The 66,071-nt window shown below is 36.0% G+C and overlaps 4 protein-coding genes and 1 pseudogene across 5 annotated transcripts; 2 read left to right on the top strand and 3 right to left on the bottom strand.

The window, feature by feature from the left end:
• Nucleotides 1-2,180: 2,180 nt before the first annotated feature.
• LOC103929374 lies at nt 2,181-3,568 on the top strand (annotated as a pseudogene).
• Nucleotides 3,569-11,579: 8,011 nt separating this feature from the next.
• Nucleotides 11,580-15,283, bottom strand: LOC125478321 (vesicle-associated membrane protein 727). 2 transcript variants are annotated; one of them, XM_048586442.1, is made up of 6 exons: nt 15,125-15,283; nt 14,471-14,716; nt 14,176-14,374; nt 13,971-14,091; nt 12,048-12,110; nt 11,580-11,940 (listed from the first exon to the last, which is right to left on the bottom strand). In XM_048586442.1, exons 2-6 carry the CDS (start codon nt 14,658-14,660, stop codon nt 11,797-11,799), a joined length of 717 nt encoding a protein of 238 aa, XP_048442399.1. In that variant the 5' UTR covers nt 14,661-14,716; nt 15,125-15,283; the 3' UTR covers nt 11,580-11,796. The 2 variants fall into 2 exon arrangements, with proteins under 2 accessions (XP_048442399.1, XP_048442398.1); XM_048586441.1 differs by having other exon boundaries at nt 14,471-14,734.
• A 1,671-nt stretch (nt 15,284-16,954) lies between these two features.
• On the bottom strand, nt 16,955-23,101 carry LOC125478263 (uncharacterized protein At2g38710-like). The gene is given in 6 exon segments (XM_048586309.1): nt 16,955-17,328; nt 17,330-17,397; nt 18,934-19,027; nt 19,998-20,112; nt 21,261-21,380; nt 22,916-23,101. Coding segments are annotated over 6 exon segments (639 nt in total). The 5' UTR covers nt 23,020-23,101; the 3' UTR covers nt 16,955-17,190.
• A 1,236-nt stretch (nt 23,102-24,337) lies between these two features.
• Nucleotides 24,338-31,967, bottom strand: LOC103946111 (serine/threonine-protein kinase VPS15). Its single transcript, XM_048586557.1, has 11 exons — nt 31,695-31,967; nt 31,312-31,434; nt 31,166-31,211; nt 30,915-31,075; nt 30,316-30,395; nt 29,988-30,093; nt 29,608-29,784; nt 26,335-29,511; nt 25,336-25,580; nt 25,156-25,255; nt 24,338-24,785 (listed from the first exon to the last, which is right to left on the bottom strand). The coding sequence occupies exons 1-11, from the start codon at nt 31,965-31,967 to the stop codon at nt 24,609-24,611; spliced, it is 4,665 nt and encodes a 1,554-aa protein (XP_048442514.1). The 3' UTR covers nt 24,338-24,608.
• Nucleotides 31,968-50,694: 18,727 nt separating this feature from the next.
• LOC125478200 (histone-lysine N-methyltransferase, H3 lysine-9 specific SUVH5-like) lies at nt 50,695-53,712 on the top strand. The gene is made up of 3 exons (XM_048586056.1): nt 50,695-50,734; nt 50,851-50,941; nt 51,674-53,712. Exons 1-3 carry the CDS (start codon nt 50,699-50,701, stop codon nt 53,506-53,508), a joined length of 1,962 nt encoding a protein of 653 aa, XP_048442013.1. The 5' UTR covers nt 50,695-50,698; the 3' UTR covers nt 53,509-53,712.
• Nucleotides 53,713-66,071: the final 12,359 nt, after the last annotated feature.

Below are 66,071 nucleotides of genomic sequence, written 5' to 3' on the forward strand. Positions count from 1 at the left end.
TTCCCTCACGGTTTTGTTTTTGGGAACTCACGAGCAACTTCCCAGTGGGTCACCCATCATGGGATTGCTCTCGCGCGCTACTCGCTTAACTTCGGAGTTTCCATGGAACCCGAAGCCAGTGAGCTCCCAAAAGGCCTCGTGCTAGGTAGGGATGGGAATATACATTTAAGGATCACTTCCTTGGGCGATGTGGGATGTCACATTATATTAATGAGATTTTAAATAAAAAACCATAATTTGTGGGATTAAAAATATTAAAATATAAATATACTATTTTGTGTGTGTAAACATGGGTATATTCATCAAAATTAACCAAAAATTTATTGTATCAAAACATGAGCACATTCTTCAAAATCACAAAAAAAAAAATGATATTAGGCTGAATAAAATTAGTAAATTTCTTCGATTAAACTTAACATGGATACATGCTCAAATCAAAGAAAAAAGAATGTACCCACATAAGTTTAAAAATGGATTAGAAAAAAATTTGAATAGATTTTTTATTAAAAAAATGGTACATTTTACATATAACAAATTGGTATATTTAAGAATGAGTACATTTTAAGATTAAAAATTTGAAAAAAATTACATGTTGTACATATAATTAGCATGGGTACATTTAGCAAAATTAAAAATGGGTACAAATACAAATAAAACTTTATAAAATATGGGCACAAAAAGAAATTAATATATGGGTATAAATTAAAACTGAAAAGAAAATTGGTACAAATTAAAAAAGGGTTGCAAATTAAAAATGGGTACAACCTAAAAATAAAAATATATGTTAAAAAATTTAGCCATAAATATAAATATACTAATTGTAACATTTTTAACATTAAATGAATATATTTAGAAATAAAAATATTTTCTTATTGAAATAATTATTGATGTTATTAATACCAAGGACCTTGATCAAAAATTGAAAAGAAATAGGATTTTAATCAATGGAGTAGTAAAAGGAAAGATGAGAACCTAATTTCTCCTTTTAATTTTGGAGATATATTGAAAACAAGAAAAAGGGAAGAAAAAAGAAAGAAAGGAAGAATAGCATTCTTATCTGTTTATAAATAAGTAAAAGAGAAAGTGAAAAATTAACACACATATCTTACTATTACCATCATGTGTTTTGGTCATACTGAAAAATCACTCATTTGAGAGATTCAATATAAGTCAAACACCACTACAAATGGTTTTGTGGCACTAATATAGTTACTAACATGAAAATTGAAAATCTAATACATGTTTCAAGAAATTTCTCAAATATTTCTAAGCTATATATTGTGAGTCTATACTATCACAACAAATGATTTTATGTACTAAAACTTATTAATCTATCTTGTTGTATCTACACCATTTGTTCCTTTCTATTAATCTTAGCTTAAAATTTTATAACCTTAATCAATATTCGAAATAATTTTATAACTTAATATCCGACGTTAATTGATTTTTTGTATTGTTAACATAAACTTAACCCTTAAAAACGGATACCATCATCCAAATACCTCCATAGAGATAGAGGAAAAAAAAAAAACACCTTCATATATGCCACATACTTTCTTTTCCGAATATTTTTAAAAAAATGACAAAATGAACTTGTTTATCTTGTTATTTAAATAAAAGATGAAAAAAATAAATTATAAACAAACACTCTGTTTTAACTGTCAACAAGTTTCTCACTTATCTCAACTTTCAGTAAGCTTCACACAAAGACAAACTCAATCAGTTTCTACACAGTTTAAGAATTTTCTCTCCAACTCTTATTCATCTATTTCTCACTTATAACTCAGAAAGACAATAAGTTTTCTCACTTATAACTTAGAAAGACAGTAAGTTTTCTGTACAATTTAAGAATCTTTTCTCCTGCTACATATGCTCAGTCAGTTTCTGTACTGTTTAAATTTTCTCTCAATTTCCAGTTTCAGAAAGACGTGCTCAGTTTTATCTACTGTTTAAGAATTTTCTCTCCTACAGTTATTTATCCATTTCTCACTTATCTTAACTTTCAGTCAACTTTAGAAAAGGTTTTCTGTACAGTTTAAGATTTGTTTTCTCCTCATTTTATTCATTCATTCTCCCTTATCTCAACTTCCAGTCAACTTTAGAAAGACATACTTAGTCAGTTTTCTGTACAGTTTAATACTTATTTCTCCTAGTGTTATTCATCCATTATGATTCATCACTGAGTTAAAAATCCAACGTGAATCTACTATGTAACTGTATTTTGGATTTAATAAAAAAAATGAAAAATGAGAAAGAAAAGCTGAAATTTTGCTCCTTTCCGATTGCCACCTGAGCAAGAAAGCAAACAAAGGTGTAAGCCAAGTGTGTATTAGATATTCAAACAGTAAGGTTAGCCATGGACACGACATCTCCCGTTCACCATGCCAAGTATTCAAGCCCTAATGTTCCACAAGCCACGTTTCAGTCATGTCTGCCTTCCTCCGTCATATAAGTACCACCACCGTTTCGGGTTATGGTTTCTCAAGCTCACCATCGGAATTAAAAAATAATAATCTCGAAAAAAATCCTCGATTCTTCTCAAAAAATGCTCACAATCTCGAACTCGGAAATGGTTGCTGGTAGTAGCAGTGTTGAGGTTGCGGAGATGAAGCCGGCGAAGCGGCCAGCGCAGGGAAGCTCGAGGAAGGGTTGCATGAGGGGGAAAGGAGGGCCGGAGAACGCTATGTGCACTTACAAGTGCGTCAGGCAAAGGATCTGGGGGAAATGGGTGGTGGAAATCCGCGAGCCCCACCGCGGGGCCCGCCTCTGGCTCAGGACTTTCGACACCTCCTATGAGGCTGCTCTGGCTTATGATCAACAAGCCCCTAAATATCACCGTCATCAATTGAACCCGCACCTCAAGTATTTCCCTCGTCCATCGATCCCGGCTTGCCACCTCAAATTCCAAATCAAACCCTTGTGCAGAACAATCTATCAGGTACTGGGACTAATCCTGAATGTTATGCTGCTCCCGAGAAAGATATTGCAGTACTTGTTATTTGCAATAATTGTGCGAACGTGAAGGTGGATCAGCCCCCCGGAAATTATAATTATCGCCGGGCTGAGACCCAGCCGGAGCAGGGGGGCATGAAAGTGGAGGAGAATATGACTAGTGGTGTGAACAACAAAGGAATGGATGGGATATTCTGGGGGAACATGAGCGAGAGCTTTCCGGTGTTTGATGACTCGATATGGAAGGAGGCATCGCTTGATCTTCCGGTGGTGGCAGATCAAGGGAATTTCGGGGGCTGTTTCGCGGAAATAAATTGCTGGTAAACAATGCCTTCGTCTCTGGGGTGCATGATGTAAATCAAACTTGAAGGTATGGAGATCAAAGGTGGTACCTTGGTAAATAAAGTTGTACAAGGTACTCTTCAGTGCTTCATATATATAGTAGGGTGTGCATATATTAGTACAAATAAATGGAGGTGTGTATAAATATCTAAAGGGCCGCGGCGCCGCATGAGTTTTTCTGCGCTTTGTCGTGGTCATTCCAGTGTGCTGTATTATCATACACCAATAAGACCAATAAGGTTTGCTTCTGTAATCTTTTTTTATTTTTAGTTTTACTTTCAGAGTGTACTAAGAAAATGTAATGTGCAGGGTATTGTAAAAGAGTCGCAGCTTGCAGGCTTCTTGCATATATACATAACAATGTTATGTGATGTGTTAACCAATTTAATCTAATTGAGGCACCGATCTTTTTCATCTGTCTATATTAGCCAAGCAAGACTTTTGAGTTCTGAATTAACCAAATGAGCTTTCTCAGTCTGAGTTAGCATAGGCACAATGGTTAACTGTGTGAATGATTTATGTTCTAGTGTTTGTGAGTATCTAAGTCAATCTAAACCGAGAGACTATATGAGTCTTCTGAATTAGCTGTTGTACAACAATTAGATTACTTCGCCTATTTGGTCTTATTATGGGATTTAATTCGAATTGTTTCCTTTCCTGGTTTGATTCCAACTTTTGATGGAAGTTTTCTAGTATTATCATCAGGATTGGGAGGATTTCTCTTCCTACCTCTTGGGGATGTTTAAGGTTCGAGCTTATCCGTATAACAGCTGAGACTTTCGTTGATTTCTATCTCTGTTTTCAATATGTTTGTCCCCTTCATTCAACAAGCATCATGTATTTTTTGTCAATGCTGGGATTTATTGCCAATTTTGCAAGTGCACTTAATTATTGCAACTGGAGTTGATGAGTCATAATTTTATTCTTCACCATATTTGAAGTGTGTCAAAGGGTAGGTTATGATAGTAGTTTGACGACTATGCAACAGAAGAAAAATGGTGTGTTGAATTCACTTACATACTTCATTTATATTGAACTACTCTTCAAAAAAGGAAGAAAAGAAAGTAGCCCAACTACTTATAAGCAATTGATTTCTTGTGATCATTGTAGAAACCGCCCTTGACTTGTCTTGCCGCGTCATTCCTTGCATTGCAACACCATTTATAGTCACCCTTCCCCAAAATCTCTTTTACATTTGAATTTACTCATAAAACAAGTTGTGCAAACATTAGGTCTGTAGGTTAGTTAAAACTTGTGCAATAACTCTACATAGTTTGAGGGCAGTCAAAACTTGTTAAAATGCAGCTAAAGATATTGGATAGGGCTGCGGCACTGAATGGGGTTTTCTGCGGTGTGTATGAATATGTGCAGGGTATTGTAAATGAGTCGAAGCTTGCAGGGGTTTGTTGCAAGTGCTATTGTCCTTGTGCATGCATGTATGATATAAAAGAAATACAATTGTCTAGTTTAGTCTAATTTGAAGCACCAAATGAGCTTTTTGAGTTCTGAGTTAGACCAGACATGATAGTTGAATTATTTCATCCTTCTTATCAACCAAACGAGCCTGCTAAGTTCTTAGTTAGACCATGTGCAACCGTTGGATTATTTCGTTTATTAGTCCTTCTATATTAATCAGACGACCCTTCTGAGTTATGAGTTAAATCAGGCGCGACAATTGGATTATTTTGTCTATTTCGTTTTCTATTTCATTCTGAATCTTGTGGGTTATTCTTCAATCTAATATGAGATGCCATATAAGTCATCTAAATTAGCAAGGGCATGACAGTTGGATTGCTTCGCCTATTTCGTCTTATTATGGGATTCAATTCCAATTATCTCCCTTCCTGATTTGATTCCAACTTTTGATAGGAAGTTTTAAAATCTCATCTTTAAGATTTGGAGGATTCCTCTTCCTGCCTCTTGGGGAATTTAACATTTGAGCTTATCCGTACAACAGTTGAGACATCAATTCATCTCTATCTCTGTTGGATCTGTTTTCAATCCATGTTTGTCCCTTTTATTCCACAAGCATATTCATCAATGCTGGGATTTATTGACAATTCAGCAAGTGCACTTATTGCAATTGTAGTTGATGAGTCTTAAATTTCATTATTTACCCTACTCAAAGAACGTAAGTCAAGGGTAGTTCTGATGTGTGCTTAGATGGGATTGGATAACTAAGAAGGTTCAGAATGGAAATTAATCACAAAATATAGAAAGACGAAATAGATAAAATAATTTATCCATCTCGTCTAGTCTAACTCAGAACTTAGAAGCCATGTTTGTCTCTTTTTGAGGGTGGACTGTCGTAGGTTTTTCTGGTATGATTTAGAGAAAAACACTTAAAACGAGTTGATGAAATTTGTGGTCTGCCCCGTTGTTTTGATACAAATATTCGTTGGGGGGGGGAGCCTATGTCTTGTTGATGGAGATCCTGTAATTGTTGGGATGGAGCTGCAGGTGAAAGGTTCCTGGTTCTGGCTGTTGAAGAAACATAAGATGATCAGAACTACAGAGGAAAGTCGTTAATTGGCGTGACAAGGGTGAATTTGGTGTTAACAGTACTTAGTTTGTTAGTTTGCATACGTGTTTTCAAAGCATAACATTATAAGTCTTACTCGTTGGTGTTCTGGTGTAGGAATTATAGCCCTGTAATTTGTATTTTATAACCTCCGTAGTACGCAAAAATCCCAGTAGGTTTAAGCGAATATCGATAAATTTCAAATGTTGATCGATTGTCTTGAATTTGTGTAAAGGTTAAGCAGAGATAATCTCAGTAAAAAAGAGTTCAATTTTCAAACTCATGATGGATTGTTTGATCTTGAATTATTCTCAACTTTTGGCTCCCCTTTCTTTCCTTCTAATGTTTGCATATCTGTTTAGCGCTGATGGCAGTCGAGTTGCTTGGGGCCTTTTTACGGTCTCTGGCAAAAAATAAAAGAACGATTGGCAAAAAGTGGTTGTAGGATGGGGAGTCGAGCCGGGCAGCACGCTAGGTAAAGGCATCATCATCTGCGGGATCTGGGCAGCCGGACAGCTGTTGTACCCCATCACGCCCCGGCCTAAAGCTCGTTGTTGGTTTGCTACCCACCTTTAGAGAGTGGGGTGCCCTACTAACCCGAGTAGCATAGGACGTGCTTAATGCGACCTCACACCCCATACAATGGTGGTTTGTGAACAGATTTCAAACACTTTTACCCACCTGGGTCGGGCTCCACTTCAGATACAAAAAAGATAATAACAGAAACCAGAATAATAAAACACCGTAGATGTTATTGGCACTCTAAATAATATAGACCAGAAGTTGCAAATTCAGGCGAAGGTGACAATTTCAGGAAGCGGGTCTCTCTTAACTCCTCTAACGATTTCCATAGCATTTTAAAAATCAGAATATTGGTGGGAACCTCGATCCTTCCCTCGTTCTGCTGTCTTGGGAATACTTTGCAAAGTATGATTACAAAATATAACATGTATAATATGGTGGAGTGGAGTCTGTAATGGTGGTCTATGATTCTATGACAGAGAAGGAAAATCAAAATGAGATGGCATATTAGTTGCTAGTTTGCAGAGAAAGCTGATCAGTAATGCTCTTGTCATTCAAGTAAAAGGGATCTTAATCAATTGCTATTTTGTTTGTGCTGATAGAAATGAAGGATATAGAATTGGAGCCAATTGTCAAGTTCCATGCATCTCTTATCGGCGGTCAATATTGGGAGCAGAGGAACATGGAAAGCATAGTGGAAAGCTGCTGCTAACGTTTTGGTTGTTTGAGCATTAAGGGAGTACAATGGATTGTTGCTAGAGTGAACTTCCAACGTTGAGGACAAGGTTGTTTTCATGGGAGGGGTAATGTTAGGATGCTATTAAGCACTCGCCACATCACATGCCATATCATCCTTTGTAATACGATTTTACTGGTTCATGTGTAATATTTGTTAGGAAGTTGGTTTGATCTTTAGCCTGCAACAATTCATATAATGTGTTCTTGTGCAGAGAAAACTGTGCTGAAGATGTTGATTGTAATCTGGTTGTTCAGTAATTTTAATTGTTCTTGTGTATATGAATCAAGGTTCGAACAGGGTCTAAATTATGAAATTTTGGCAATTATGATCGTGAGGAGGGATGATGCTAGTGAGTTCTCGAGCCAGTATTTGTGATCGTGAGGAGGGATGATGCTAGTGTAAGGAAAGTCGTTAATTGGCGCGACAAGGGTGAATTTGGAGGTGCAGTTGTAAGTATGGAAACTTAAGCTTTTTCCTTCTTTTTTTTGGTGAACACTTATGCTTCTTGCTTTGGACTGATCTTAATCTCTCTGCATGAATCTTTTTCATTTTTTGGTAACAGTACTTGCTTTGTTAGTTTGCATACGTGTTTCCAAAGCATGACATTATAAGTCTTCCTCGTTGGTGTTCCAGTGTAGGAATTATTGCCCTGTAATTTGTATTTTATGACCTTCATATATAGTGCGCAAAAATCACTGAAGGATCAAGCGAATATTGATAAAGGATGACTCCAAGCCAACAAAGCTCCTCTTTTTGCGTGAGTGGGGCGCGTGGGGAGACGTCTATCGTGTGCAGCCTTATCTTTGCTTTGCAAGAAGACTGTTTCCACAACTCGAACTCTTGGCCTTTCGGCCACAAGTGAGCAAACTTTCGATCAAGCGAATGTTGATATCCATTCTAAATTCAACTGCTGGTCGTGTGTCTTGAATTTGTGTAAAGTTTAAACATAGATTATCTAACTAAAAAAATATATATAATTTTCATACTCTTGATGGATTGTTTGATCTTGAATTATTCACTATTCTCACTCTCCTCTCTCTCTAATTAATATTTTGCATATCTGTTGTGCGCTGATAGCAGTCGAGTTGCTTGGGGCCTTTTTACGGTCTCTCTATGGCTTGGGACAGCGGGTTCCGTCATGTTCTTGTGGACATTTTAATTTTGGAAGTATATTGAAAACAAGAAAAAATTACTCATTTGAGAGATTCAATATGAGTCAAACACCAATACAAATGGTTTTGTGGCACTAATACAGTTACTAACATGAAAATTGAAAATCTAATACATGTTTCAAGAAATTTCTCAAATATTTCTAAGCTATATACTGTGAGTATATACTATCACAACAAATGATTTTGATGTACTAAAACTTATTATCTATCCTGTTGTATCTACACCATTTGTTCCTTTCAATTAATCTTAGGTTAAAATTTTATAACTTTAATCAATATTCGAAATAATTTTATAACTTAATATCCGACGTTGATTTCTTGTATTGTTAACATAAACTTAACCCTTAAAAACGGATACCACCATCCAAATACCTCCATAGAGAAAGAAAAAAAAAATACCTTCACATATGTCACACACTTTCTTTTCCGAATATTTTGAAAAAAAAATGATAAAATGAACATGTTTATTTTGTTATTTAAATAAAAGATGAAAAAAAAATTATAAACCAACACTCTGTTTCAACTGTCAACAAGTTTCTCACTTATCTCAACTTTCAATAAGCTTCACACAAAGACAAACTCAATCAGTCTTCTGTACAGTTTAAGAATTTTCTCTCCTACTCTTATTCATCTATTTTTCACTTATAACTCAGAAAGACAGTAAGTTTTCTGTACAGTTTAAGAATTTTCTCTCCTACTCTTATTCATCTATTTCTCACTTATAACTTAGAAAAACAGTAAGTTTTCTATACAGTTTAAGAATCTTTTCTCCGGCTTATTCATACATATGCTCAGTCAGTTTTTTGTACTGTTTAAGTTTTCTCTCAACTTCGAGTTTTCATTAAGACATGATCAGTTTTCTCTACAATTGAAGAATTTTCTCTCCTACAGTTATTCATCCATTTCTCACTTATCTCAACTTGACTTCAGAAAGGTTTTTTGTACAGCTTAAGATTTGTTTCCTTGTAATGTTATTCATTCATTCTCCCTTATCTCAACTCCAATCAACTTCAGAAAGACATATTCAATTAGTTTTCTATACAGTTTAAAACTATTCTCTCCTAGTATCCATCACGATTCATCTATGAGTTAATAAAAATATGAAAAATGAGAAAGAAAAACTGGAATTTTGCTCCTCTCCGATTGCCACCTGAGCAAGAAAGCAAACAAAGGTGTAAGCCAAGTGTGTATTAGAGATTTAAACAGTGAGGCTAGCCATGGACACGATATCTCCCGTTCACCATGCCAAGTATTGAAACCCTAATCTTCCACAAGCCACGTTTTAGTCATGTCTCTAGATAAAGGAGGGCATTAAAGTGATTGATGGAAGTTGAGCTTGCGCCAGGTGGGTGAAAGTGTTTGAAATCTTTTCACAAACCAACCTCATGATGATTGTTTGACCTTGAATTATTCACAACTTTTGGCTCCCCTTTCTCTCCTTCTAATATTTTGCATATCTGTTTAGCACTGATGGCGGTTGAGTTGCTTGGGGCCTTTTTACGGTTTCTCAATAGCTTGGGATAAGGGGTTCTGTCATGTTCTTGTGGACATCATTTTGCTGTTGTTCAGCTTGTTCTTGTAGAGAATTGCTGTTGTACCCCAATGGAAGCTTTATTTTTGGCTTGCAAGACTATTACACAGGGATTGGGTCTGTCTCTAGATAAAGGAATTACTGTTTCTGAGACTCCTCCTTGTTCTTAGAGATCACGATTTGATACGAATTTCTAGGCCGAGAGATGTTGTCGTGTAGTTTTTCGCTTTGTTTAGGCATAAAATTTGATATGTTAGGTTTGGTAATACATACTCCAAATATCCTCGCTTCGAATTGCATCCTGTTTTAAGCTTGTTTCAAATATTCTCCGAAGAGTTAAGAGTTGTGTGCTTCTTTGTTTGAGTTATTTGCTAGATATTTAAGTTGGAAACCACAAAGGCTAGTTGACTCAATGAATTGAGGTAACCCAGAAGCAAGGGAAGGAAGATGAACAAGGTAATGTGGCACAAATAAAAAGTTAGGACGATAGGCAAAAAGTGGTTGTAGGATGAGGAGTCGAGCCGGGCAGCACGCTAGGTAAAGGCATCATCATCTGCGGGATCTGGGCAGCCGACAACTGTTGTACCCCATCACGCCCCAGTCTAAAGCTCATTGTTGGTTTGCTACCCACTTTTAGAGAGTGGGGTGCCCTACTAACCCAAGTAGCATAGGGCGTGCTTAATGCGACCTCACATCCCGAGGTTGGTTTGTGAAAAGATTTCAAACACTTTCACCCACCTGGCTCGAGCTCAACTTCCATCAATCACTTTAATGCCCTGCTTAGTTTCAAGCCCACGCTACTAGACTCGGCAATATAACTGTGTGTTGTAACATCTTATAAGCAGCTGTGTCAGTAATAATATTGTTCAATGTGGGATTTGATAAGAGCATGGAGATAGGTCAATTTCACCTGTTCAACGTATTTCTTTTGTTCAAGCTCATGCCTCTTGTCAAATAATGCTTTGTACACTCATTCACGATCAATGTGACCACTACATCCCCAATTCCATTGCTTCTGGTTTGTCTTTGTTCTCCAATGTCACTTTAACTTGGTTACTCAATTACTGGTCTCTTGTCATGCCTTGACGCACATGCAGCCAACCCTGTCGAAATGGCAGCGAGCATTGAAATTTCTGCAATCTTGACGGCAATTTTGGTGCGACAGTGCCAGATTCCGATTTGGGTCATCAAGATTGATAATGATATCATTATGTTAGGGTATATTTCCTATGTTCTTCCATTTATGCTAAGACACGTGATGTACCTTATTATGTTTCGAGTAAATTGAAAAATATATCCATTACTCGAGGCATAACCTGCCTAATCCATGCAGGGCTAATCATACGCATCTTTCCCACGTGGGTTTGAAATGTACAAGTTCGACACTTACTGATGAGGAGTTTGATATGCATTAGTGTGCCCCATCATCACACAATGGAACTTTCCCGCATTAATTGGATTGAAACATGAACAAAAATTATTATTTACCAAAACATTAACGAACCATTTGTGATAAAAATATCTAACTGTTTCTAAAAGTGTTTAAATTAGGAAGGGTTTTAATTAACAACACTTCAAATTTTTATTAAAATACTTGCTTAAAAAGAAGTGTTTCCGAAAGAAGAATCTGACACGTGTTCATAAAGTGCTTCCATGAATCAAAAGTACTCCACTTTTTTCTAATAAACATAGAAGCACTCTTGGCCATTCCAGAAACAGTCTCAGTTAAAACAAACAATGGTTACACATAACCACTAAACAAATTAGACACCATTTGGGGGAGACCAAACAAAAGACAGGTTGATGAGAGAACTACTTTTATTCAAGAGAACTACTACGTCCTCAAAATTAACAGATTAAACAAAACCAGCTGGTAACAGAGGTTTAATTACATGGCAGACGAAGTTGTCGAGTATCGGATTCTGCAAAGTTCACGTATACAGGAACAAATAACATTTTGTACACCAAATGAAGGACATACGGCTAATAATTGACGCTTCCGTGTTTGCTTAGCACCTTAACATTTGAAACCTCCGCAGGCGATGAGCCATATTATGATGATCAGGATAAGGACTCCACCTCCAATCATTAGCTTCATCTGGAGACTCTGCAGCCACATCTTACGTCGCAATTGCCTGCCTTGCCTCTGGAAGCTGTCCGCCTGTATTCAATACAAACATCCCAAGTAGCAAGTCAACTACAAATGCCTTGTGAGCTCAAACCGGTTTTGAAATTATATGACCAAATCAGGTAAGTGATGTCATGTACCTGGAACTGCAGATTTTCCGTTTTATCAACCAAAAGTTCAATTCTCTCTCCACGATCCAAAACCTGCAACCAAGAGATGAGATTGATTCAATCAACTCACAACAGACCACTCATGGGTTGGATGATTCAAAAATATTAGAACACTTGGTAAAAATACAGCTACTTGATTTCTTTCTACAGAAGCACAATGGAAACAAACTATCCCATCAGATATGGTTTATAACATTTATGTATTGAAAAGTAGTTATATTTAAAACACCGGATGATTAATATTTCGATCCACCTTCCCTCTCTGTTGTCAGCATTTCAGCATAAGTTTATCAGCATCATAATTCAGGTGGTCAAGTACAACTCAAACTAGTCTGATTAACTGATTACAATACTCATGTTTCTTGCTTAAATGAATTTACAAAATCCCATACGCAATTCAAGGAATACCATAAGCCCTTAATAACTATACGCACAATGAAGAGCAATAATTATCATACTCAAACAGAAATAACTTGCAGACTAAACTGCATCTATTACAAAAGAAAGTAGAAAGACTCGAATTCATTGAATTTTTAAATTCACTCCTCCATCATGCAACCTAACCCAGGGTGTGATACCTAAGGCCTGTAGGAGTGGATTCCTATAAATGGTGTCGTGCTAGTAGAACCTGTATGCTTACTGTCGTTTTCTCTGATAGTTTTATATATCTTCCACTGAGTTTTCGTTCTACAAGTCATACTTTAATCAAGACTCAATCTAAAACAGACAGCCACCTTGTCTGAGGCTTTCCTGAATCAAGTGGAAGTACCAAAATTCAGTCTATAAATCGAGCTGCCCTATCTCAATACTTACGATTAATATCCAACTCTCATCACTTCCACCCACACCCCATTCCCCCCCCCCCCCCCCCCCCCAAAAAAAAAAAAAAAAAAAAAAAAAAAAGAAATGTAGAAAATAAAAACCAACATATTTTAACAAAAGATCCACAAAACAACAGAGATGGTGACTGGTGACAACTCCCTATATCCCTAATTGATCTTCTTTACACCTAACATCCTTCACTTCACCTATTTAAAGTAGTTCACAGTGGAAGTCAATTCATTTGTCACATACTTCTCAAAAGTGATGCAATTTATCCACAAGATAAAGAATGAAAGCTCCGATACAAATCCATTGTTAAATCTTTGATGCATACAAACGTAATTGAAACTAGAAGCAGACGGGAAGTTCAATAGAAATCTGAAAGAAAAAAAGACAAAAAAACAATGTCGAAGACTATCTCATGGCACCCTTTCAAATTACAAAGTAAAAATCCAACACATTCCAAGGCACCACTGTTACAGTTAGTCCACCTCACCCCTAAAGCATAATGAACTGCTTCCCAAACTAATAACTAAGTTCTCCCCCTCCCCATGCACTCATCTCCAACTCCACCAAAGGTTCAACCACAGATGGGAGGAGAGCTTAAGAAGAGATAGCAAAAGTATAAGAAAACAAAATATCACAAGCAGCTGCACACAAAAAAATAAGATAAAATAAAAGCTATTCACTATACCATCCCTTTCAAAATCCACTAACAAGCAATAGTTTACTCATAATACCCTTCAAAAAAAATTATACTCGTAATACTCCAATTCAAAACCCAAATTTTAGGCTATATCCCCAAGGAGAGGTTAAAACCCAAATTTTAGGTTTTAAACCACCCCCAAAATATCCTCCAACAAGTTGGGCTAAAATTTGGGTTGGGATAACCTACGACCAACTCCAATGTTTACACAAAAATAATAACATTAAGCCACAATATCATTCTTTTGAAGATCCAGGATGTAAAAAGCTCGTGGTCTCAAGTGAAGAAACCAGCATCAATGGATGTATGCATAAAATAACCATATGTTAAAAAAGTTTCATAGCCAATAATTATAAATCTTTTACCTTCTCAATATTGTCCATCATCACACCTTTGACCTCCGTGATTTGAGCCTTCAATTTGGAAAGCTTACTTATTTCTTCTGGATGCTCCATGCAATATTGCATGTGCTCCTTAAGCCTTGGCCTGTCAAAGAAAAACCCAATATTTACTGTCCGTACTAAATTGCATAGAAGATTAATATTTAAACACCAAAAGGCAAACACACACCCAAATTCTCTGTCAAGATTGTAAGCGATGCTAAACCGATCTTCAAATAAGTCATCCTCTTCATCATCATCATCAAGGGGATGCGGCCCTGCATTCTTAATATCTGCAGCATACCGCTGCTTGAAATCCTCTTTCACTCGTTCAAGGAACACAAAAGGCACACTCCTTCCAGCCGATTCATCAGCAACAACAAGAAACACTGCAAACCCATTTAGCAGTTTAAATTACACATTCTGCAACTAGTATCTAAAACAAGCATAATTGCGATTCTCGGAACTTAAGAAAGAATGCGTACCAAATCCACTGTCAAGTAGGAAGTTAAAAGTGTAGCCATCGCACGAGTAGGTGTACTTGCTGCTACTGGAAGGTAGCTTCTGCAAACACTGAACAGCAATGGTACTAAAGTTTCCGGTGAAGGTAGTGTGTTCTGCTAAGACAACACTGCCTTTTGCAACAAAGCTATATATTAATCCCCTGTGACTCATATCTGAATTATCACTTCAAACGCACGAACACCCCACGAAAGAAATATCACCAGTACCTAAACGCAGCAGTAAACCTAGAGAAATTACACAAAGTATCAAATACCCTAAACCAAAATACACACAATTAGCTTATCATATACGAGAAACCCGCCACGGCCCAAGTAAAATTCTAAAATTCGAGCGTGAGTATTCAAATGTTTGAGTCAATAATTAACTGTAATACTAACTTCAATTAGATGGGCTTTCGATGTGCTTGAAACCCACCGTCGTCACTAAACCAATCATAACCTTCCAATTTCGGCAACCAAACAGAGAAAACGAAAAGGATATGCGATTTAGACAAATTAAGGGTCCCAAAGAAATGGGGATTGTAAAATCTTGATTTGCAAATCTTAAAAAATGAAATGAAATTACATCTTGATCTGCAAATAACACCGAGAGATAGGGAGGAAGGAGGAACTTACTTGTCAGATCAATCCGAGAGAGAGAGAGAGAGAGAGATGGATTTAAGGGGAAGTTTGCTTCGTCTGGAAGTTGAAGACCTGGAAAATGGATGTTGGGGAAATCGGAAGTCAGATTGGTTTTTATTGGTTTTTTGGTAAATAAATGTAGCAATTGTGACTGACATTTCCAGGTCTGGCATGTATTAGATTCCTCAACTCGATCACGACATCTTTTCCAGCAAAAGGTTAAAACTGTCATTCTATTTTTACCCCTTAAATTATCTATCTGTTTCAAATTGATCCTCTTAATAAGAACTTAAACTACGAACAAGTTGTTTGTATTTGTCGATTTCTTGTCTCTTCGAACTTGTAAGGAACTGACTATTTTTATTTTTATTGTTTTTCAAACGTTAATTTTGGTCTATTACTCTTTTAAACTTTTATAATTAATCAATTTTCTTCTGAACTTTAATTTTAACCGATTACTCCTTAAATTTTTATAATTACTAGACTCAGGGCAATTACATTGTCAATGGCCCGGTTGAAAAACGAGGGAGAAGCCACGCGAGAAAAATGTATTAAGAAAAATTAAACCATCCTTTTTTGAACTTGGTTTGGTTGAGTGTAAAGAAAATTGAGGAATTGTTTCTTTGTGTATGCGTGTCTCTCAAGAAATAAATGTTGAAACTTGAAACAGATAGATAATTTAAGGGGTGAAAATTAGGAATGGGCATGGGCCGGGCCGGGCCGAAATTGAAAAAACCGGACTGGAACCTTCTGTAAATATAAACGGAACGGGACGGGACAGGTTTTGGAGTTTTCAAAATGGGATCCGGACCTAACCGAACCGTTGAAACGGACCAATTCCTACGGTCCCCACGGGTTCAAATCTTCACTCATGCTTAACCTAAGTCTGGTCTTCGTATCCTATTCGTTCCCCTCCCCAGCGTCTTCGCCGACGCCTTGAGCAAATCCTCCGAACTGTAACCCATCTGCTGATCCCAAAAAAACCAATCTTTTTTCATTTTCTTTTTTTGCATTGACAAATTAAAAGATATTGAACTATTATGGTACAGCAGCAACATTTTCCGACGAGTCCCTGCAAAATCATGACCTGGGTGCGCAGCAGAACGATGTAATCCGCCGTTTCCTGGAACGATTTGTCGACTTTTAGCGATTTTCTGACGTTGGTCGGATTAAAGAGGGTCTACAGCGTCTCCAGCTTGGCCGAGACCGCCTTCGAACAACGCCGTTTGCGGTAGCCGCTGTTGAAGCTTCTAACCGGATCTCGACACCGGCGCGACATAAGTCTTCTTCTCGAGGTGGGGTGTGAGTGTGGTGTGTTTGTGCTACGGGAAGGATAGTTGCAGAGATGGGAAGAGAAGAAACAAAGAATAGGAATGAGGGAGAAAAGGAAGTGGGGTGCGTGTGTGTGTGGAGTGTTCTCAAGAATGAGAACTGTCACGGGGAGGAAAAAGGGAAATGGGTCTGGGAGACAGTACCCAACACGGGGGTATTTTTGCAAACAGATCAGTCCGGGTACCTGTTTACCTATATTTTTTGAACCGGCTTGAACCTAAAATTTCAAAACCCCACCCTGTCCCGTTTCTCTATTTTAAAATTAGAAACCAGTACCCGCCCTGAACCCCCAACCCGCGGTTCCTATAGCCGTTTGCCCACCCCTAGTTAGGGTGACGAACGATGACTTATATAGCACAAGTAGATTGTAGATCGCCGTGCCAATGAAACAAAGACGTGTATGTTTTAAACCACGTGTCCTCATTTTATTGGCATTGGAGACAATTTACCTCTGCCATATAAGTTTTTCTCAGGGTGTGGAGTCAAAAGTACATAAAATTATACATGCAATATGTACTAATTTTTGGGAAATTGAGTTACAAGTTTATAAAAGTACAACATAGCATTCGGGAGAAGCTGAGTTCAAGTGTCTGATTTCTTTCTTCAAAAATCGAAGAATCTGAAGAATGATAATTGTCACCATTATTGGAGTCTGCAATGGTTATGGAACAACAAACAAATCCACCCCTCCAAACCAAATGCTTTCTTTTAGCGTAGTTCATAGTTGGTCAACGACTGCCAGATATAGCTCCGACAAGAGTCGGAGCTCCGCCTCTAGTTTCCTTGACGTAGGAAACATAGTCGTTGTGGTCCATGGTACACAATGAGCTCTGGTAGCGGGTCAATCGAATACTCTTCCGAAGCAGGCTCAGTGATGCTGCCATTATAACCAGATTTCCGCATCAATGAGTCAATTGCTTCTGTTTTTGTCCAACCTGAAACCAAATCAGACCAGACTAAGAACCAAAACATTAACCAAACACAAATTTGCACCGAAATTCCAGCTTGATGATGTGATTTACAGCCCACACATCGCATTGCGTGCCATAATTTCCATTAGAAACCTAGCTGCAATTGGATCCTTGTTCCAAACTGAAGTAAGGAACTGTTTGCAATGCATATTTTGAAATATAATATCACCTGACTTCTATTCAGTGGATGAGCAACAGAGGAAATCATAAAGCATACATTAAAGCATGGGAATAGGTAACCCTATGCCAACTAAATTTACAACTCAATCCATCGCGTTAAAGCCTTGTCCATAAAAGATAGTGTCGTTTTAGTTTCCGTAAGAAAAATTGAGTTTATAAAACTATGTTGTTTTAGTTGCATTAAAACTATGTCGTTTTTCTTTTTAGACATAGCAGACGTATAAGAATTGTTCAAGGTTAAGTACAACAAGTAGGACAGGGAATCAGTTTGGGCTACCATGTCGTTCAAACCATCGAACACTGAGTCGTAGTAACAGCTTACCTCAGTTATTTCTCTAATGTTTCGAACCTGTTTAAGGCTTAGATTTTGAACTTAGTTTCTATGCTTTAAAGTTCAAAATACTCAAACCCAAATCCTATGCCCTAAATCCTTGTATATCTTAAACTTCAACAAGACTCAAGCAGTGACACTAATGTATGGCTGCAGTGAAGTTACAACACAATACTAGATGAAGGAATCATCCGTATGAACCCATTTGAACCGTACCTTGAAAACCTTACCCAACTATTCAAAAAGTTGGAAAACAAAAACTTCCCCTCTCCTAGACGATTTTTGGCCCCTGACTAACTTTAACTCAGTTTTATACCTTTACTTAAAAATATGTATATTGCTACTTATACATAATCGAGCACAGTGTCATTCTAGGATTCATACAACCGACCTCACTTAGTGGAATAAAGCTTCTGGTGGTTGTTGCCGCTAATACCAAATCTATAGAAAAATATTGGTTTGGTTCTTTTGGTACTATGACGACCTATTCAATTAACAAAGAAGAATATAAATAAGTAGCAAAATATAAACACAATAAACTTAGCTATTGGTTCACCCACTCAAAGGACCTTTGTCAAAAATGCAGGACTTTTTAGTCACTTTATTTTTGTAAATTTTAATCACTCACCTTCTTCGTCATCAGGGCCTCAAAGTGTACTCCTATGCCCCTTTGAGGGGCCCATCACAGGCGACTGTCTTAGGGCCAGAGCAGCGGTATGCTTTTGACTAATTTAAAAATAAATAAAAGGATGTGTAAAAAAAATCATGAGATATAATTGTAATTTTCTTAACAGAGCAGAATTTGGAGAACTAAGCAAAGAAGTGAGTTAATAAAAGATCGCATTTTCCAATTCTAATTCCATTTCAAAGGTCAGCGTTGAGGTTGTATCGCCAGAATTTTCCGAGATAGTACTATAGTCTATAACTTATTTTGCTCATAAATTTGAAAAAGGTCTATGTTTAGGTAAACAATGAGTAGGGAGAATTACCTTCATGGGCAGCAACCTCAGGCAAGTACGTGGCACTGCGCCTTGTATTATAGTCAGGATCAGTAAACTCAATAATTATACCATGTTTCCCAATCTGCAATGTTTAGTAGTCATGATAAGCGAGCAAACAAAACTTTAGTATCCATCAATGTTTTAAAGGCAAAGGCGTAGGCGGGGCTACCATGGATAGCCCTGCCTAAGTGAAAGCCTTGAGACATGAAGCAAATCCTCACGGGACCTAAATTTTTAATATGTATGTATATATAATATTTTGGTGGGATACATAGTCTTAATAGAGAAAAAAAAAAAAAAGGATAATATAACTTTTTTTCTAGGCAAATAGTAATACAGTGTTACAAAAAAATAATTAATAAAAAAGATGCTTATTTTTTTTCCTGCTGGCCAATCACGTTTTTAAGAAAAGAATATATAATGTTACAAGATGCTTTTATAGAAATGTCTTATTTTCAGTCTTTTCAGATCTATAAAATAATACTAAAAAAATGTCTAACCATAAGGAATATGGTGGGGTAACAAATGTCCGCAAAAGTAGGTCAATTTAAAGAGAAAGAAAAAGTATAAAGAACACGAAAAATCAGCCCAAAAAAAAACCACTCGCAACGACACCGTCTTCTTCATCTTCTTTGAAGCGCAACGGGCTCTGCAACTAAAAAACTTTCAGATTACAACTAAGAAAAATTCAGATTTTGGAAACTTGAAAAAAAAAAACAAAAGATGCCCAGTCAAACGCCTCAAGCGCCTAGTCGCACCTCAACCACATCTAGGCGAGTTTAAGCCTACTCCGGCTGGGCAGAGGCGTTTTCATGGGCGCGCCTCCGAAGCTGCCTAGGCGTGTTTTTTAAAACACTGGTATCTCTATTCAAACAAACTAACAACAAAGCCTTTTCCAACTGGTATCTCTATTCATTAATCTAAAAACAAGAGTTTATTACAAACATAATCTAAACAATGAAACCCAGTGTATACCATAAAAAATAGCTGATTAAACCAAAACATTAAAGATCCTCACAAACATCCCAGCAGCAGAAGAACTTGAAACATACCTCCCAATCAAGATAGTGGCTAGCAGTTTCATAATCCGTCAGAATGGAAACTGTGCATTCCAAATGAGGTATCTCCTTAGCTTGTATTGGGGAAAACCTCCGGTCCTTCAAAGCACTGCAGAAAATTACAAACAGGAAGAAACCATTATATGTTGCACCAAAAAAAAAAAAATCAGAAAGAATAGAAAACCCCACATCAGCAGAGGAAAATAAAGTGCATTATGCAAATGCAGTTGGATGTCTCATGTATTCGGTGGTTTACACAAGCCCTGTCCTAGCTCAAGCAATAAGCGTTGTTCCCAAGTATATAGCAAATCCAGGAAAGCAACACTGTAGAATAGTTCCATGATGATAAAATGTGACAGTCTAAGTGCTATTTTATAAGTCAAGAATCAAGTATTTCATTGAAGATCAAAGCATATTGATTTGTTATTACTGGAGTAGGGACTGGGTAGAGTTAAAGAAAATTAAGGTTCCAAAGGTTCATACAGCGGAGAATGCTTGTGAAACATCAAAAACGTGATGTGACCAATACCAGGAAGATCAAGAATGTGGATCCTACCAAGAAATGTAGTACAAGATTCGACCTTGTGACATCACCAAACAAGATTGCATACATTACCTCTCTCTTTTAACGACCAAGTGTATTATTTAGTGCAACGTATAAATCCTAATCTTAGTTTAATTCCAGCAAAAAAAAAAAAACCATGCACTATTTGAGCAAGGCTAAAATCATCATAACACACAAATTAGAAGGAATTTAGATGATAGCTAACTAAAGGGAATTTAGATGCATAATTATAAGGGAGGTAATTGGTAACTAAATCCTCTAAAGGCTGAGGTAGCAACCTTGAGCACCCTTTTGATGTGGGCTTCGCTAATTTCAACTCAATTTCTAGCCCATCTCCTTTACAGTTCTTCAATCACTAGACACATACACGTGCTTTCACACACACAACCACTCATAGGATCATCATAATACTGAACAAAATGCTTTTCCACGAACAAATTATGATTTCAGAGTTCAGACACATGGTTCATGATTTAAAACAATAAATGAAAGTTTCCTTAAAACATAAAAGGAAAACCCAAACAAGCATGCCCAAAAATACACAAGCACATGTACGTAGATCACATAGGTGTAGGCCGCCAAACACATCTCAAATAACACAGGAAAGAAAACATGCAGAGATAGTACTCTATGTACATGTAGGACCACATATGATACAGTCAAGATGAAAAGTACAAGAGTTGTTATAATACCTGGTTAGAGCGTAATCCCTGAATCCATTAATCAGGCCCCGAGGTTCTAGTGTTCCTATGCATCCACGCAAACGAGGCTCACCACCATTCACCACTTTCTTCCAAGTAACGAACAATGGACTGAGACCAAAGCATTGTTAATGTCAGATAAGAACATCGAAAGAATCAATGTCCTGCTTTATAAAACATAAAGCAATCCATACTCTTACGATTGTTATGCAAGTCTACAAGTTAAGTTCCCAACTTCACCCACACATTTCCAACCACACACACACATATAGATTCTATTTGCAGAAGGAAACATGAAACTAATATTTCTGGCTATTTATCACTCATAACCCCAACGACAAAGGGTAATATGAAAAGCACATGCCACATAATTGGAGTCAATGCAATATTTAAACAAAAAGCAAATAAATCTCAAACCAAGTATTGGTAAAAGAAACTGCAAGACGTATAGCCTAGTTGGTACATACACCACTCTTTTAAAGAGAAGGTGTCAAGTTCAAAACTTCTAGTCCCTAAATGTCATAACTGGTACGAGAAAATTATTAGATCTATCTATCCTTTGTCTGGCCCAAGAAAATACATAAAAGAACAAGGGAAAAAATAGTTATAGGAGTCCTGCATGGTCCAAGAAAATTGTGGGTCATTTAACATTTGTTGCTATACTTTTTCCTCCACTGGGATCAAGATCGAACAGTGAGCGACCGCAATTTCCTTGAACCATGGGGTCTAGGAGACTAATAGTCACAGACACAACACAAACTGAAACTGTGCTCTTGCTTTTGCAAATGACTGCACCTTCATATAAAAATAACAACACTGCAAAAATAGGAACGATTCACTCAACAAGTTCATTCTCATAGACGATCACAAAGCCAATGCTAGAAGCTAAGCCAGCACACCGAGCAGGCTCCGATAAAGGGCCTCCACGGCTCTACCTTCTCCTGCATATTGAAGCAGATTACCTAATTTAAATGGGCTTCAATCAAGTATCGAACTAATCATCCATCCTATCCCCCATTACGAAAACACGGGACCAATCCACGAGGCCTTCCAACACCACACTCATAATGACTGACGAAAATGAATGTTGTTTTGGATGCCAATACAGATAAGCTGCACTGTACATGGCTGAGCTAATGTACTTTGGGAAAATTCAGCAATGGCATGAGAAAATCATCTTGATCTAAGCAAAGCCACTGAGATTAGTTCAATCATTAAACATAAATTATTATTTTTTTATATATTTGAGCAAATGTACTTTGGGAAAATTCAGCAATGGCATGAGAAAATCATCTTGATCTAAGCAAAGCCACTGAGACTGGTTCAATCATTAAACATAATTTTTTTTTATATATAATTGTAGTTCATAGTAGAAGAAAAATAAAAACAGAATTATAGTAAAATCTATCTATGAAATAAAATAAAAAAATGAAGCCCTCCCACTAAATGCAATCTCAAGAATCTGCAGCACAAGTAAAACCATGACAACAGATTTTTCTAGAAAAATTATATATAATAAAATTGAAAAGAAATTGTGTATCTGCGTGCTTTTGAGTGAGATTGTATTATGTATATGTGTGCGTGTGCGTGTGTGTGTGTATAGAGAGAGAGAGAGAGAGAGAGAGAGAGAGAGAGAGAGAGAGTACTGCTGGCCGTCGTCGAAGGGTGGGGGAGGAGGTTGTTCGGTGCTGTAGTGAGCGAGGAGAGTATCGAAGCAGTAAGCCACCATGTCCTTGTCCGCCGACACCATTTTTGTTAATTATATAATCGGTATGAATGATCGGTTAGTTCGTATTTGATTTGATCCTTGAAATTAGGGTTTTTGGGAAAGGAAGAATGGAAGTATTAATACCAAACTTGTTTGGTCCCAGAAGAACCAGCAAGAAGCCAGAAATAATTGAAAGAGAGAAGAAAGCAGGAAAGCAGGAAAGCAGGAAAAAGAAAAAGTAGAAATATTTCTTTTCTTTCTCGAGCATCCACCATCCTCAAGTAACCGAAAAGAAAAATTAAAAATTAAAAATTAAAAATTAAAAAGAAATATTTTGAATTTTATTTACGGTTAATCTAATAAAATTTATTATCTACTTTTATCTACGGTTAATATAATCACATTTATTATTTGATATTTACTGTAAGAGTAAAATTACATTTTCATACCTCAGGTTTGGAGCCTATTTCAATTGCTTACAATATCTTCAAAATATTTCACTTTCATACCTTAAGTAATATTTTATTTCAAAATAATACATATGTTATATTTTCATCTATATATACCATGTGGCTACCAAATATGTGTCATGTGGCAAAAAATGTAACGGATTGGTCGCTGTGAGGGGGGTTGGGCGACGAACTGGGTTGTGAATTTTTTTTTTTCTTTTCTTTTCTTATCTTCGTCCTTCCTCCTTGCCTCCTCCTTTTCTTCTTGTTGGCTAGAAATCTAATCAACGGGATACAAAATACCCAACTTCAATCTACATATTTCCATTGAAGTGGAACTCATATTTACAGGTTCCGAAAACGATTGAAGATGCCCTTGAAGGATTGCTTTTATCATGCTGGTTTAGTAATTTTCCTTCCTACGAAGATTTGAAAAGTATACATTTCAAGAGGCTGCATTGTTCCCGTTTTGAAAAATCATTGCCGTATCAAATTATATTGAGACATGAAAAAGATTCAACAAAAGACAAAAACAAATCCACTATATGTTATACGTCAAGCAATACGTGGAGTTTAACTCCCAAACCATGAAAAAGTACACTCCGTAGAAGTACGAGGCCAGTTCTCCTAAACCCAATGGTCCAAGAATATTATGATCACTGACCGTTCGATCTTAATCCAAGGTGGAGAAAAAAGTACAACAACAAAGTTAAAATGACCATGCATTGGTCTATTAGGACCGATCGGTAAGTGACCACAATTTCCTTCAACCATGGAGTCAAAGAGAACAGGACTGGTAATAGGACATTCTTACCATATGAATCTCAAAATTCAAACTTTGCAAGCAGAAAACGGCAAGAACCAATACCATCGAAACCATATTCTTTCCAGATGCAATACAACAGTAAATATGAAAGAAAATTTGAACCTGGAATCGCAACTATGCCCAAATTTACACAATCCTGTATCAAGCATTTCCACAGTAAATATCAACAAAGGGAGGCACGTCATCAATAATTTACATGTGTACAAGCTATACATATCGAGCAGGGTGTGACACAAACATATATATGACGAGGGGTTAGGCAACTGTTAAAATAGGGAGTCTAAGCTTAACAATAATGTACAACAACACTAGCATTGTGCTATGTATGTACAACATAATATCTATCACCTTGTCAATCACTTCCAAACCTTAATTGCCCCATCTCTACCGCTTGATATTAAGTGTCTCTGATTTAACTTAACCGAGGCCAATGATAGGATTGAATCGCGGTGGCAGCCAGCAGAATCAGTGGCAGCAGCCGCAAGAACTGCCTTGGCTGTCAGCTTTGATGTTAGAGGTCGTCTTTTTGTCTCCTATATTTAAACCAAAAACCAATTCAAGAATTACGTACCAAATTAAAATAATAATAGTAATTTTCTTCAACTTAGCAACTGATCTAGTGTCCTATTTGTTACAACGCAAACACCGAGACCAAGAACACAATAGAACGACCTGCGACATAAAGTTTAAGCAGCTTATAAAAGAAATATTATAACAGCAAGCACATCCTATTGCCAGTTCCATGAAGGTTCTTTGAAACTACCAAGTCATTTTACGTTAACTGTGGTTTTAGGAGGATAAAGTTAAATAATCTAAGATCAACCTCATCATACCCTTCCACCGAGGATAGTTTACCATGCCACCTCATTTCATAGATATATGACTACAACTGATTAATCATACCTGCACAACTTCCACACCAAAGCTCGATCTTGTTGCATAGAAATCATCATTACCAACTCCCTTCAAGTTTGGCCCACAAATTGAGTAACTTCGACCGGGGCTGCAATATATGGATAAAGCCAATTGGATAACAAGACCCTTTAGTAAACCAAGAAAGTACTATTGAACTTGTGTACAAACCTGTAATGATCCCATCGACGTATCTTCAAATCGGTTCCTCCAGTTATCAAATCACCCCCAGGTAAGGGCAGCAATGAACGGATGCCAGGAAGACGAGGAGTGGGTTCATTTAGTTCATCAACTCTGTAGTGGGAATTGCCATTCCGTCTCAGATCTGATTTGGAACTTTTACTTGATGACTTAGCCAAGGCCCAAGGCACTTCAGAAATTTCAGCATCACTTTCGTAACTTGCCACTCTCAGCACCTGCAGGAAAAAAAATGAACATCTATCTCAACATTTGAACAAACGAAGGTAGACTTAACAAAAAAGGGGCCATGTGTAGGCAATGAAAATAAAAAATAAAAGAGAGAGAAATAATAAGCATTTAAAAGGTTTGGTAAAACTCAAAGGCTGAACAGACCATCCAAGGGCCAAGAGGCACTTGATAGTTTTGTCTACACAAATTTAACCTTTTTCTTAATCAACAAATTACCATCTCCAAAGTAAAAATTTGCATAATCCAATCTTAAGCACCCTCAAGTTTTGCATTTCTATTGGTTATGGGGTTCATGAGGGCGAGGGAGAAGCAGGGGGCTGATTCTAGGAGTCATCAAGAATCAGTAAAATAAAAATCGGACTACAAGAAACTAATATATCATTCAGCTAGTCTGAAGAAAAGAAGTTGGAAATTTTGGTAAACCACAGAGTAAAACCAACAATCCTTCAATTTTAACCTAAAAGAGAGTGCATGGATGAAACCACAAAATGCCTCTTAACTCTCCAATTCATGATTTCTGCCCAAACCCCATCCTGCTTTTATAAAATAAGATCTGATCTTTGCTTTCAGTTTTCTTTGTTTTTACGCTTTGAAAAAAAGGGCAACCAGAGGAGTGTAATCTATGCATACGATTTTATCATCTAACTTTTCCAGTACAATCCATATCTAATATCTAAGAAAACTTATATAAGATGATTTCTGTGTAAGTGTGCAAACCAATAAAAGAGAATTTTTATGTACCTGGTGGCAGCTTCCATTTTCAGCATTCCAAAGAGAAACTTCGTTGCAACCTGCAGCAACATAAATAAGGGGCCTTGCAGCAGCAGACACGGAGGCATTAGGTGGAGGAAGAAAAAGGCACATTTTCTCTATTGGGCAAACAGAAGAATACTGCCATGAGTTTACAGGAATAAGGAACCTCATATCCCAAAGAGTAAGCACACCCCTCGAAGATCCTGACACAAACCAATTTTCACAGGAGCCTGTTACCAGCGAAGACACATAGCCCTCCTCAGGAGTTGCTCTCAATGTCCAAGAATTGGTGTTCAACCTTGTATCCCAAAGATGGATACCACAATTTTGGGTGCTGTACATAACCATCTGATTTGTGCAGTTATCCGCTGAGAAATTTAACAAGCTCAATATGGCACCCTCCTTTATATCCTTCTTCTTGATATCAGCAACACCTGAATACTTTTCAACCACATTACCAAGTCCCCTGGAGATGTAATCAACAGAAAACATATGTATCATGCCATCACATGCTCCTACAACAACTCGAGCAGACCCCCGGAGCATTGCACTGCACAGTGCACGGCTTCCCTCTAGATGATAAGTCAACCTTGACCGAAATGATATGTCCTTTTCCAACTTTCTTGAATCCCACACCTTAACAGTGGAATCATCAGATGCGCTCACAAAAAAGCTATGATCAGTTGAAATGGCTATGTCATTGACAGCAGACCGATGTTCTTGCAGGTGAGCAACCAACACCCCACGAGGCCTCCAACCAGAGTCTGGAATTGATGAATTTCGTGCAGAAGACGGCATTCCTGTTGGATCACTTGAAGTGGATGCATCGTCCAAGGGTATGGCACTTCCTTTTGTAGTGCCAGATAATCCCATATTTTGAAGCTTGCTATTAGCAAAGGTGGTTTGATCATTATCCCTACCATCAGGCTCATGTACAACTCTATAGAACTGTTTGGAGCCATTGCCAAAATTGAATGATCCTGACACAAGCTTAGGTGCTGGAACAGAACTAGCCAAACTAAATGATTTATTTACTGGCTCTATCCAAGGCATGGATGATGTACCAATTCCTACTGAATTCACTTGTGAAGGAGAATCAGATGCTGGAGGAGAAACTCCCGCTGCTCGCTTGTCCATGCTAAAGGAGTATAAAGGTATGCCAACTGATGATTTATCGCACATGAAGCTATTCACATAACTTCCCTGTGGCCACATAAAGCCTGAAAATTGCATTTTTTCAGAGGACAAAGGATCGTGAATGTCAACTGTACTAGAAGCGCGTGTAAAGCTTCCCATACTTCCCAACTTATCCTCACCATCATCACATTCAGTTAACTCTCCTTGTTGCAAGGCCTTTCCGGTAAGTTTATGATTTTCAGGACTCTGGTGCTTGTCTGGCCAGCTCCTTGTTGAACTCAGTTCCTCAACCCCTTGCTGAAGTACATCAACACTTTCCCATTGTTTAGACTGAGGCCAAGAGTTGTACCATATCTTTCTCTGTCTTTCCAACATGTCTGAACTCCTTGCATTTTCTAGAACTTGGTAAAAAACCTGTCTTGAGACTGGAGGTTTTAAAGACGAAAGGAGAGCCTTTTCAGAAGCAAGAGATGCTGGCTGTCTGCGGAGTAAGGGCCGAATAACAGGGGCTAGAAAGACATAGGAATCTACAGCACCTAAGCTTTCACTACTGGCTGCAATAAAAGTGACAGCTGACCTTCTTACCCACTGACTGGGATAGCATAACAATGGAAATGCACGCTCAATCATTTCTAGAAGTATCCTCTTCCTCAAGAAACCACTTTTGCACAAAATGGCCAGACAGTCCAATGCATTGACAATGACAGCCTCTGTAACATCACTTACAGCCTGCTCAATATAAGGTAAAAGATATTCTTCCACACTTCTTTGACCCACAAAGAAACACACATACACAATTTGCCCATAGAATACTGCTCTCAGCTGCTCATCTCGATCATTCAGAAAAGCAGGGAGAATGGGTAACAAAAAATCATTACTCTGTCTCTGGCCAAAGAAGCAGCATAGGTTGCTAATGTCCTGAAGGAGTGCTCTCCTGATATTTGGAGTTTTCTTTGGACCCATAACAAGTTCTTGAATGACCTCAGCTATAGATTTCCTCAACACTGCAAGCTGTGCATCGCTATTCACCCTCTGTAGTTGACCAGATGTCTCACTAGATGATACCAGCGGCTTTTTTGCAGAAGTTAATTCATCAAGTACCCCAGCCTCACTCAAGCGTATTGAGTGAACCAAGAAACCATAAGCAGTTAATGCCAGCTTAGCTATATTACTGGCATAACATATTCTCACGCTTTCCTCTGGGTCATCGGGAAGCGTGGAAAGCATTGGCAATATATACTCCGGAAAAATTTTTGCATCACTGGGTGGAAAATCCCGGACTAGAGGGAGAATGTCACACAACGTCTCCAAGGCAGCACAACGCACAATTGCAGCTGAATCTGAAAGCATTGCAACAACATATGGAATTACACGTTGCAAACGATCTTCATCATCAATGTACAAGGCAGACGATTTCAGCAAGAGTATGGCCCTCCTCCTTAAATGAGGCAATTTTACATTACGTATGCAGGAACAGAGCAGCGAGGTAATCAGAACCATGCCCTCACATCTGATACTGTCTTCAGGTAATGGCAGAAACGGCATGCCAAAGGTATCTGACTGGCTGTCATACTTGGACATCAATGAATTAAAATCATTCAATGTAATCTTTTTCAGAAAAGGATGATCATTTCTCCTAAATGCATTGGAGATGGATTGAAGTAAATCACCAGGAGATTGCATGCCATAGTTTCCAAGATTCGGGGAAAACGCAGAATCAGGAATATCATTCAGCATTGGCTTGGTACCAGAGTAATTATTACTTTGTTTAACATCCCGAAGAAGAGTATTGATATCACCAAGAAGTTCTAATTGATCACATTTTAAGCCTTTACCCATCTCTTCTCTCTTTGGAAACGAGCCCTTTGTCAAACTTTTGTTCTGCATTCCAACCGCCTCCTGAGAAGTTCTACCACAAAGTGCATTGGCACTTGAAGGAGTTGCCAGTCCGTTTCCAGTGTCCTCAGTTGACCTACTGCTCATCATTTGTTTAAGTATCTCATGAAAAACACTCTGGCAAAGTGCAACCTACATACAATAATTACAGAGTAAAATATTACCTTAACGTGAGTTCCAAAAATTATGAAGTGCCGGTCTTAAATATTATGTACCAACATTTCTTACCCTCATATCTGAATGAAGGGGATTCCAGAAACAATGAAAATTATGCAGAAACGGAGAGAAGTAACTTGGAAACACAACAGTTGTATACTCCTGCAGGTAGCTATCAGCAGAAAGTCGCAACTCTGGTTCCAACTGAATCATATGAAGTATCATCTTGCGAATCCCATAATCCGGTATCTGCATTCAGAGTGCATATAATAACCATGTACATCAGTTAGGCAACACTAGAACAAGTAAGATGAAATATAATAACCAAGGGTTGTCCAAAATATAAGGTTCAAGACTAGGGAAGCAACTAGATAAGGAGTAATATAAAACACTATGGAAAGAGATGTGATGAAAACTCGAACAGAATTGTATACTTAGTACTGAGAGAGTACCTTTTCAAGAAGTTGACTAGGATCGTACTGCCCTCTACGATAAGCAAGAAGTTGAGAGAGTTCGAATAGTGGCTGGCCCTCAAGGAAAAGCTCAGCAATTACACACCTAAAACAACGTCGTGAGTATGATGATGCATCCCAAGAGAAAATCATAATGATTGTGGTGATCATTAAGCATGAGCACATTTTCATTCGGGCTTTGACAATGCAAGGGTTAACTTGACATATATCATTATCATTCTATATCTGAGATTTCAACTTCAAATTTGACATAAAAATGAAACAGTCATGCTCTAAAAAGAGAGATCCTAACATCACAAAAGCTCACCCTACAGCAAATATGTCCATAGATGGTCTTAATGGTGCATCTTGTGCAACCTGCATCTCACCTCCATGCTCATAAAATCTCTGAAAAAAGAAGGCATTTGAATAAACTTAATAATGTAACCGTGTTATTAACGAAAGTATACATCATGACTGGTTAGTAAGATCTTTCATAAAATTAGTGGTCAAACTTCTAAGTTGACTCCTAAAAGACGCAGAAAAAAGCTATTCAATAAATTTAGTATATTTAGATGCATAACAATATGTTATAAATGGCCAAGTGAGTGACATAAAACTATAGCCCGGTGCAAATATATACATTTTACTATGATTCGTACTGCATTGGAATTTGTATAATTGCTCAAATTTTGTTCCAGGATAGCAGCCACATTATCAAATTCACAAACCCACTTCGATCAAGCCGGATCTTATGACTGCAAGCCGTATCCCTTTTATGAGCATATATGTTCATGATGTATGCACATAATTACATAAACGCTTACAACATCAGAAAAAAAGGCAGAAAATGTATAAAAGTGGGGCACCTCCTCGGTAGAGAAATGGAAAGAAAGTGAATGCAGAAAAAGAGATAGAAAAGCGAACCTCAGGAGCAAGATAACAAAGCCTTCTTCCTCCAGTGTCAAAGAAAAAAGAGAAATCAGAAGGATCGTCATATGGTATGTAGGTGGGTTTGAAAGATGCGAAGTCAGCAAGGTAAAGCCAATTCCAAGAAGTCACCAATACATTCTCGCACTTAATATCACCTAATACGACAAAAAAATAGAAAACCAATAACATTACTATGACATTGACAAGATAACACTGATGAAGTTCCAGAACTAAACTGAACTGACCGTGACATATTCCTTTGTCATGGCACTGCTTCAGAGCAAGAAGTAACTGCACCAACCACCACAAAACAAAACACTCAGCAGAACTACAAACATTAGAAACTTAAAAATCAGGGAAGACAGACAGAGGGCAGGTGAGAAAGAAAGACCTGAAAAGCCAACCATTTCTTCTCGATTAGACTGAGAAAAGGGCGTGTGCTTAATCGGTCATGCAGATTGTTGAAGAAGAATTGCCTCACGAGATAAGCTGCTTTATCTGTCTCTTGCCAAAACTGCAAGAAGAAGACATCGGGGGTACCATATACTCAAAAGTGTTCTTCTTTATAAACTTGGAAACATCAAAGCATGGTATGATACTACTCAGAAACATCAAAACAACTCAGACCCACTTGGAAACATCAGCTTCCAAGCAAAACCCAGGAGTTTTAGCATTAATCAAACTCATATGCTATAGTAATACATAAATTAAACTAATTGAAAGTTAACTAATCCTGTTTATGCTAATTAAAAGCAGAAGAAATAGGAAAAGGACCTGGAAGGGCCAAACGTGAGGGTGATCGAGAGCACGGAAGGTTTCCTTGATGTGGCAAAGACGGCGCTCGTATTCACGGAGATCAATGGAGTCGCCGCGCTTGAAATAGACCTTGACGAGGACCAAACCCTCGTCGTGCTTGCACTCAATCGACTTGAAGAAGCGGCTCCGCCCTAGAACCTCCTTCAAGACCACGTTGTAGGACGACGGCAGGTCGTGGAGGTAATACTCCGACGCCGACACTTGCGTCGTTCGAGCGATCTTGTTCCCCATCGATTTTCCCTTTGCCTTTGCCTCCCAATCCGCAATCAATTAGGGCTTAACATTAAACTTTGGGGGCACGCAACCTCCTAAACCAATTGAATGAGAAAAAAAAATTGGGGAATTTAGAGCTTAGGATTTCTGCATGTCGGAGGGAGTGGGAAGAGGAAGAACATGAGGGGGTCGGGTGACTAAGGCCTAAACATTTAGTTTCAGTTTTTTTTTTCATAATTTTGGATGAAAAAAGTCGAAAACAAGAAACTGCAAAACCCAATTTTGAAAAAACGACTTTTTTCACATTTGTTTTACATAAAAGTTTACCAAACACTATAATACTATTTTTTTTTTCAAAAGCACTTTTACAAAAAAATTTACCAAATACTATGCTGCTTTATTTCACAGCTGCTTATTCTCACAACACAGCAGAAGCAGTTTTTTTTCAAAATACAGCAATACCAAACCAACACCCAACCCAGTCCGTCTTATTACGGGGCAAGATTCACCTTCAAAATATTGTTCTTCGCCAAGATTTTTCTTCTTAATTATGAAACGATATTCATTGTCCATTGGATATGAGCGGCAGTTGAGAATCGAAGGTCCTTTGAATTGTTCAGTTGAGGCCAATCGAATGAACTTAAAGGCGTGTGAAGACCAAAGAAGTACAGTAAGGTCTCGTTTAGTATGCCATATAAGACCATCAAATAATACTAATAATACGAAATGGGCAATTGGTAAGTTTGGTATTAAATAAGCACCGGAATATTTAATCCGGCCCCACCATTTTAATACCCCTCCCACCCGCTTCAGTATGCCCTCCACAACCTTGGTATTATTAGTCGGACTCCTGCCAAAGAAAAATCATGCTTGCCTTTCTCAGACCTATCCTGCCATTAGCTCTTGGGGGTCGCAACCTCCGATTAACACCAAGTAGATACAAAGAGAGATTCAGAGGTAGCAGATCGAACGATTCACACCAAGTAGATACGAACAAAGAATTGGATGTAGCAGATCGAACCCAAGTGGGCACCGTGACCTCCGTTCCTGAGCGTTGCGACCTCTGTTTCTGGGCATCGTGTCCTTCATTCCTAGGCGTGCGACCTCCGTTTCTGGGCATCGTGACCTTCGTTCCTGGACATTGCGACCTCTATTTCTAGGCATCGCGATTCAAATATCTGGGTTTGTGGCTTAATTGCCAATTGACTTTTGTTGGTGTGTGGGGATTAAATTCAAAATTGGGAGAGATTTCATGTGGGTAATGGTGTAATGGCTGCTGGGTTTCCAAAGAATGTATTTCTAACATGGATTAAGATCTCAATGGATATGAGGAAGCCAGCAGTTGGATACGACGAAGCCAACAGTGGCGGTGCCACTAACTAGGTTCTTTCTGCATTTGACAACTTTTTTTTTTCCTATTCTTTTTCTTTTCCATTAATCATCAAACTGGGTTCTTTTTGCATTTGACAACTTTGTTTTTTGTTTTTTTTATTCTTCTTCTTTTTCATTAATGATTAATTTTTTTCTCTTAAAAAAATAATAGTTATAAGTTCTCTTATCTGGTACAATATAAATAATACGACTATTAGTCTGATACTGCACCAAACGCCCGACTAATTAGTCAGTACTATCCGATGACAAATTATCATATCCGATTGAAATAGTCAGTACAATTCAAGCTGCCAAACGAGACCTAAAATCTTTATATAGTCATAATGTTGGAATTAAACTAATTTTATATTTTTAGGGAGATTATTACTAAATAGAGATGTAGTTGAAAAAAAATATTAGGGTTTTTATCACAAATGGTCTTCGAAATTAACTTTCACCATCAAGATGATCCCTGAAATTAAAAATCAATCAATGTAGTCCTTAAAAATAGGTGTCGCAAATAAATGTGGTCTTTCCGTTACAATTTTGTTAAGTGCTGATGTGACACATAAATAAGCCTCATAAGTCTTTTTTTCTCACAAATGGTCCTTGAAATTGACCTACAAAATCAAAATGGTCCCTGAAATTGACATGCGACATCAAAATGGTCTTTGAAATTGAAAATTGATCAATATAGTCCCACAAGTAAGTGTCTCAAATCAATGTAGTCATTCTGTCACAATTCTATCAAAAATTCTGTTATGTACTGATGTGACACATAAATGGGTCACACAAATCTAATTAAATTATAAAAAAAATTACAAATAGGCTTAATAATTTAATAGTTAATACAAAATTATCAACCCAAAAAACCAATCATGCAATCACCTCCGATTCCAGTTCACATTTCTCTACCTCCTTCGCTCTCTATTCTCTAAACAAAAAATACCAATACACATTTCGACACTGTCATGCCCCCGACCCGCGAATAAAGGCTATTCACAAGTTAGGGTGTGAGCCATATCTTAGCTATAGAAAAAATTATACAACCAAGATATGGTGGAAAAATTAAAATTAAATTATAACGATTACACCATACATCAACAAAATCTTACATAAAATTTATTGAATACGCAGTGGAATAACTATAGTGCACAAATTAATTCATAAAAAAGTACCAACTAAAATAAAAATTGAAATGAGTAGCTCTTGCAAATACAAAAAAAAAATGTATGCAATGAGATGCATAAATGTACTCACTCCCTTCTAATCCCGTTAACCCATGCCTAAGGCACCCAAGCCTGCACATCTCATACCATGCTTATACCAATTGCAACTGGATACGTTAGAGTATGAGTTAATTCCCGTTCATCCCTTAAACCCAATTTTTGTAATTAAACTCTCAGTTTCTACTTTATTATATAGGCACTTCCCCTGACGCCCAATTGTATATTCAAGTCCTTCCCCCAACACCTGACATATACAAGATTTCATTATTTTTATAATCAACCAATTTGTATACTCAAGCCATGCACCCTACACTTGACATGTACACGGTTCATTATTATTCAAGGCAAACTTCAGCCTTTGAATATCCTCACAGCTTAAACATTTTACACAAGTGAGCACTTGACACAAAACAACTCTTTTTCCTGCTTTGCATGAATGTTTATGTATATGTCATGTTCATATATATATCAATACTCACATGTTATCTAACAAACCTGCAAGCTTCAACATAAATCAAATTGATTAGTAACAAGAGTAGTATAATCATAATATTAATAACAAAATAATAATCTTGAATATAAATGATAAGCAATATGTTACCATTTCCTCCCTCTTGTTTTCTTTCTTTCTTCACCACTTCCCCTTCCTCTTCCTTAATATAGCTTATTTTACATCATTCTCCAGGGAAGTAAATGGATATTTTTGATAGTTTGGTGGGAGTGCTTCTTATGGCAATGATCTCCAAAATAGAAATGCATAAACAACACAAGATTTAAGTGGTTCGCCAAATCAACTACATCCTTTGGGGTTTGCTTTCATTGTATTTCACTGTATACGAGGGACTTACAAATACAATGAAAGATGACTTAAAGCCCTAAGAACATGTAAAAGAAAGATAAGGAGGTAATATGAAAGGGAGAATGGCTTTCTTTTTGGAGTGCACTACTACAAAAGGGCCTTATAGTGTTAGTAGGTGGCGTCGGTTTAATATAATATAATGGCGGATAAGACAGTTGCTACACTAACTGAATCAGATTTACTGTCACTTATAAGCATCATAAAATGTCTATGTCGCTTTTAAACTGACGTAAATATTTAATGTCACTTATAATAGACATATATTTTAATAATTTTTAAATACTGGCGTCGTTTTAATCAAAACAGTGTCGCTTTTAAGCGACATAAAGTATAGGTGTTGCTTTTAAGCGACACAAAGTATTGTTTTTAAATATTTTAAAGCCTACGTCGATTCTGAGCAACATAGATTTTAGTTTTTTAAAATATTTTGAAACCCAGTGTCGTTTGTAAGCGAAGGATTGATGGTCTTTATATGCTCTCCCCTATGTTTTGTTCTTCCTCTCTTGCATTTTTCTTATTTGTTCTTCCTCTCTTACAAACCCTCCACGTGTTCTCTCTCTTGGACCTTTCTTATTTGTTCTTCCAACTTCATTTGTTCCTTCTTCACAACAGTAAGTTTTTCTTGCTTCTAATATTTTTATTTTCTCCTCTTATGTTTAATTTTTATTTACAATTTATTTTTGTAGGGAATTTATTTGAGCCACTTGAGTACATAAAGAATTGATCGACGACGGAATTCTTCTATAATTCAAGTTTCTATCACTAAATTCTTTAATTTTTAAATTGTATAATACACAAATTTATTTATTTAAAAATTCTAATTTAAGTACTTAGATAAATTTCTACTATTTTTGTTAAATTAATTTATATTTAGTCGAATTAATTAATTTTGTCACCTGAATTGTTATGAGAAAATGGAAATGAATAATATTTATAAGCATTTATGTTAAATTAACAATATTAAATATAACATAAACTTATTGTAAGATCCCACATCGCACAGGGGAGTGATCCTTATATGTATATTCTCATCTCTACCTAGCACGAGGCCTTTTGGGAGCTCATTGGCTTCGGGTTCCATGAGAACTCCGAAGTTAAGCGAGTAGCGCGCGAGAGCACTCCCAGGATAGGTGACACATTGGGAAGTTCTCGTGTGAGTTCCCAGAAACAAAACCGTGAGGTTGTGCTGGGGGCATAAAGCAGACAATATCGTACTACGGTGGCGTCGGGCCCGGGAGGTGGTCCCGCCCGAGTTGGGATGTGATACTTGTAATATTTAGTAATACAAGAATATATTATGTTAAATTAATTTGTTTTGCACTGTAATTGTTATTTTAATTTGTTTTTGTTGTTATATTGATAACTTTGATAACTTTTGGTTGATATTTATTAGAATGGATTAGATGAGCATAATTTTAATAACTTTTTGTTGTTATTTTAATTTGTTTTTACTGTAATAGGTGTTGAAAATTAAAAGATTGCATCGTGATAGAGTTCGAGGGTTGAAAGATAGAAATTGAAAATTCTAATAGTTATACCTACATGATAGGGATTGAAGGATTGTAGGCATCTTAGTGTGAACGTAATATTTTGCCCTTGTAAAGTGGTAAAGCATGGACAAGAGTTGGTTGACAATACCTCGAAATTTAGAAGCGTATACAGCTGGAATTAATTTGTTTTTGGATCAAGCAATTGCAAATGGTGTTGGTCCTGATAAGTTTAGATGTTCTTGCAAAAGATGTTGTAATTGATATACTTTTTTTAGGAACACTATTGTTGACACATCTCATATTGTATGATATGGATAAAGATTATAAAAATGCTTGGTGGTGACATCATGGCGAGCAAAACATTGGAGAGCAAAATATGGTAATTGGAGAAGAAGAAACAGGAGATGAGGTGATTGGCATGCATAATTTTCTTAATGATGTATTTGTCCAACCATTAACAGAAGAAGGTGTTGGGCCATCTACTGAAACTCCTATTGGGGAAGGGCGCCCAAAAGAGGTGGAGACTTTTTTTAGCTTGCTTGAAAAGGCAGATCAAGATTTGTGGCCAGGTTGTAAGGAGTTTAAGAAATTAGAAGCAGTTGTAAAACTGTTTGAGATTAAGTGTTTAGCGGGAATGCCAGACGAGATCTTCACCACTTTACTAGAGTTAATTAAAAGAATGTTGCCTGAAGGGGATTGTTTGCCTGAATTCTGTTATAAGGCAAAAAAACTTATAAATGACTTGGGTCTGTCGTATGTTAAAATTGATGCATGTCCCAATGATTGCATGATCTATTGGAAATATACTTCGGATTTGATCGTGTGCTCGGTTTGTGGTAAATCAAGATATAAAATTACCAACGCAGAGGATAGCTCGAGAAAAAAGATCACATTTAAGGTTATGTGGTATTTTCCTTTAAAACCACGATTGCAACGATTTTTTATGTCGAAGCATATGGCTGAACATATGAGGTGGCACGCAATTGAATATCTTAAGGATGAGTTTATGAGACATCCTTCAGATTCTCCAGCATGGAAGCATTTGGATAATTTATATCAGGATTTTGCATTAGAAATTCGAAATGTTCGATTGGGGTTGGCTAGTGATGGATTTAATCCTTTTGGGAAAATGAGGAATTACCATAGCACATGGCTTGTTGTGCTTTCTGTTTACAATTTGCCGTCTTGGATGTGCATGAAGCAACCAAATTTGTTGTTGTCTCTGTTAATACCAGGACCACGCAATCCTGGTAAAGAGATTGATGTATACATACGTCCATTTATTGACGAACTGAATGAGTTGTGGGAGGTGGGCACTCCCACTTATGATGCGTATTCCAACCAAAGTTTTACGATGAAGGCTACTGTCTTATGGGCTATAAGTGATTTTCCGGCTTATGGAATGTTGTCAGGATGGAGTCCCACGTGGTTCTTTCTTCTTCTTCTTTTTTCTTCTTCTTCCTCTCTCTTTTTCTCCATGTCTTCCATTGGTTCTTGCTCATTCCTTTATAAAGATTGCATGACATCTTCATTCCCATCTAGTTTGACGAGAAAGCTTCCAAGTGTACCAATAGGAAGAAACCAAGTATTGTGCTAATCATTACCATGATATGTGTCCCAATAACAAGTAACAAGCGGTGTCCTACTCATTCAGACTGAAATGTGTTCCAATGATAAAACAACAAGTGTTAGATTGATCATGAACTAATGAATATCATGCAAAATGTTCCTTGCACCCAAAGACCACGTCTAAACAATTTGGGGGATGAATCCTCACCAATTATCAACCATGATATGTGGTCTAATAGAAAGAAAACAAATGTTAAGCTAATCATTACCCCTATTATGTGTTCCAATAGAAACACACCAAAATGTTAACCTAATCATGAACTAATCCTAGTTAGTTTTTGAAATAATCTTGTAGCAAAATGAACTAGTATACATATCAAAAGGATAAGTTCTTGTACACATAGCGTATAAAAAGAAACCCAATAAAATTATTACATAAAAATAACTTAGCTCATTCAAACACACATATATAATCATCATTTTTTTTAAATACGGGGTATTACAGACACCCTTCACCAAATTGAACTTGGATCGATATCACCTTTGGTGACGGTTTGGCCCATTGGCAACAACTTCTAGGCCATCACTGTTAACATTTAGGCAATCAACATCCTCACAACCTTAATTTTGGAGAGCTTGTTCGGTACTTCCCTGGTGGTCTGGTGGTGCAAAGAACGGCAAGGTCTACCTTGAGATAATGAGCTTATAACCGAGGTGCGTCTATTATTGGTTGAAAAATATTTCCACTCCCCCTCTTAGACCTTGGTTAAGCCTTCTGCCTTTGATTTAGTTTTGTTTTTGCACGTTTGGAGGAAGTGGAAAAAAGGAATTGAGAAAACGGTCGTGGGAGGTTACTCGTGCGTGGGTGAATGAAACATCTCATTTTCCCGCCCGGTAAATACCATCACCCTCCCAACTCCACACCGTTTCTCTTCTAAAAAATCATCCCTGCTCTGTACCCGCTTCAAACTATACTCGCGCCGATCTGTGGGTCCTCAACCCGTTTGCCCACCTTTATTTCATCCTTCTAAGTAAATTTTCTCTAACAACGAAGGACACATTCCATGTTGATGAAGAAAAAGGAATTATTAGGGATTTCCATGTTGAGAAACTATTTTACTGTTTTTTTTTTGTCTTTGATTCCAAGGAAAGGTTTAGTGCAAGTTTTAAGGAAGTAAAATTTTAAGGAGCTTTAATGAAAAGGGCTTGGACTAAGTTTAATTTAACCAAAAATCATCCTATACTATTATTTAACCAAAAGGGCTTCATATTTAATCATAAGGACACAACTATTCTATGTTAGGCCTTATGAACATTGAACACAATGGGCTAAGCTAAAAGCCCAACACGGAATAAACTTTTTTTTTCCAGCCCTTGCCCCTAACGGAAACCCCATTCCGTTAACTTCCCTTTATTGACAAGTATGCAACTCGAAACTGGATTTCAAATGAAGCATCCTATTCATAGGAACCCCGTTGCAGATTTCATATGAGGATCAAAGTAAACCAATGGGATGGAAATTGGGACCCTCTGGAGGATCGATGGCAGGAGAGAAGGATCGAGTTTGCAGTATGTTGTGGATCTCCCGCAGTTAAGCTACTTGTTCACTCTGTTCTCACTGATGTTTGCACAAACATTCCCGCTTCCGCTTGAAAGAAAGGAGACCGCTTTGTTGAGTGTCTCTACTTCGAATGTCGTTATCCAGTGGGTGTGGTGGAATTGAGGTTCTCAGAGAAGATGACCAGATTTTAAGTGAGAAGAGAGGGATGATTGGATTTTTGTTTTAATTTTTTTATTGTTACAGCTTTGAAGTTATAACTATAAATTTGTGTGGAGCTTCCAACCATATATAGGTATTACATTCTGCATTGGTTAATTCCAAAACAACGTTAAAATTACAACTAGAATTTTGATACTTATGCAATTTTTCAAGTAAAACAAAAAATCAATTAGCTAAAAATATATTTTCACAAGTAAAAAAATTATCAACTATAAATTGAACACTTATTATTTCTAGAACTGAGCACGGAGTTATCATTATTTCTTAAACTGAACATTGGTACTATCACTGTTTCTTAAACTGAACACTGATTATTTCTAACACGGGTACCACCACTATTTTTAAACTGAAAATTGATTATTTCTAACACGGGTACCATCACTATTTTTAAACTGAATACTGAATATTTGTCACATACGCCCTGGACCTGGAATCAATGGCAAAATGGACCATGTAAAGGAAGATTTGTGAAAAACATGTTCATTTAAGCAACATCAATAGCATGCAATTAACAATTAAAGGCGGAATCATGCTTGTATGCACTTAAAACAAAACATTTACCCATGAAATTCAAAGCCTAGTAGATAGGTGAACCAAGACTCAACTCAAAACAAAGTGAGTTGAGAAATCAATACCTTTGTAGATTCCTCTTTGCATAAGCAAAGGCTAATCACCCAAAGAGAAGGCCTTCATTCCTTGCATCTTGGATCCATGGATTTGGATGGATGAAAAGGTTTCTCCAAGTTCCCAAAATTGAGAACCTCTAAGTCTCCACACCAAGGTATATTGTAGAAGAAATGAGTGACCTAGAGGAAGTAAGATTGCTAGCTATTCCCCTCTAGATTGGCCGAAATTTTAGAGAGAAAGGAGAGCTTGTGTTCTCATCCTTTCCCCCAAAAATCACCCTTAGTAAATTTTAGGCTATAAAGTCCTTTATATAGTCCCTTCAAATAAGTGACCTAATGGACCAAAAGCCCTATTCTTTTACACATGGCTAGCCTATAGGTTTATTGGGCTTTCAAGCCCTTTGTTTTATTCAAGTTGTCATACAACTTGAGTTAATGGGCTTGACATTCAAATCCCATTGGGCCTTGCGGCCCAAAACTAACCCGAGGTCTTTAACGAACTTATTCGTTTGATTAATTAACATATTAATTAATCCTAGCCTTAGATAAATAATTAAACCATTTAATTATTCTTACTCATCTCCGTTGAATCTTCAATCTCTACCTTACACGGTGTACGATCCATTAGGTTCCTTTTAGCGAGGCAGTGGGCGATTCAAACTCTTTCAAATCGATTGTGAATTGAAACTTACTTTCAATTCTCCCGTTAGTGATAATACACTTTTAGGGCTTCCACAAACCATGAGTGACACCTAGCAGCATATCATGGTTACCCAAGCTAATCAGAAGAGGTGGAGAACCTATTCAGTTTAGGATTACAAATGCAATACGGTCTTTCTCTAATACAATACTCTTGACCACATTGTTTGGTTTGATAGTTTATTCATGTCTACTATCCAATGTGAATCTTGTACTTATATGATTACCTTGAATGTGATCTGGAACGCATTCCAACATCTCATTCATACTCTGGCCAGAGATTCTAAATCATATCATAAAGTATTCTCCCTCAAACAGTTTGAAGGTTAGAGATCCCTTATTGCGCATTCACTTGCCTCCATGGCTAAGTGGCTTAACCCCAACGATGCCGTGGACACCCTGATAGAGTGACTTTGACATAATCAAAGATTAAGGACCTAACCACAAGACAACTGTGATGCCTCAGGTCAAAAGACTAATTTGCATTATCCCAACCATGAGTTCTCATGTGACATGAATATGAGAACTCTTCGTTGATCGTGTTCAGTGAACTCATTCTCTATTGAGCACCTACGTACTTGTCTTCATGTCACACACACCAATGACTCGAGACTAGTCACTCTCCCTGAGAGAAGACATAGCACGTACTGATCTTAACGGACTGTCAATGCCCAATTGACAATCCTATGATCAGGAACGTTTAGGATGTGTCAACGAAAGAATGGTCTCATGAATCTAACTTCTTTAGATCGCATTCTTCCAATCACATATTCCTTGGACTTATCGTTTAAGCATATAACATTTATATTAGACGGCTCAAACAATAATCTTTGCCCCTTTACATTTAAACTACATTAGTTTGAAATGAACTACATTAGTTTGAAATGTCCGTAAAGTATCATCATATGATTGGTTTTAGGGCACATTTCCAACACCATGCACCTGATGCACGGGTAAAAGAAACTCAATAAAACTCTTTTTATTTAGACATATATTTTTAAAATACGGGGTCTCACACTATTTCTTAAACTGACTATTTATGAAACTGAACACAAGTATTAAACTATTTTTGAAACTGAACACTAACTATTTATAGAACTAAAGATGGGTACTATCACTATTTCTGAAACTGAACACTGACAATTTCTTAAGCTGAACACAAGTACTACACTATTTATGAAACTGAGCACGAGAACTATTTATGAAAATGGACACGAGAACTATTTATAAAACTGAACACAGATACTATTTATGAAACTAAACACGAAAACTATTTATGAAATTGAACACAGATACTATTTATGAAACGGAACACGAAAACTATTTATGAAATTAAACATGAAAACTATTTTTCACGGTCAAATCATGAACACAAGTGATGTAAGAAACATTAAGTTTTAGTATGACGCGGAAAATTAGTCCCTCAAAATCCCTATGAACTTGTTGATACATATTAATAAGACAAATTGATCTTCTTTTAATGAAAATGAACACTGACTATTACTATTTCTTAAAGTGAACACCGACTATTTTTTAAACTGAACACTGATACTATCACTATTTTGTGAACTGAACACTGGTACTATCACTATTTCGTAAACTAAACACAGACTATTTCTAGAATTGAACATTCACTCTTTCTTAAACTAAACACTGATACTATCACTATTTTGTAAACTGACCATAAACTATTTCTAGAACTAAACACGATAATATCACTATTTCTTAAAGTGAGCACTAATTATTTCTTAAATTGAACACTAGTACTATCATTATTTCTTAAATTGAAAACAGACTATTTCTAGAATTGCACATTCACTATTTCTTAAACTGAACACTGATAGTGATAACATTGATACTATCACTATTTTGTAAACTGACCACAAACTATTTCTAGAACTAAACACGATACTATCACTATTTCTTTAAGTGAGCACTGACTATTTCTTAAACTAAACACTAGTATTATCACTATTTCGTAAACTGAACACTGATACTATCACTATTTCTTAAACTGAACACAGACTATTTATAAAAAGGAAAACTAATGAAAAAGGCTTGAAAACTTTGAGTTTTAACGATAAGGACAATATAAAGGGTAAAGTGAATAGTAGCATGATTGATTTTTTAGTGTAAAAATGTGGTTTTTCGTTAAAGTGAACAATACCATGGACTTTTCGTTAAAACTCCCTTTATAGAATTGAACATTGGCTATTTCTTAAACTGAACACTAGTACTATCACTATTTTGTAAACTGACCACAAACTATTTCTAGAACTAAACACGATAATATTACTATTTCTTAAAGTGAGCACTGATTATTTTTTAAAGTGAGCACTGACTATTTCTTAAACTAAACACTGGTACTATCACTATTTTGTAAACTAAACACTGGTACTATCATTATTTCTTAAACTGAACACGGACTGTTTCTAAAATTGAACATTGACTATTTCTTAAACTGAACACTGGTACTATCACTATTTCGTAAATTGACCACTAACTATTTTCAGAACTAAACACGACAATATCATTATTTCTTAAAGTGAGTATTGACTATTTCTTAAACGGAACACTGGTACTATCACTATTTCGTAAATTGAATACTGGTACATCACTATTTCTTAAACTGAATACTGGTACTATCACTATTTCGTAAACTGAGCACTCGTACATCACTATTTCTTAAATTGAACACAGACTATTTCTAGAATTGAACATTGCCTATTTCTTAAACTGAAACTATTTCATAAACTGACCACTAACTATTTCCAGAATTAAACACGATAATATCACTATTTCTTAAAGTGAGCATTGACTATTTCTTAAATTGAATACTGGTACTATCAGTATTTCGTAAACTAAACGCTAACTATTTCTAACACTAAATACGGGTACTATTACTATTTTTTAAACTGAACACTGACTATTTCTTAAACTGAACATTTGTACTATCATTATTTGTTAAACTGAAACCATAAAAACTATTTGGCTTTCTACTCGCGAATTTTCGTAGGCATGCTCGTTCTTTAAAAATTTTCATATATTTAATCCAATATTTAAGATAGTTTAAGCTTTGAAAATTCCATTAAACTCCCAAAATTTTCATGTGTAGAAAATAGTCAAAAACAACCACGCGGTATATATCATTTAGCATCATTACCAATCTCTTACCAAATACTTGCTCAATACCATACGATAAGGCTAACCAACAAAAAAAAAAAAAAAAATCCAAATTTGAAGTCTGTATATCTTAACTTGAAATCGCTTGAATTATTCATGCAACAACGAGATGAAAATAGATGGTCTATTTTGTATCTTAATATGTCAAGTTGCTACACATCTTTTGGCTTACCTTTTACAAGACTATAGCTCTTTTGTTCATAAGAAAAGAGAATTTCATTGTACTTCATGGGAAATTACAGAAGTAGCAAGTAGGAAATGCAAACGCTATTCCAACTCCATCAGACCCAAAGCACCTACACTCATTCACTACCAGTGAAAACATCGACTTATCTTCCCCATTTTAAAGATCAGATGAAGATCCACCTCATGCAAAACACATAAGTAACAAAATAGAAAAGGGGATCATGAAGAGTAGATCTTTACCTACCAAATTCGGCCAGATATGCTAGAACAAGGATCCTTGCAGAGGTAAAGGGCGACAAAAGCTCGCTACAGAAATATAAGCGGCAAGGCTCAAATTTATTCTATCGATTGGAATTCAAGGTGGGGAGAGGATCTGAGTTGTGAGAAGATGGAAAGCGAGAATATTGTTCAGTGAAAATTTGGGAAGAGGTTCTGAGCTCCAAAAAGATGACGAAAATTTGCATGAGACAATTGTTCTTAATTTGAAAAACCCCCTTCGCCGATGCAAGGAGAGGGAGGGCCTGCGGGATTTCAATTTTCTTGTGTTTAAACGGAAGGTTCAAGAAGGAACAGAGGAGACAGAGAATAACACAGAAATGCATAGCTGAATAGAGATATTAAACGAAAAAAAAGGCTTGCCGTTTGGGGTAAATTTGGAAACTCAATGTTTGGGCCATTTTAATTGGACTGGTTTAGTGTTGTCCTAACCATTAAATAAAATTATTACATGATTTTTGGTTAACTTTCAAAGTTTTCAAGCCCTTTTCATTAGTTTTCTAAAATTTTATGAGGGACCTTTTCATGAGAGAGGATCCTCGTCGGATCCTCTATGTGAGGATTTCAGGGATCCTCCAATCACATTCATTTATCATACATCGTGTGATCAGTTTTTATCAAATACGGTTTATATTCAATTTTAAATAAAAAAATTTACAATAATTTATGACCGCACGATGTATAATGAATTGATGTGATTGGAGGATCCGACGAAAATCCTCCTGACCTTTTCATGTGAAGCTCCCACCTTCAACACGTTTATTATGCTCACTAATTTCTAACCCAATGAAACGAGAAGGATTTACATGGAGAACAATATTATGTATTAAAAACTTATACATGTTATTGTTTGTTAAAAAGATACGCAATAGTAATCGTGAACCCATTCAAATAAGTCATTTTCCTTCGCATAACATTTGAACTATTAGATCTCGATGCTACGGCAGCAAGATTCTCTTTACATGAAATTGCTTTCCAACAGAGAATGGAATACTTAAACCAATGAGAAGTCTGAAACGTAAAGAATATGTAGCGCAAATAATGGGAAAAAGAGTTGTGTATAATAAGACGTACTCAAAATAGGTTAATGGGATTTCATGGGGGGCCAAGGCCAAATATTCATTTTAACAGAAGTGCTACTCTTAAAAGTGGGATTTGGACTCTCTGTCTCCTTAAGTAATTTTTTTTTTTGAACAAACGATATTATCTACATTAAAGGAATAGTGGAATGAGCTAAATCTCACAATAGACTAGCAATAATGTGGTTTAAATTCGCATTTGAATAGAATCTAACCTAAGACATTTCGCTTACAAGTAAAGAGGAATATTATTAGACCGTAATTCTAAGTGGCTTTGTCCCCTCAAGTTTTTATATATAATATTTTATAATGTTAGAACGAGAATTAGTGTTAAACTATTAGAGACAAAAAGTCTATAGAGAGTCTCTTTTTCTTTTTTAAAAAAATGAACAACTGGTGACAAGTCAAGATTATCCACTCATTTTAAAGACCGGAAAGACTTATGCATTTTAACCTCTCTCTAGCTATAAGAGAGTTTTATTTTAAAAGAGTCTGATTAGCATATCTTGATGTACCAAAAAAAAAAAAAATGTTATGGGTCGACTTTATTTTTGACTTTGGTTAACGTCTAATAATAATATTATTGTGATAGTGTGGTCCCCTAGATTTGGATGGCTGAAAATAGAGCCTGAAAAAAAAAAAAAAGAACTCGAACCTAAAAAATCCAACCTAATAATCCGAATCGTTCGGCAACTGAAATCGAATTTAATGAAAATGTCAGTATGGTATTTTGAGTTCCATGAAGGGTTGCATAAAACAGAACCGAACCAAAAATATCTTTTATTAGTTTTATTAAATAAATTAATATTAACCGTTGGACTTGGTTGAAATTGATACTCAGCCATCCGTTTAATAACTTTATTCAGTTTAACTCTCCATTCTCTCAACTCCGATGCCTCATCTCCGTCTCTTAACTTAGTTTGCAACTTCTCTAGTAACATCATACCACACCACCCTCAACTCTCTTTCTATATCCCTTTGACCCTCTCTTTCTCCTCTTCGCCGTCGACCACACATACGCACATGTGTGCTCTCTTCAGCGTTCAAGGTACGATATTGCATATTATTAAGATAGGAATTTACAAAATTGAATTAGGGCTTTTCGATTGAACAGTTGGGGACACCACCTTCCTCAGACGAGTTCAATGTCGAATTTGGAGAAATAGCTAACGTCTTGGAGTAGTGGATTGCGCTGATGGGTAGGAAACATGTAAAAATCAGTTTACCTGAGCCAACCGAATACTAAATTTTTTTCCCATTTTCTTGATTTTTAGGAAATCAAAAATAACGGTTTGATTTTAGTTTTTTTTTTTTCTTTTACCAAAATTATCAGTTCGATTTTGGTATGATGTTTTCTCTTATCATGAGAACTTAAATAAAATACATTCTGCATTATATGATACATTGATCTAATAATATACGTTAAAAACTTACGTATATCATTATTTATTGAAAAGGAACGCATTAACAGCCGTAAACCTATTCAAATAAGTCATTTTCCTTTTCATAATATTGAATTATTAAATCACAATCTCACGTAGCGGTGGTTTCTTTAAATGTAAATTGCTTTCAAACTAAGAATGGAATACTTTACCTAAACCAATGGGAAGCGAGAAACGTGAAGAATATGTAGTGCTAATTATGGTAAAAAGTTGTGCAGCAATTAAGACTTGTATCCAAAATAGGTTAATGGGATGTTGCGGGTCCACTTTATTCTTGCCTTTGGTTGACGTCTAATAAATAATGTTGTGATTTTGTGGTCCCCAAGGTTCTAGGATTTTCTTTCGAGGGCGGATCGTTTGCCCTTATGTTTGGATGTTTTTTTATCCTTTTTTATTTATGCGATCACGGTTAAACCATGTTAACATTTTATATTTATATTATTTTTTATCTTATTATTTTTATAAAAAATTAATATAAAATGTTGACGTGATTTAACCATGACCACACAAAATAAAAAAAGCTGGAAATGACATCCAAATAGAAGGGCAAACAATATGTCTCCTTTTCTTTCATAGTCAAGGAGTATTGTTTTTTCCATAACAAAAGAGGACCGTTTTCTGTAGCTGGCGGCATTGAAGAGGGTGACATTTGAGTTCAAATTTAATGAAAAAGACTAAAAAAATTTCAGTGTGACGGGAATACGACTCGGTACATCAAGTGTCATAATACAAGTGGTTGAAAACTGGAAAAAAAAAATCTCCAACTATTTGTACTATGACACGATGTATCAGTCTGTATTCCTGGTATACTAAAAAATCTCTTACTAAAGATCGAATTTTCCTCGAAGAATCACGCAACAATCAAGGAAGGTTAAAAAAAATAGAGTAGAGCTAGTCACGTGTTTCGTTTTACTTCTAACACGCGTTTGTTAATTTTTGTTTTGTAATTTTCTTTAATGCATTTGATCTAATGATCGAAAATTAAGAGAAGTATGAGAGAGCCCTAGTGGTTTCACTAAGCCTCTCTCCAAGACAGTGCCTAGATCGTTACGCCTTTTGTGCGGGTTGGAACTTACCTGACAAGGAATTTCCCTACCTTAGGACCATTATAGTTATGGTCACCGTTCACCACGGCTTCGGTCGTCGGATCGCCTATCATCAGGTCACCAACTTCCTTGACCTTCCGACACTAGGCATGCATCAACTCTATACATGGTCTTAAAACGGGTATGTAGATAACACCATCCAAAAAATAACCCAAACTTAACCATACCAAACTCGAGCTGAGAAAATTGAACCTGATAATCCTAAATCATTCGATAAATGAACTTAGAACTTATCGAAAATGTCAGTATGGTATTTAGTTTCCATGAAGGGTTTGTTTGGTAAAATAGAACCGACCAGAAAATATCATTTATTGTTTTTATTAAATGATTAATGTTAACTGCATGATTTGAATGAAATTGAATCTCAGTTCTCCGTTGAAAATCAATTCTCTCTTAGGTCTTCACTCAATTTCACTTTCCTCTTTATCGACTCCTACACCTTCTCTCGACTCAGTTTGCAACTTCTCCGGCCACACCACACCATCAACCCTCTCTCTCTCTCTCTCTCTCTCTCTCTCTCTCTCTCTCTCTCTCTCTATATATATATATATTTATATCCTTTCGACCCTCTCTGTTCCTCGTCTTTTGATATTTTAATTTTAATTTTAGGAATTTGTAAATCGAATTTCGGCTTTTGATTGAAGGGCTGGCGACACCACCTGCCTTGGATGAGATTTGGCGCTGGATATAGAGAAATGGCTAGCGTCTTGGGGCACTGGATTTGCGGTGACGGGCGAGGAACATGGAAAAATTGGTTAACTTGACTCGATCGAATAACGATTTTTTTTTTTTTCTCGATTTTCAGTAGACCGATAAAATGGCTTTGGTTTAGATTTTTTTTTGCCTTTATGGAAATTATCAGGTCAGTTTTTGTAACCGGCGCCAAATATGAAATACTCTAAAAATTTTAAAGAATTTTAATGAAAAGTTCACCGTATTGTTCATTTTAACAAAAAATTATATTTTTACATTAAAAAATTAATATTAATACTATTTATTTTATTTTTTATTTTGTCCTTATTATTAAAGTTTAAAATTTTCAAATCTTTTTTATTAGTTTTCTTAAAATTTTATTGATTTTTTTAAATATACTTCTTAGTATTGAATGATATGAAAAATGATGGCTGATATTAAAATAGAAAATTTAAACATTTGTGAAAATCAAATATACCAATTAAAGCACTTGTAGCATTAAGACCAACTCCAATGGTGGGCTAAAAGCTAAATTACCTCCCAAAATTTTCCCTCAAACCCACTCCAGCCCAAGGGGAAATTTTGAGCTAAATGCTAAATGCTAAACCAATGCCAAATTCCCCTGAAATTTAGCCCAGAAATCGGGGTGGACTCTACCCAATATTTATTGGAATTTAAATTTTTTTAGATTAAAATGTTCATAAAATTAATTTACGATAATCTACATATTTATTTTTTTTTAAATTTAATTTAACAAAAAAAAGCCTAAGTTCATTCTTTAATAATGGGCTAAAATTTTAGGATAGAACGGTTGGAGTAGAAAAGTTGCTTTTGGGCTAAAAAATTTGATTTTTAGCCCAACCATTGCAGATGGTCTAAATGATACATAATATGAAAATCATTTCAACAGTTAAATTTTAATTTTGAAAATTTTAAACAAGTAACAAACAGTTAAAAAATTCGAAACATATCATTTAGTATTACGATCAAGTAATATTTATCTCTACTTGTAAATAAAAGGTATTACGTTCAATTTTCACAAAAAAAAATGAATTTTTATTATATTAGTGTTAGTCTATTATAAAATTTAGTTTATTCTTTTAACCCAAATAAAATAGATAATATCATTTATGCAGACAGAAAGAAAATGGAAAATCTGAAATGTCCGAGTCACGACAACGGCACTCGGGCTGGAAGGTAAGTAAAATTAATAAATGATGATTCGATCGCTACACTAGGACGCCTTTCTATCTCTGTCTATATACTCTGTCTATATAATATAACCTGAGTGTTGGGATTTCTGGGTTTATCAGGGCATACTAAACCAGATAGGAATCGGCGGGCGAGAGAGGGTGGGTGGTGCCACTGCAATCCTACTTCTTCTGCTCTTCCACTGCCTTCCAGGTATTTTCTCTTCATTATTTCTTGCTTTGTACTCTTTCCAACTTATATTTGTTCCATTAATTTCTTCTTCTTTTTTTTTCTCAATTTATATGTTGCGGTGAGAAATATGTCCTTTAGTTTTCTTTTTCTGTCGGCGTTTGTGATGATTGCTAATAAAAGAAACGTTTGTGATTAATTGCATTCTTCAAAGTTTATCTCGGATTTTTTTTATTTTTATAATTTGTATAATAAACCGGTTACTCGCATTCAAACACTTACTTTATTCCCCATTTTTTACAAATCTGTTTGATTTTTTTCAACCAAAATCAGTGTTATTTTTTCCTTTAAATTTTTAAGCGTTGAGTGCCTAATTCGGTTTGAATTTCAAGAAATCCAACCGATGGTTAATTACGGTCCTTTTTTTTTTTTACAGGGGTATTTTGGTTCTTGAGTTTGATCTGAGGGGTGGTGATCATCCTTGATTTATATATTATCAAATATTTTTCATATTTTCTGTAATTTTTTTTAAAACTAAACAGCGCTTGTGCCAATACCAATTTAGTATTGTTGTGTTAAGATTAATCAGCATTTGTCTATATTTATTATTTTTATCTAATTTAAAATATGAAGTAAACATTATGCATATTGTGTTGATTAAGTATTATTCTCTATCTCTTGCACATGACATAAATTACCATGGCTGTTGTACCTGGTTAATATATGGTCGGCTCCTACTTTATACGTTGTGTATAGGTTTTCTTGGAAATCTTTTGGTACAGAGGTTGGTACTCAGTATGTCTACACTGGAAACGACTGAGGAAAGGAATGTCGATCGCTTTCCTTACACCATAAAGAGGCCAAGAGTTGATGCTGTTCGAGAATTCCCGATAGGATGTGGGTTATTTGATGCTCGGGTGCTACCAAGCAAGTCTGAAGATCGTGGCATCATAGACCAATCGTCAAATATTGTTGGCCATACGGAGAAGAATGATAAGGTGTATGGGCTATTTTCTCAGTCCTCTAGTGTTATGAACATACCAATGGACAATTGCCTCTCACCTCGAAAGATGTTTAGAAGTATTCCCGTTGAGCGGGATTTTCCCCAAGGTTGTGGAAGGGTGGTGCCTTCTTCTTTGAGAAATAAACATGCAAATGATAGGAGCTCGTCTTTATTGGTCAAGGATGCTAAGCTCAAGAAGGATGTTATTAATCATGAGTTGAGTGTTGATGGCGTGGATGACGTACATGTAGCCCAGCGTTGCAAGGTGAAGGAGGCTTTGGGTGCATATCAAGAGCTATTGACTAAGCTTTCACAAGAATACGCTAAAAAGTCCGACAAAAATGTTGGTTGTAAGATTCATATGGAAATCGTAATGCGTCTTAAAGAGCAAGGAAAGTGTTTTAACACAAGGAAACAATTAGGACCCATTCCAGGAGTTGAAGTTGGCGATGAGTTTCAATACAGGGCTCAACTAGTTATTATTGGCCTTCATCATCCTTATCAAAATGGTATTGATTACATGACGAAGGATGGGAAAAGTGTGGCCACTAGCATTGTGGATTCAGGGCGTTATGGCAACCATGTAGAGTCTTCTGATATCTTTATATATTCAGGTGAAGGTGGAAATTCGATGGTCAAGGGTGAAGAACCAAAGGATCAAAAACTTGAACGTGGAAACCTTGCACTAAAGAATAGCATTGAAGAAGGAACTCCTGTAAGGGTAATTCATAAACGTTTAGAGGTGGGTACTAATAGCAGATCTTCCACGACTTATGTTTATGATGGTCTCTACAAAGTGGTTGAATTTTGGCAAGAAAGAGAAAAATTTGGTAAAATGGTCTTTAAGTTCTCATTGAGAAGGTGTTTGGGGCAACCACGACTCACATTGGGAAAAGTTTTGGACAAGTCGAAGATGGCAATAGTTTCAAAGGGTGGTGTTTGTAAAAATGATATCTCCGAAGGGAAAGAGAGGATGCCTATTCGAATGGTCAATGAAATAGATGATGAGAGTACTCCATTTTTCAATTACACATGCAATATCATTTATCCAAATTTCTTCAAGGCGGTCGCACAAAGGGGTTGTCATTGCCTTGATGGATGCTCCGCATCTGACCCATGTTTTTGTGTAATGAAGAACGGAGGGGTTTTGCCGTATGATAACAATGGACATCGAACAAACAAGAATGCCCTTGTGTATGAATGTGGTCCTTTGTGTAAGTGCCCTTCTTCTTGCAAAAACAGAGTGAGTCAACATGGCATTCGTTTTAGACTTGAAGTCTTCAGGACTAAATCAAAAGGATGGGGTGTTAGATCACACTCGTTTATTCAAGAGGGAAGTTTTATATGCGAGTATGCAGGAGAAATACTTCAAGATAATGACGACTTTGCTATTAGTTCCGCGGAACATGGGAACGTTGGAAGATTCGTCAATCATAGTAGCTGTCCTAATCTATTTTGCCAAGCTATCCTCTATGATCACGACGACTTGAGAATGCCGCACATGATGTTATTCTCCAAGAAGAACATAGCACCAAAACAAGAGTTAACTTGTGATTATAATTCTAGTGGGCGAAAGTTTGTAATCTAAGATGGGTACAAGAGCTAGCTTGTGATTATAGGTCTAGTGGGGAAAGTATGTAATGGAAGATGGGTTTTCAAGATGAGATTTTGTTGTTGTGGTCGGATGTCCTAATGGTTAGTTTGGGATGTCTTGGTGATTAGTGAAAGTAAATATTATTACAAGACTTCCATGAAATTACCTTTTGTCTTGGTTGAATTGAATGCTTGCTTACTTTTCTTATTGAGTGTTTTACTAGGTAGGAAGGGCGTCGTGTTCACTCATATGGTAGATTCTTGAAATTTATATGCTTTTAAGTGGTGCATTTTTGCAGTTTTTATTGGCTTTCATGTCAAATTTGGATTGAGGGTTTTTGTGTCGGGAAATATGACAATTAATGGGAGCCAAGATAACCAACACGATCCTCTCCGGATCCTTTTGGTAAGGATTCTAGGGATGTGTAAATCGTGTCTGGTTATTGTAAATTGTGTGGTCAGTTTCTGTCAGGTACTATTTGTATTTAATTTTAAATAAAAATATTTAAACTGATTTTTGACTGCACGATTTACGATGAATGAATATGATTCACAGATTCCCAGAATCCTCACAAAAAAGGATCCGACGAGGATTCAGATTCCCAAGATAAAACCTTGGTGGTCCTAGGAGTTAACTTTTCCCACTTGCGTTATAAAAAAGGAAAACTAATGAAAATTGCTTGAAAACTTTGAGTTTTAATGATAAGGACATAATAAAGGGTAAAGTGAATAATACCAGGATTGACTTTTTAGTGTAAAAATGTGGTTTTTCATTAAAGTGAACATTACCGTGAGTTTTTCGTTAAAATTCCCTTATAAAAATGGGATGAAAATCTTTTCCGGATCATTTTTGTGATGATCCTAGGAATCCTCACATCCTATTTGTTCATCGTAAAATCCTCAAATTCTATATGTTCTCGTGTGGTCAACTTTTATTAGGTACTGCTTGTGCTTAATTTTAAACAAAAAATACAAAATAATTTCTGGTCGTATAATGTACGATGAACGTATAAGATGTGAGGATCTTAAGATCCTCGTAAAGAGAATCTGGATAGAATCAAAATCCATTAAAATGGGCTAACAAAAATTACAATATCTTCCACTATTAAAATAGGAAAACTAATGAAAAATCCAAATTTTTTAAAAAAACTAATGAAAAGGGTTTGAAAACTTTGAGTTTTAATGATAAGGACAAAATAAAGAGTAAAGTGAATAGTACCGGGATTGACTTTTTAGTGTAAAAATGTGGTTTTTCGTTAAAGTGAACAGTATCGTGGGCTTTTCGTTAAAACTCGCAAATTTTTTTAGTTTTAATGAAAAATGACAAATAAAAGTGTAGTGAATAGTATAAGGGAAAGGTAAAAATGTGGTTTTTCGTTAAAAGTGAATAGTATCAGAAGTGTTACGTTAAAACTCCCTAAAAATAATGGGAATATAAAGCAATCTCACAAAGATGTGGATACATTCTCTTGGTTTTCTCTCGAGAAAATTTCTCTCTTACGTACAAGTGAGGTTTTGTTTTCTCTCAAACTATCTCACCTTTTTCTCTAAGAGCAGTTCCACCGGGGAACTGATAGGTCGGCACTAGCCAAAAAAATGGCCCAGCACCCAGACTTTCCCTTCTAACCCAACAGATAGGCTGGCACTCAGCCTAAGTCAGGCAAGAGACTGGCTCAAAATCGACAGACCCAGATGCCGGGCCATCAACTGTGACAACCTCCGATTCTGAGCTGCAGCATAACAGAACAACGATAAACAAACCCATAAAGCAACCCAGCAAAACGAGAAAAACCCATATCACAATTTGCAATATCGAGCTCAAGAAATTAATTTTCTGAAAATTTGGATAGAAAAAGGCCACCTTCCAATAGAACCCATGAGGAAAAACTGGTTTTTGTGAGATTTGTGGCTGTTTGGTTGATTTTCCGGGAAAAACCAGTTGATGATGGAAAAGGTGGGTCGAGGAATCTTACTGCTGATGCGGTGTTTCATTTTTCTGTGGGGAAGACCGTAAGAGTTCCTTAAATCCGAATGGGGAAGGAGGGAGAGAGAGAGAGATGCAAAGGTGGGAGCGGTGGATTAAATGGGTTTAATAAAATTGATAATATTTTAATATATCAAATTATTATTTTATAATAAAATTTAATAATATTTTAATAAAATTGACTAGGCTATTAAGTTTTAGGTGTGGAGATGCGTTTGGCCTATTACTGTTCATTAGGATCTATCACTGTTCACTAAGTGAATAAATGCGCTGGATGCTGGCGCAAAATCTTTAGGGATGAAATTGCTCTCAGTGAGACTTTGTTTGGATACCCTCTGAATGGTTCACCTTCTCAGAATGAATGATTTGAGAGGATGAGGAATGAGGTTTTTATAGTCAACATTGTCAAATGGTAGCCGTACAAAGAAGAAAAAAAAACTCTCATTTGTTTCTTCCACCCATTTCTTTCAACATCTCTCGAACACTCTTTCCATTCCTTTTTAGGAAAAAAAATCCTTAGTTTTCTCTCCTATTAAGGAATCCCACATGTCAATCCGGCGAAGTTAGTGCTGGAGGCGGTGTTTCAGGTGTACGGTCAACGGGGAAGGCCACCAAAGGGATGAAAGATAAATGGGATTGTGACTTGTGCGTGCAAGCTAATACGGATAAAAAATTCAAAATTATTTCTAATTGCAGGATTTGTGGTGACCGATTATGATAAATTGGTCCCGGGATCCACAGAGAAGAATCAAGAGATGATCTTAGTCCTAAGTCATACCATCATGCTTAGCTTGCACAATCTTGTTTGTAAATTTTTCAATCGTGGAATTTGTTGGAGCAATATTAGAAAATATGAAAATAACAAGATAAATTCTAATAAGAATTGTAATAATAATAATAATCATAAAAGCCACAAACTAAATATCCTATAGCAATAAGTGTGTATTGTTTGAATTAACCTTCCCAAACTACACAAACACTCACGCACAATCACATCTATGTTCATCCGTGCATGTAGATATGTATGGGGAGGTATGTGTAAATTGCATCAACTTTTTTCTTCTCTCAGTCTTCCCTCTTTCTGGATTATATACATCTTAGTTTCTTTCCTTAAATCTTATTTTTGTGTTCTGCATGGGTGTCACAGGTCGCTGAGTATCTGGTTCCAAATATAAGATCCATCCCTGCCAACGGATCAATGAAGCCTACATACATTCGTTTCCTAACCGGGATATACATAAATAAATAAAAACCCTAACTTCCTAACGTCATTTCTTTATATGATCTCTTTATTATAGCATTTTTATCTGTGAATATGTGGTCATCAGTTTTTTCCCTTTCACTTTAATCTGCAGAGATTTGCTTTTGGAGCAAGAAGAAACAGGTATGTACTTGAAGATTGAATAGCTTCTTAATGTAATCTTTTTTATCTTACATTTCAATGTAGATTTACCTATTCTTTGTGTAACAATATTTTTGGTTAGGTATATGTTTCTTTATTGCAGTTTTTGTGGCACTGGCTGCAACTTAGATAAATTGTATTATAGGTAGGCAACTTAACAGTTAAAATTGAAACGATTAAGAGTGGGTTGAAGAAGAAGACCATAGCCACCAGATCAATCCACCACTCACATTAATTGCTCATTCAACTAATAGATGACCTTATGTTACTAGCCTGTCGAATCTAATTAATCACGTACCAATTTGAAATAGACCCCAAAGTTTGGGAGCTTGATGGAATACTTAAGCCCTATTCTTCAAGTTACTGTATGGTGGATAGTTAGCATCTCAACTGAAAAATCGGCACTCCCTCTTCTCATGCTAGTCTCTCTTTTAATAAACTAAAGCCTGTTTGGAGTACCTCAATACAAATGCTATATGGATGCCAAAAAACAAGATCAAGAGACCACAACACACTTTTTGAGCAATGCTACAGTTATCACATTGTGTATACCACATCTGTAATATTTCTCTAAGAGAGGTAGGTCGCACTGATACTATTAGGTCTCATCTTGATTAGAGAGATGGTGCAAATGTGATATACAAAATAGGCAATTCTTCAATGGTACATAGCATTGAGTGATACAAAAAATGAATGGTTAAGATTGAAATTAAAATATATAATAGTTGTGAAAATAAAATATAATGGTTAAAACACTCGTAGCATTGAAGCTAAACCCCAAAATATGATAAAGTAGCTTTTTTGCACCTTTTTGGATGCATGAAGAGACATTGACTAAGCTCTCGCAAGAATACACTAAAAGTCCAACAAAAATGTTTGTTGTAAGCTTCATATGGAAGTCTTAATGTGTCTTAAAGAGCAAGGAAAGTGTGTTAACACAAGGAAACAATTAGGACCCATTCCAGAAGTTAGAAGTTGGCGATGAGTTTCAATACAGGGTTTAACTAGTTATTGTTGGCCTTCATCATATTGATTACATGACGAAGGATAGGAAAAGTTCGGCCACAAGCATTGTGGATTCAGGACGTTATAGCAAGCATGCAGAGTCTTCTGATATCTTGATAGTATTTTAGGTGAAGGTGAAAATATGGCACGCAAAATGAGGTCTGCGCACGAAAAATGAGGCGGGTCTAGCGCACACAGTATGAGACGGCTCGAGTGCACGTAAAATGAGGCGGGTTCGAGCGAATGTAAAACAAGGCAAGCTCTGTGCATGGGTCAATCATTGTTGCCCACAAGAAGCATTGGTGACAAAGGTGGAGCATATATAAGCCACTATCAATATAGTGTAGGTTTAGTTTTAATCTCACGAGTCAACCATTGTTGCCCGTACAAACCATTGGTGTCGGAGGTAAGGCATTTATAGGGGTAGGGTTTAGTTTTAAAGCCACGTGTCAACCATGGTTTGCCGTACAACCATATGTGTCGGGGGTAGGGCCTTTATAGGGCGTAGGGTTTAGTTTTAATCTCACGGGGGCATTTATGGGCTGCTATCAATAGGGGTTAGGTTTAGTTTTAACCCAAGGGGTTAACCATGGTTGGCTGGACGAAGCATTGTTGCTGGGGGTGGGTCATTTATACGCCATTATCAACCATGACAAAATTCACACTAAAGTCGTCACTTTTAACATAATAACCCTTCTTAAAAAGAAAAATTTCTTCGCCGCACTACAACGAGCAATAAAAAGTTCAAGTGCTAGGCGTTGAAACGTGCCAAATTCAGGGTGTTACTTTTCCTCTGCCTAAACCAGCAATTTTATTTATTTTGTTAAAATTTTCTTTTTTCACGTACCATAACACCAAACTATCATCATGATGTTCTACAAAATAGATTTTCGGTGAAAATTTTCTTATAATCCATTTCAAAACACTCGAAAACAAGGATGAAATTTTAAATCTAGAGGTATATAAATCTAAATAAAGTAACATAGAAGGAAAAAAAAATTCAATGAAACAAGAATAAAGCAGAAAATAAATAAAAAGGTTACCTTTTGTATAAATAATAATAATAATAAATAGATAAAAAGTTACATCGGTAGTTTTTTACCGACTGTACTCTAGCGACAAAGCCTTCTATCAGTCGCTATCTTCATACCGATCCTACCTTGTAAAAAATGTTTTAGTTTTTTTTTTCTTTTTGTTAATTTTTCTTTTATTTCTCTTATCATAACAACAAACTATCATATTCATGTTCTTCAAAATATATTTTTCCGTGCAAAATTATTATAATTCATATTTAAACACTTGAAATTAACGATTTAAAACCTACATTTAAATCTTTAAATGTAATAGTGGTTACTTAAATAAAAGAATTTTAATGATATTTTTTATTTGAGTAATGAAAAGTGTTGTTTGAAATGAATTATGGGATAATATATCTCCTAGATTTTAGGATTTAGGTGATATTAATTTGTCATTTGATTGGTAAACCAAATATATGTAATTTTTGTTATTAAAATATAGATAAGAATGTTTGATCAAAAATCTAAAAGTTATGGATGTTAAATCCAAGAATTTCAAAACTGAGGTGCTTATATCAAAACACCCCTAAAATAAATGCCTCTACTTTAATTTTCTTATTATATTCAAAAAAAAAAAAATTCTTATTAAACCCTTTAAATACCGTTGTTTAAAGAAATAATAATGAACGAAAACAATAAAATATCGAAGAGTAAAATACCACTAGAAATTATACACATGCTATGCATGTGCTTATTAAGATTTTGAAAATAAAATTTACAAAGAAAAAAATAAAATAGTCAATAAAGCTTTTGGTGACAGACCTCTTCAGACGATTTTTAGTGCCAGGGTTTGTCATATAAAGTCCCAGATTACGGACAAAAGTATTTTTTATTTTTGTTTGGGGTTTTCTTTAAAAATGGTGGAAGTGCCAAGGGGACAATTTCCGTCCCCTTTCTTCTCTCGTACTCCTCTTGAGTTACTTCAAAAATTCTATTCAGTTCTCCTTTCAGTTCTTTTATTTATGGCTCACGAGATGCTTGGAGACGACCATCAATGCCATACTGGGATGTTTTTAGACTTCTCAGTCATCCTCACTTTGCAACTACATACGCGGTGTGCACCTTGTTGACACCGGTTATCAATTCCCCGGCGTGAGAGTAAGGTTCTAGACCCTTGAATTAATCCTTCCCTCATTGTTAGTTGTTGACTAAACTTTTGTACACGTTTTAAACGTCAAACCACGAAGAAACCAAGTCGGAGGCATTTCCCCAGTTTTTCGGCGAGCACCGCCCTTTCGAGGCAATTTTCGACCAAACCAAGGCGAGTTGGCCGACGTGCAAGTTTTCGGCAACCTCAATGACTTTTGAGGCATTTTCCAGCCAAACCACGGCGAGTTAGACATCGTGCGAGGGGCAACTTATTTTTGCGTTTTCGTCTTCGCTAGTTGCGTGGCTCTTCGGTAGCTAAGTATTGTGAGTGGACCCCTTCTGAAAATGCATGTTTTGATAGTAGAAATGCATACATGAAAAGCATGATTTGATGACTATGTTTTATGAGATAACATGCTTATTGAGGCTAGTTTGAATTATTACTATTTTTTTATAACCCGTGTTTTTATAGAATATCTGATGGATGACGATATGATATTTAGAACATGTTTAGAACACCTCTTTATAGTATAGATGATGGATGACTTTATACTATGAAGTTGCTCTTCAATATATGTATGTTCACTGGTTTTGTACTTACCTAGTGATCATTTCTGCTATGGGATGTAGGGATAGATTTTGGTCTGTCCCGGGCAACGATTTGGTGTTGGCATAGGGCCTGAAGTGTGTTTCCTCTAGCTATTTAGCACAGGGAAGAGGAGCCGGCATGGGGCCTAGAGTGTATTTTCCTCTGACTGTCTGCTCAAAGACGGGGAGCCGGCATGGGGCCTAGGGATTATCAGACATTTACTAGTGATTATTATCTATACAAGTTATGATTTGAGACATTGCACGGCATGCTAGGTTTCGAAAAACCTATGTTTATCATAATATATGTGTTTTTATAAAACCTGGGGGTTAATATGTTGATAACTATTTTGTTATATATATATATATATATATATATATATATATATATATCAATTTGATCCACTCATGTTTGTTTTGCGCCCCCTTCAGGACTTAGAATCGAGGCATACAATCCGGCGTCCAGGTACTTCCGCATTGGCATCTTTGAGTCCTCTCGGTGTAGGACCCACTCCTTTGTTCATTAAATTTTTATATTAATGCTTTTAGTGTTCTAAATTAGATGAGTGCTCTGAACACGTTCCTTAATCGCATATTTATTATTCTTTTATATTTATAAGTCTTATCTATCCCTTGTTTTCAGCATTTGCACTCAATAAATGGCCTTCATCACCTTCGGGTGTCAGCCAACACTGCTTATCCTGGTATTCGGGAAATATCGGGATTGAGGCGTGTCAGTTCATATCTTTATTGACGACTGTTGCCAGATAACCATTTCATCTTTTTTTTTTTTTTTTTGAGAGAAAAATGTAGAAGAGAAAATGGGGATAACTGATAGGGTTAGCTATGAGGCTTTGAAAAAATAGGAAAATTATTTCATGTTTCATTTATTATGTTGTCTATAACTTTTGTTTTTTGTTATCTTTCTTTAGTTTTGTTGACATAGTTAATTTGGTATTTCACTATCTTTTAATTGATAAAAAGAATTTTATTAATAGGTAGTTGAGATAATAGGACGATTTAAAAAAAAAACTGAAGACACGTCCCTTCCCACGAACCGCATTTTTAGTCTCCCACGAAGTCCACTCGGTTGGCCGCTCCCGAAACCGTCAACAGGATTTATACAAAAGCCACTTCGTCTCGCGCAAGTTTGAAATTCTGGGTTCCATGCAGCAAAACGCAGTCACTCATAAGCATCACATATACACTGATTCACTGACAAATTGAAAAAATCTGAAGACGATGAACCAGTCAGTGCTCGCTTACACTTCATCACTTTTGCGTTCCTACAAAAATTAGGTTGGTTTCTTCATTCCCAATCATTTTTAAAACAAATTAGATTAATGGTTGTGTTTCTTTGATGTATATACTTTGAAGTGTGATATATATAGTTTACTTTCCCTGCACCACCAAATGACAAATATCGTTTCGGTCACAAGACTTTAAAATTTGCACTGAAAATGAAATCTCCTCTCCGTCGTTTAAATTATCTAGCATAGTCTATCGCTTCTACAAGGCAAAAAAAGTGAAGGGTGCCCAACAACTCATACACTGACTCCACAATAGGGTATATTTCAATGTGGGATTTTGGGTCCAAAATAGTCATAAAAAAAGCGTAAGCTTTTCATAGTGCAGTTGGAAATGTATAACAAAAAGGGTAAGTTGCTTGGTGTTATCAAATTTCCAGTCTTAGGAATAGGTAAGAAATTTGTGTGAACTGTGATGGTATTGCTAAGAAATCTTTGCTTCTGATAAAAGCCAATATGCATCAAGTGGGTAATTAGTTTGATTTGGTTCTTTGTAAATGCATCTTTAAAAAGCACTTTTACTCATAAGCATTTTCAATCTTGTTTCAGTTTTTAGTTTCGGTTCAAAATTTTAGCTTCTGTTCCGTATTCGGCTTTTTTTTTTTTTTTTTTTTTTTTTTTTGGGTTTTCCGCGCCCATCTTTGGGTTGAATTTTTAAGGTATTTGGTTGAAAGCTTTTTTTTTTTTTTTTTTTTTTGGGTTAAAATGTTTTTATTTAAAATGGGTCTTCTAGTAATAAAGAATTATCAATTAATAAAAAAGAAAACTAATGAAAATGACTTAAAACCTTTGAGTTTTAACGATAAGGACAAAATAAAGGGTAAAGTGAATAGCACCAGGATTAACTTTTTAGTATAAAAATGTAATTTTTTGTTAAAATGAACAGTAGAGGTCCCTTAATAAAATGAAGCTTGTTGTGCTTTATTTGTTAGGGCATTTAAAATTTAGATAAGGCCTAAACCCTATTCAATTGAATTAAAAAGCCCATGCTTCATAGTTTAGAATAAGAAAACCCTAGTCGGATATATTAAGGCATGTTTATCACGTTGATAATTTTAAATGCTTTTTTTATCTTTTTTGAACAAAATGTTACCAGGAGAGTGATGAGAGGACTCATGAGCAGGAGAGGATCCAAGTCATTTTATCTTTATCTCATCGCATGACATCTTCATCTTTTGAAATTTTAAACTTTTGAATTTGAATAAAAATTTGAGTGTGGGTTTGCGTCTTCTAGCCGTGTATCTATAAATACACTTGTGCAGAGAACAAAACTGGAGAGAGGGCTGCGGTAATGCCCTACATATTAAGGTGTGCGATATGAATATCCATATTTGTTTGTGCCGCAAGTTACACTAACACATAGAGTATGTCTCGAGCTTTAAACTGTATTCAGTTAATTGAGGTGATAGTGTGGTGCAAATTTCATGTCTAGGTAATTGATGGCTGCGTCTAGAGTTGTGCCAAATGTACACAACGGAGAATAAGAGATCAAGTAACAAAGGCGTGGAGACAAAATTGCCTTCTTGCTGTGTGTCTAGTAAGATTGAGTTTTTTAAGTCTCCTTTCTATTATCTTCTCTTGGTTAGTGTTTGTCATGGCTTGGAATTCAGGATTTTTTTTATTTTTTATTTTTCTTCTTCAGGTGTGAGTTTTGTCTCGTTTAAATCCTACATTTAGTGTGCATATTATCATTTATGTTTTTCATTTTAATTGCATATGTGTAGATGATGTTTTGGTATGTGATGTGTTGTATGTAGGAACTTACTTGAGACTTGAAATTGGCATAAAACCTTTAACTCCCCTTAATATAGTAAGATTCTAGAACTTCTGAAACATTACCAAAAGTGTCTTCTAAAAGTACTTTCAAACATTTCTTAAATCCCACGAGAAAAGCAAAGAAATTACTTTGAAATTAAGAATACCAATACAGAAAAGAAGGCTAAATATTGCACGCATTCAATATTCTGAAATCTATGAAATCTGTTATATTTGAATTCTTCATTTGTTGGTCCATGAATTATGCAATTTTGTTTCTTATTCTATGTAGGATGTGTGGTAGATTACTTGGAGCACAAGTCGAGCGACCTTATTTGATTAGATAAATATCCTCATTAAATTAATTCAAACGGGGAAGAATTAGGCCTTATATACTAAATAGATTATGGATCCATAAATTATAGCCTCATTAAGAAGAGATTTATCAGTGTGTCAATATTCCAAGCATATAGAAAAATCTCTCCTCATTAAACCTAATTATTTAATAAATTCATTAAATATCCACAATAAAATAAAAGTTGAAGTTTTAGTACAAACAGTTGACCAAAATTCAGAACTAGGGGGTAACCTAGGTTAAAAAGGAAAGTCGTGAGTCATAAATTAATGGTGAGCTGCATAGTTTTCTGCTAAGATTTTGGGCAATGATATTCGAGTTTCAAGCATGTATATATATAAGCGGCCATACATATCTTGCGAGAATACATATATTTATATATGTACACTGGCTTTGTTTTTGCAGTGAGAAGAAAAAATTATCAACATTGAAGATAATTAATACACAGTTATTGGTGAACTGCCAGCCTTCTACTGTATATATAGATATACCACCAGGTATTTCTTCGATCATATATATCCTTTTTATTGTACTTTACATATATATCTTTGTGAATATACTAGTTATTGGGAGTAGTTGTTTTGTAAAATTTTATAGGGCTAAATTTTGACACTTTCAGTCTAATCGGTCACACAGTGGAGTAATGAGGCTTTTAGATCCAGGTCAAAAAAATATAGGTCTTTTTTTGGAGTGAGTCTATTTATTTAATTACATGTTTTAAAACCAATTTTGTCCTTTTAGATAAAGAGTAAAAAAAAAAACATGTAATACGATAGACGATGAACAAAAACCTATCGTGTAAGTAAATAAACAATTAGACATGTGATACAACGGATAATTTGTAATTAATCTATAATACAGGTAAAATATATATAAAAAACGTAGAAGTAAATTAATAAAAAAAAATCTATAATATATGTAGATAAGCAATTAATTCGAGATAAATTATCAACAAATGTTTAATATAGATAGATAAAATATAATTAATCTGTATTATAGGTAAATATACAAAAATAAACCCTAATCCTACAACTAAGAAGACTGAAAAGTTGTCAATTAAGAAACAAAAGAGATGCAACCTCAACTGGCTTGCCTTTCATGAAAGGAAGGAAAAGTTCGTTGAGATGTTGACTGCCTTCAACGACGTTGCTGCCGGGAAGATGATGATGATTAGTGAAAGTAAAGAAGTCTTAAGAACATCTCCAAAGAAAATATCAAAACTGCTATGTAGACATACAACAGTAAAAAAAGTGCAGCAAACTCTCTCCAACGGAGCCTTCAATTTCTTACATGGCACTGAGTCATTTGAAGGCAAAGCCTTTTGTACAGAAGATAAGGAGGAAGAAAAGATGATTCTCACTTGGATACTGTGATCACAAATATATAGGCTGTTTCACACCCTTTCAAATACTTGTTCAGTGTATTTGAAAGCACACAACTCTTTCTAATAGCTGTATCTTTTAATCAAAAAGTACAACTCTTTCTAATAGCTGTGTCTTTTAATCAAAACGTTTTTTTAATTAATAAATTAATTAAAAAACTTAATCCGAAAATTAAAATTAATGAATTATGAAAATAAAGCAAGAATTACAATAATAATAATCATAAAGAAATTCACAACATCAATTATATATTTGGTAAATAAAATATTAGAATTTCAAGTTCTGTTTATTTCTGTTATTTTTGTTTATTTCTGAATTGTTCTCCAACACGTCAAAGCGGAGCCAGTGATCTCAAGAAATGCATCCATGAGCTTGAACTCAGGTTGCCTAGCCTTCTCTTTTCCGCAAAAGACTGGTGAGAAAAAGGGTTTAGGTTTTTTCATCACAAAAGTTCTTGAAATTAACCCTTCCTCACTTGGTCCCTCAATTCTAACATCGATCAATGTCATCTCTGAACTTGACTATTGCACATCAATTTGGTCCTTCATTTTGGATTCGGTTAATTATTATGTTAGTGTGCTGATGTAGTGAACATATGGAACTCACAAGTCCAAA

Source organism: the organism of the source record quoted next, unplaced genomic scaffold (genome assembly GCF_019419815.1).
Source record: "Pyrus x bretschneideri cultivar Hongxiangsu unplaced genomic scaffold, Pyrus_bretschneideri_v1 Contig24, whole genome shotgun sequence".
Lineage (NCBI taxonomy): Eukaryota > Viridiplantae > Streptophyta > Magnoliopsida > Rosales > Rosaceae > Pyrus > Pyrus x bretschneideri.

Coding starts and splice junctions, on each gene's coding strand:
- LOC125478321 (XM_048586442.1), bottom strand. CDS start 14,660: ATGAGTCACAGGGGATTAATATATAGCTTTGTTGCAAAAGGCAGTGTT. Junction 12,111..13,970: donor TGATGGACAATATTGAGAAG/GTAAAAGATTTA, acceptor TCTTGGTTGCAG/GTTTTGGATCGTGGAGAGAG. Junction 11,941..12,047: donor CGGAAAATCTGCAGTTCCAG/GTACATGACATC, acceptor TATTGAATACAG/GCGGACAGCTTCCAGAGGCA.
- LOC103946111 (XM_048586557.1), bottom strand. CDS start 31,967: ATGGGGAACAAGATCGCTCGAACGACGCAAGTGTCGGCGTCGGAGTAT. Junction 25,256..25,335: donor CGTCGATGGGATCATTACAG/GTTTGTACACAA, acceptor CATATATTGCAG/CCCCGGTCGAAGTTACTCAA. Junction 24,786..25,155: donor TTGGTGTGGAAGTTGTGCAG/GTATGATTAATC, acceptor GTTTAAATATAG/GAGACAAAAAGACGACCTCT.
- LOC125478200 (XM_048586056.1), top strand. CDS start 50,699: ATGTCCGAGTCACGACAACGGCACTCGGGCTGGAAG. Junction 50,735..50,850: donor AACGGCACTCGGGCTGGAAG/GTAAGTAAAATT, acceptor TGGGTTTATCAG/GGCATACTAAACCAGATAGG. Junction 50,942..51,673: donor GCTCTTCCACTGCCTTCCAG/GTATTTTCTCTT, acceptor CGTTGTGTATAG/GTTTTCTTGGAAATCTTTTG.